At 44.1% G+C, this 72,089-nt stretch overlaps 2 protein-coding genes across 8 annotated transcripts; both read left to right on the forward strand.

Moving 5' to 3' along the window:
• The first annotated feature begins 2,180 nt into the window (after nt 1-2,180).
• On the forward strand, nt 2,181-24,027 carry LOC124041709 (dynamin-3-like). Of its 2 annotated transcripts, none has more exons than XM_046359607.1 (21): nt 2,181-2,481; nt 2,797-3,099; nt 5,220-5,293; nt 5,359-5,508; nt 5,670-5,873; nt 6,029-6,127; nt 6,454-6,614; nt 6,766-6,908; nt 7,013-7,148; nt 7,249-7,316; nt 7,746-7,884; nt 8,008-8,094; nt 8,511-8,581; nt 8,967-9,027; nt 12,568-12,681; nt 17,043-17,152; nt 17,408-17,522; nt 18,638-18,814; nt 19,082-19,308; nt 19,529-19,711; nt 22,233-24,027. In XM_046359607.1, the coding sequence occupies exons 2-21, from the start codon at nt 2,939-2,941 to the stop codon at nt 22,273-22,275; spliced, it is 2,523 nt and encodes an 840-aa protein (XP_046215563.1). In that variant the 5' UTR covers nt 2,181-2,481; nt 2,797-2,938; the 3' UTR covers nt 22,276-24,027. The 2 variants fall into 2 exon arrangements, with proteins under 2 accessions (XP_046215563.1, XP_046215560.1); XM_046359604.1 differs by having other exon boundaries at nt 2,182-2,481; nt 22,230-24,027.
• Nucleotides 24,028-28,173: 4,146 nt separating this feature from the next.
• Nucleotides 28,174-45,603, forward strand: LOC124041710 (SUN domain-containing ossification factor-like). Of its 6 annotated transcripts, none has more exons than XM_046359608.1 (23): nt 28,174-28,588; nt 28,775-28,869; nt 33,647-33,761; nt 33,909-34,079; nt 34,408-34,751; nt 35,062-35,203; nt 35,377-35,494; nt 35,576-35,700; nt 35,791-35,858; nt 36,102-36,209; nt 36,700-36,805; nt 37,374-37,394; nt 37,869-37,924; nt 40,230-40,324; nt 40,617-40,682; nt 40,878-41,022; nt 41,284-42,666; nt 42,850-42,937; nt 43,175-43,279; nt 43,537-43,697; nt 43,929-44,020; nt 44,210-44,265; nt 44,428-45,603. In XM_046359608.1, the coding sequence occupies exons 1-23, from the start codon at nt 28,556-28,558 to the stop codon at nt 44,863-44,865; spliced, it is 4,131 nt and encodes a 1,376-aa protein (XP_046215564.1). In that variant the 5' UTR covers nt 28,174-28,555; the 3' UTR covers nt 44,866-45,603. The 6 variants fall into 6 exon arrangements, with proteins under 6 accessions (XP_046215564.1, XP_046215567.1, XP_046215565.1 ...); XM_046359611.1 differs by having other exon boundaries at nt 34,429-34,751; XM_046359609.1 differs by having other exon boundaries at nt 28,174-28,579.
• Nucleotides 45,604-72,089: the final 26,486 nt, after the last annotated feature.

Here is a 72,089-nt window from a genome sequence, read left to right on the forward strand (position 1 = left end):
TAATGCTTTTCGACCTGTCCCCAAATTAATATAATTCATTTAGAGTTTGTTTTGATATTTCAACCAGCGTGTTGTGATCGCGTTTGGTGTGGGGGGACAAAATCAATTTGCGCACGATGGCGTTTGCGGACACACGCACACACTCGGTTGGGGTATGGTGTTAGCCTTGATGACAGCTTTGTACACTCTTGCCATTCTCTAAACCAGCTTCACCTGGAATGCTTTTCCAACCATCTTGAAGGAGTTCCCACACATGCTGAGCACTTGTTGGCTGCTTTTCCTTCACTCTGTGGTCCAACTCATCCATACCATCTCAATTGGGTTGAGGTCAGGTGATTATGGAGTCTAGGTCATCTGATGTAGCACTCCATCACACTCCTTCTTGGTCAAATAGCCCTTACACATTCTGGAGATGTGTTGGGTCATTGTCCTGTTAAAAAAAAAAGATTGTCCCACTAATCGCAAACCAGATGGGATGGCATATCGTTGCAGAATGCTGTGGTAGACATGCTGATTAAGTGTTTCTTGAATTCTAAATAAATCACTGACAGTGTCACCAGCAAAGCACCCCCACACGATCACACCTCCTCTTCCAGGCTTCCAGGTGGGAACCAATCCTCCATTCACCTACATCTCACAAAGACACAGCGGTTGGAACCAAAGATCTCAAATTTGGGCTCATCAGACCAAAGGAAAGATTTTCACTGGTCTAATGTCCATTGCTTGTGTTTCTTGGCCCAAACAAGTCTCTTCTTCGTATTGGTACTTCTTATTTAGTAGTGCTTTCTTTGCAGCAATTCGACCATGAAGGCCTGATTCACACAGTCTCCTCTGAACAGTTGATGTTGACATGTGTCTGTTACTTGAACTCTGTGATACATTTATTTGGGCTGTAATCTGATGTGAAGGTAACTCTAATGAATTTATCCTCTGCAGCAGAGGTAACTCTGGGTCTTCCTTTCCTGTGGCAGTCCTCATGAGAGCCAGTTTCATCATAGTTCTTGATGGGTTATTTTGACTGCACTTGAATAAACGTTCAAAGTTATTGAAATTTTCCACATTACCTGACCTTCATGTCTTAAATTAATGATGGACTGTCGTTTCTCTTTGTTTATTTGAGCTGTTCTTGCAATGATATGGACTTGGTCTTTTACAAATTTGGGCTATCTTGTGTATACCACCCATACCTTGTCACAACACAATTGATTGGCTCAAGTGCAATAAGAAGGAAAGAAATTCAAAAAAATGTACTTTTAACAAGGCACACCTGTTAATTGAAATGCATTCCAGGTAACTACCTTGACTGGTACTGTATATCTACATAGCTACCTCAATTACCTGGTACCCCTGCACATCAACTCGGTACTGGTCCTCCATGTATATAGCCATGTTATTTTTACTCATTGTTATTCATTATTCACTGTGTATTTATTTCTTGTGTTACTATTTATATATATTTTATCTTTAACTCTGCATTGTTGGAAAAGGATCCGTAAGTAAGCACTTCACTGTTAGTCTACACCTGTTGTTTACAAAGCATATGACAACTACAATTTGAAAGACAATTGGTAGGCCTAATGCCAAATCACATTTAGCAACAGATTCTAATGCTGATGTTTAATGAGCATGTCAAATGTAGGGTATAGCTATTGTTATAATGAATGGAAGAAAGAAAATGGCTTTTATCTAACACAGATGTTGGCCTGGTGAGGTTAAAATAGGCAGGCTGTGCCTTGTCCTCTCTGCATGACTTCCTTCTCCAGACATCCCTATGGCCGACAGTAGCCTAGCACTAGCCTACAAACTGACTGTGGTGACCACTATACTGGCCACCTGCTATGGAACAGAATACTTTGCCATCTAACAAAATACATTATCTATGCATACACGATAGAAGAGGCCGTGATGGAAAGGGGGGGGGGGCTGAGTTGAACATGAATGGCAGTGTCCTTCAGCCTCAAATATTCGAAATGTAATTTTTTGTCTCACTGCAGGGGATTGATGAAGTGCATCCAACCAATCATGCTCAGTGAGGTGATTCGCAGCGGTGAGTCACGACGGAAAAGCTGGCACGATGTAAACAGGGGGCGGGTTTGTTTTGTATAACCTGTGTGCGCTCTGCCTATAGGCCTACCGCGCCGCGTTTGTGTGCCGCGACCACAACTCCATTTCTGTCATTGGGCACCTCATTATGTCAATCTTATCACCAGGCGCGGCGAGCAACGCAATTATCGCGGTTGTGTAAAATAAATATGATTAATCCGTTATAGAGGCGAATTTGTGTTCGCTCGTAATAAGGCTTTGAAGTCCATCCGCGTATAACAACGCTACCAAAACATAATTATATACCACAGGATATTCAAATTAAACCGATGCTCAGTTACAGCAGGTGGCGTTGCTTGTAGGCTATAATTGCGTATGGATACGGATTTTGGATTGGATCTGCCTGTTCTTCAAATGCCAAGGAATCCTTGAGAAAGGGTAAATGACAAATGGTTATAGATAAAGAATAGAATGCTGTATTTATTGTAAACGTGTTGCCTGTAAGCAAAACACATCATGTTCGATGCAACGCGAATCATTTGGTGTGGGTAGGTCATTCCAAACCTATGGGATTAGACTGTCTACAATTCCATGCACGGTTTTATATTCTGTGCTTTGAGAGTAGGGTTTTATCAAGGACTTCATTACCCAAATGCCCTTGAAGAAAATGGTGTGTGTGCACGGTGTTGGTGGCGAGCAACTGCGCAATCCTACTCTGACTGCTCTCTTTCCCTCTCTCTCTCTCTCTCGCAGTCAGTCGAATCAACCCTTGCTTTGCTTGGGGCAATGTGCGTCTAGATGACAACTACTTCAACAAGCACGGTAGCACTGGACTAAAGATATAACCGCCCACTTCCTTCTCTCTCGGTTTGAGCCTCTCACGCCCGCTAGCACCATGGGTAACCGGGGAATGGAGGACTTGATCCCGTTGGTCAACAAGCTTCAGGACGCTTTCAGCGGCATCGGTCAGAGCTGCAATCTTGACCTGCCACAGATCGCGGTAGTCGGCGGACAGAGCGCTGGCAAGAGCTCCGTGTTGGAGAACTTCGTTGGCAGGTAAAGGAGCAGCATCCAAGCACAAATTCATCACTATATAGGGCAATAAATAATACTATCTCGTGTCAAGCATGGGGTCGGGGATGTCGTGTCAATCCCCGTCACGTTTCGTTTTTCGAAACGTCTGTGGCGTCCCGATCTTCTTTGAGGCAGGAGCTCGTCTCCATCTTATTTTTAACGCGCCGCATTACTATTTCAAAGCCGGCTTTATGAAAAAGGGAGCCGATACCCACTCGAGACTCCAGCCCAATCAGCCAGCCCCATTTAGCCTGTTTCAGTCCCTGAAATCTCAGCATTTGCTTTGAACCATTTGCTTAAACCCATTGAAATGTAAAATGTCCCCCAGTAAAATAGGTAAGGAAATGACTTGTAAAGGCCTGGATATATACATTAACACCAGGCAACACTCTTATTCCATTAATATGATCAAATCCGCTCTGCTGTCAATCACAAAGAGCTTCCATTAGATTTTCTGCGCTGTGTGATTAAGTGGCACATTATGGCAATGTGGTTGGTACATAAAACAGATCCCATTAGATGTGGACAGGAGAGTATGGGTTCATAACGATTGCATATACCTTCAAATATTTTACAGCCATGTGAATGGTGAAGACTGGCAATTGAGGTTAGGTATAGAAGGTTTCCTACTAATCTCCAGGGTCATATTAATCCGTGCACAATGTAGCAAAACAGTTTGCAATGGTAAGAAAAATGAGTTTCTTATTGAACAAGGTTCACAGTCCCCCTCTATTGCAGTCTGTTGTCTTCCGTTTTTGTGCCTAGAGAATATGACCCAGGTCTAGATCGAAGAAGTGCAGGGTTGTTGGCAGCAGCATCAGTCAAGGCCCAGCCAGCCACCCCTGAGACCTGGGATCCAGCTGAGTAATGGTCCTGCTGTCCAGGGTTGGCTCCTCCACCCACACTGCTTGCCGACTGGACAGCCGGTGTCTGACTCATATTTCCTGCTAGCTCATAGATAAGAGGTCTCAATGTCAATGTGTTCATTCACTTAGACAACTAGATGACAAGGACCTTAAACATGCATGTAGTCACACACACACACACTTTAAATACTTTATTTGAATCCACCAATCAAATGGACCAAAAAAAAGGATCCAAACAGTTCAAAGGTCACTGTATGCATGGCAGTCCAGGGTACAGGAAGCACCTCTTTCTCCAAACAGCTAGGCTGCCGAGGACAGCTGAAACAGAGCAGTACCTAGCCAGTTGCTTTGCCCTCATTTTTGTCAGGCCAGCAATCTGGAGGCCACACACTGCAAGCCTGTGTGCGTGACTGAGACTGCTGAATATCAGCGCCACCAGCTAGCACCTCCACCCGATGCTGCCCAAGGTCAACACACACACACACACACACACACACACACACACACACACACACACACACACACACACACACACACACACACACACACACACACACACACACACACACACACACACACACACACACACACACACACACACACACACACACACACACACACACACACACTTGCCAGGCCATCATTGTTAATAAGAGTTTGTTCTTAACTGACCTGCCTGGTAAAATAGACACACACATGCACTCTCTCGCCTGGTAGCAGACTGGTATGTACTAAAGTCATCGTTCATTAATGGAGTGCTCTGCTACTTGCCACTGTGCAGCTGTTCATGTTGACTTCTTGTACTTTAGGTCAGAATTGATGACTTTTTTTAGGACTATTTAATTTGATCAGCAGCATTAAGGGGATCGAGTTGTACTCTGGGCTCTGAGGGTAAACTGGACTAAATGTTGTAAGAGCCTGATGACATTTTCAGATCAACATTTTTTTTGCATTCCTAATATCTTCTGTTAGTAAGAAAGAGATTCCATTTGGTTGTGTGCTGTGATTTAATTCTACGTTGTGTGTGTTCAGTATGTGTGAGTCGTTGTACACTATAGCAGTCAGTGGCTGCTGTAGGCCTCAGACTCCTACAGTGTAACACCATCACTGTCACCGTCAACATAGTCTCACATAGCCAGACACCATCTTATTGTCTCATTCGCTCCTGGAAGGCAAGGTTAAATTCAACCCCACCTCCTCTCTGTGTATCTGTCCTGATTGGCTATCTGTCTGCAGGGACTTCCTGCCCCGAGGCTCTGGGATCGTCACCCGCAGGCCCCTTGTCCTGCAGCTTATCAGCGCCAATGCAGGTAACACACAAACACACACACCCGCACACACATTTGGAATCTAATCTTTGCCTTTTTCTTCACAGAATGGGCAGAGTTCTTGCACTGCAAAGGGAAGAAGTTCACAGATTTTGACGAGGTTCGCCAGGAGATTGAGGCAGAGACTGACCGCATTACCGGGGCCAATAAGGGCATCTCTCCTGTCCCCATCAACCTGCGCGTCTACTCCCCACATGGTAGACATGCACAACTCTTTAACTACTCTCTCTCATCTCTGTCCCTCTACCTCCTACACTGCTGAACAATTGTGTATTGTTCATTGTGGGCTGTTGTCCTCACCCTCCTGTGTGTTAGGTAATATTCACCATGACATGTGTCCTCTCTCCTCTGCCTGCAGTGCTGAACCTGACCCTGATCGACCTGCCAGGCATCACCAAGGTGCCGGTGGGGGACCAGCCAGTGGACATTGAGCAGCAGATCAGAGACATGATCATGCAGTTCATCTGCAGGGAGAGCTGTCTCATCCTGGCTGTCACCCCAGCCAACTCTGACCTGGCCAACTCCGACGCCCTCAAACTGGCCAAAGACGTCGACCCCCAGGGTAAGACGTTGATCATTATTGCTCTGTCATATGATGAGGTTACCGATCCAGGCGTTGATCTCGCAAGGTGTCTGCAATCAAGTCCGCCTGGAACGTAGCCTTTGTGTTGTGACTGGCCTGCCACTGCCTTTTGCCCCTTACCCTTTGACCTCCAGGCCAGCGGACCATAGGAGTGATCACCAAGCTGGACTTGATGGATGAGGGAACAGATGCCAGGGAGGTCCTGGAGAACAAGCTGCTACCCTTGAGGAGAGGTGGGACATCTGTCTATTACTCTCTTTCTACCAATATCTCTCTCTTTGTCTTTATCCATCTTTGTCTAACCAATCTACTTTCGTTATCTTTGGTACCAGCTTTTCTGTTCTATCCTCCGCGAGTACATTTTATTTTGGTTCCATCCCAGTCATGTTTTTTCCCTCATCCCTCCGACCATTTGTCTGTTTATATATTGGAGTGGTTTCACCCTGTCCATCTGTATGTGTTGCCAGGTTATATTGGAGTGGTTTCACCCTGTCCATCTGTATGTGTTGCCAGGTTATATTGGAGTGGTTTCACCCTGTCCATCTGTATGTGTTGCCAGGTTATATTGGAGTGGTGAACCGCAGTCAGAAGGACATTGATGGGAAGAAGGACATCAAGATGGCTATGGCTGCTGAGAGGAAGTTCTTCCTGACTCACCCGGCCTACAGACACATGGCCGAAAAGATGGGCACCCCGTGCCTGCAGAAAGTCCTCAACCAGGTAGGCTAACGGACTGACTGTAGACTGACCAGTTAACCTGTAGGAGAGACTCAGTTACTGTTATTACATCCTTGCTATGCGTCCCAAAGCCAGCATAATGGGCTTGGCTAGCAATGTTACATTTAGGGTACATTTTGTGTTGTTGCCATAGCAACTGACCAACCACATCCGTGACACGCTGCCAGCGTTCCGTAGCAAGCTGCAGACCCAGCTGCTGTCTCTGGACAAGGAGGCCGAGGAGTACCGAGGATACCGCCCTGATGACCCAGGACGGAAGACCAAGCAACTGCTGCAGTGAGTCCTTCAGAAAGAAATACGTTTCACAATCAGGGTTGGGGTCAATTTCTTCTCAATTCAGCAAATCAACTGAAATTGCCATTTTGATTTTGTGTGTGTAGGATGGTGCAGCAGTTCTCAGTGGACTTTGAGAAGCGTATCGAGGGCTCTGGGGACCAAGTGGATACTGTAGAGCTCTCTGGTGGAGCCAAGATCAACCGCATCTTCCACGAGCGATTCCCCTTCGAGCTGGTGAAGGTTAGCTAGTTGACTGATGCACGTCTTTTTTTCATTTTGGTGCTTGGCTAGAAAACACTCTCATTCTCAATCGCTCTCCCTTTCTCGCTCTCGCTGCCAGATGGAGTGTGATGACAAGGAGATGCGGCGGGAGATCAGCTACGCCATCAAGAACATCCACGGTATCAGGTGGGTGTTTTCCTGTTTACCTCTCTCCTACCACCTTCAACTATCCTCTTCTTCCTCCTACACATCTCCTTTCCTGACTGTTCTTTACTCCTCCCTCTCTCTTCCTCTCTCTTCTCTCTCCCTCTCTCTCCCTCTCTCTCTCTCTCTCTCTCTCCTACACATCTCCTTTCCTGACTGTTCTTTACTCCTCCCTCTCTCTCCCTCTCTCTCCCTCTCTCTCCCTCTCTCTCCCTCTCTCTCCCTCTCTCTCCCTCTCTCTCCCTCTCTCTCCCTCTCTCTCCCTCTCTCTCTCTCTCTCTCTCTCTCTCACTCTCTCACTCTCTCACTCTCTCACTCTCTCACTCTCTCACACTCTCACTCTCACTCTCACTCTCACTCTCACTCTCACACTCACTCTCACTCTCACTCTCTCTCTCACTCTCTCTGCAGGACTGGCCTGTTCACTCCAGACATGGCATTTGAGGCCATCGTGAAGAAGCAGATAGTGAAGATCAAGGAGCCGTGTATCAAGTGTGTGGACATGGTCATTCAGGAGCTGATCAACACCGTGCGCCAGTGTACCAACAAGGTAACCTTTTTAGTCAATCAATCCTCATTCTGGTATCCTTTTCAGAATTCAAAAACGTGGTGCGTTTTTAAATGATATTATTTCCTATGATGTGCCGTGATAGGATGCGATGTGTGTTTTCAGTTGGATTGCTTCCCCAGACTGCGTGAGGAAACCGAGAGAATTGTGACCTCACACATCCGAGACAGAGAGAGCAGGGCAAAGGACCAGGTAACAACCTACATATCTCACACGCACACACACACACATATACACACACACACACGTTCTTCTAAAATTAATTTCCATTCAAAATCCTATTTTTATCTAACCCTAAACATAACTCTTACCCTAATTATAACCCTAAATCTAACCCCTAAGCTTAAAATAGCCTTTGTCCTCATAGGGACATGGTAAATGTCCCTACGAGGAAGAATTTTCCTTGTTTTACTATCCTTGTGGGGACTTTTTGTGGATTTTAGGTCCCCCACAAGGATAGAAGAACCAACACCCCCCCCCAGACACACACAGCACAAATGCACACATAGTTATGTAAACAGTGGACTTATTGACCCAGGGGCTGGTAACTACACTGTAAATGAAGCTTCCATGTATTATTGACCAAATCTTTCTGTTTCCAATTGCAGGTGTTGCTGCTAATCGATGTCCAGCTCTCGTACATCAACACTAACCACGAGGACTTCATAGGCTTTGCTAAGTAAATGACTGACCAGGCCTGCCTTTATTGGCCTGCTAATGTTATTACAAAATGGAGATGGGGGGGGGGGGGCACAGAAACCCCACCTCTTTAAGGAATACCTAGGATAGGATAAGTAATCCCTCTCACCCCCCCCCTTTAAGATTTAGATGCACTATTGTAAAGTGACTGTTCCACTGGATGTCATAAGGTGAATGCACCAATTTGTAAGTCGCTCTGGATAAGAGCGTCTGCTAAATGACTTAAATGTAAAAAAAAATGTAGCATAGATGCTGAATACCTGCAGATAATACTGTACGGACATCTCCGTCCCTTGTCTGTTTCCCTCTGTGCTTACTTTCCTATTGCTGTCTGTTTCTGTCTCTCTGCTTCCTCTGCTCCGTAGTGCACAGCAGAGCAGCAAGCAGAGTAACAAGCAGAGCAGCGCTGCGAGCCAGGTCAGCCAGGTGAGACATAGAGGAGGATCTGAAATGCCACACACACACGCATGCACGCGCTCCAGAACAAGAGGCCAAGGGTCACCCACACTCCCAACAGTGGGCTGCAGGCCATATAGGAGGAGACGGGGCCATAGGGACAGCGACTCGCATGCTTCCTGGTTCCTTTGTGTCATTAGTTTTGCACACCGTTATGTATACTCCTGTACATTCTACGTACGTTATTGCCTTTGTTGTATTGCTTTTTAAAATTTTTACATTTCATGTTGATTTTGGGGGACCTTTTGATTGCCTTTGTCTTTTTCAGTTGGATGGTGACACTTTTTAATTATTATGTTGGGTGTGTGTGTGTGTGTGTGTGTGTGTGTGTGTACAAAACAAATGGATGTTTTTAAAGTTTTATTTACCTTTATCACTATGTTTAAACCCCTTCTATGTCATCAAGGTGCCCCCATGCATTTCATCCCAAACCCTTAGTGAGAGTCTGAGCAGCCTTGTTTTGGGCGTCTGGCCTGGTTGGTGAGTATCACGGGTTGGGGTTGGGCTTTGCCTGCTGTCTGTATTTACTCTACTGGCCACTGTGTGGCTCCCTCTTGTGGCCACCCTGAGTTTACTGTTTTTATAGGTTTTTCCACGTCTCAAGCCTTTACACTCCTGGGAATTGGCCTATATGGATAGGGATAAATCAAAATGATTCTTACAAAATACATTTGAAAAGCATGCGGATGAAAAGGAACAGTTTGGAGATTCTGGGGAAATTAGTTGAACAAAGTTGAGGGCACAACAGTTCAGAAGACTGATTCCAAACAATTACACTGATTTGTATGTGCATTTTACATTGACTGTACTTTTTGCCGCATTTGTTGATAACGAAACGTAAAAATACTCTGGATGAATTCAGTAACTGGATTGTTCCATTGCCAACATGACTCGCTAAGTTATAAAATCTGATATTACAGTGTTGGGCAATTGAAACAGATTGCAATTGTGGTATGCCTAGGAAGTCATGGGTGCTTTCAGGTTCGTGTTCCGTGGTGAATTTTTTATTTCTCCCCACAATAGACAGACATTCTGTTCCGAACAACCCAGGGCATGACGCCATGTCACGTTCTATCTGTACATCAGACCTAGTGGTCATAAATGTTGACACTGTGTATGACTTTGTTTTATGATATGAAAATGTGACGTGCACATTTGGACTCTCAGGTGTTTGGCTTGCTCGTACGGCGTCTCATCTTTCAAAAAACTCTGTCGTCTTCATTTACAGCATTTCCTCACTCAGACAACAGAGTTTGCAAATGTTGCCCAATTAGTAGGAGGGATGGGGGCAACTTCTTGTGGTGCTGGATATCAGAACGGATTTTGGTCAAACTCCATACAGCGCCGTGAGGCCTGAGCTTCACCGTCATGTTCAGCATGTTACTGTACACCCACTGCATTCCAATTTATGCGTTTGTCAGTGTACAAACCTGCCATTTTCAAACCGTATAGAGGTACGAGTGTAAAGGGCTACTTATAGTGGCATAGAAACAATCTCAGTTAAAGTTAAATAACCAGGGAACATTAGTTTGTTTTTATTCCAGAAAAGCTGTTGGGCAGAAACCAACAATGTCAAGTTACTTTAAAAAAAAAAAAAACCATAGTCAACATCAGTAAGTTGGATGTGTCCAAAATGTAACGGCGTTCGTCTGTTGAAGAGAGTCGGACCGAAATGCAGCGTGTAGGTTACTCATGACTTTAATGAAATAAATAACTGAATACTAAATACAAAACAACAAACGGAACGTGAAAACCTATCTGGTGACTACAACACAGAGACAGGAACAATCACCCACAAATTACAAAGTGAACTCGGGCTACCTAAATACGGTTCCCAATCCGAGACAACGAGAATCACCTGACTCCAATTGAGAACCGCCTCAGGCAGCCAAGCCTAATTAGACACCCCCCTAATTATACACAATCCCAATGCTAATAAAACCCCAATACGAACCCAACACATAAACCCATGTCACACCCTGGCCTGACCAAAATATATAACGAAAACACAAAACATATTGACCAAGGCGTGACACAAAACCCATACAGCGCTGAGCTTTGAGCTCTGGCATAATTTATAGCATGTTACCGTGTTCCAATTTATGTGCTTATCAATGCCCAAATCTGCCATTTTTCAACCCATGTACGGGTACAAGTGTGAAGTGCCAACTTGAACCCACTCAACTGCTATGGCTGTTAGTTAGCTACTTTACACGGGTTCTGGGTCAGTCAAATACATGTCGAATACTTTCAAATGCTCAGATCTGCATTGATTTAGTTTGCCTGCTATACAATGGGACCAGTAGAATAGTCCCAAAAGCATAAGCTCCAAGCTAAATGAAGCACCCCGTAGAAAGTATTTACCATGATGTATTTGAGCCCGGTGTGGTAGGTTCCATTCATGAGATTGTATCCCGACGTGGTGCCTTAGGTGTTTTAACGGCCCACTTCCTTCCTGTTTCAGGCCTCCTCTCCACCCGCCTCAGGCCTGATTGTAAGAGCAACCGTTTACGTTACGACACTCCCTCATCCCTTTGCCCACAGGGGGGTTACCTGTCAGTCAGCCTCCCACTATAAATGGTGTTGAAAAAAATCTTTGGACTGAACAAAAATAAGACTTTAGAAATGTGCTTTTTGGGTACCCCCCCCCCCCCCCCTTAGTTGTTCTAGGCCATCCGAGACACCTAACTCAATAATCACTCAATCCTTCGACTGCCACTGGCTTGTTGTGTGTGCTGGCTAGTTAACACACCTAACACACACACTGATGTACCTCTAATGCTATAGTGCTATAATGCTAATATTGTTTGTTTGGGGAATGTAATGAAGCACTAATAACACGATGGACACTTCTTAACGCTGTGACACAGACCTCTGTTTGTAACTTTCAACATAGTGCCTGGAGGCTATCACTGAACACAAATTATGGTTTGGTTTATTTGCAGGTTGATGTTTATTGTCATGAATCTTGCCCTGGAGGCAGAACTGAGCGATTTCCGCTAGTTTGGCCAGCTGGCTATATCGTACAAATTCATTAAAACAAATCTGTGCTTTTTCTTTAGGGTTAGGCATTTGAGTTAGCAGTGTGGTTAAGTTTAAAATCAGATTTGTGGCTGTGCCAGCTAGTTACCACTCTACAGAGCTGCATCCAGGGCAAGATTCATGACAGTAAATGCCAACCTGTGGTTTATTCACAAAGATACACGCTTTCAATATCAATTAATTTGGAGTTCTCACACGACACACTTTCTCATTGCATTTTATTATTCATACATCACTTTTGTGCACATCGGTTCGTGTACATGCAGTAGACTAGCTGGCCGGGTTTGACTGACTGATTGAAGTAGGATTAGGTACAGTAGATGATGCATCCTTGTGGACATGACAACTCTTCAGTACCTTTAAAAAAAAAAAAAACTCTTACTTCCCGGTAATTACACTACCCACCACAACTATGACCCCATCTTTCATCCCCTGACCTCTAACCTCTGCCCCCTGCTCTCTCTACAGGTAATCCGTAAGGGCTGGCTGACCATCAACAACATCAGCATAATTAAAGGTGGAGCTAAGGAATACTGGTTTGTCCTGACCGCTGAGAGTCTGTCCTGGTTCAAGGATGATGAGGTGAGTGCGTTAGTTGACCCTCTTCAGGGTGATGTAGTTTTGGCTAGACTTCAGGTGATGGTGGATTGGAACACCTATTCCCCTGATATACAGCCCTCCTTTCTGTTTAAAGCTTGGCAGAAGGGTGGGCAGGTCAACAAATGGTAAAATATACATATGCGCTTTGAATCTCTGGCCAATTCCCAAGTGATAAGTATTTTGTTCGTTATCTTTGTAGAGGACATAATATAAACCATACCTTCTGACTACCCACTAAATCACAACTCAACGGTGGTTCCACATTGGCTCTTCAGTGACGTTGCTCTTCCCCTTGCGATGCAGGGTGCTCGTTGATTGGCTGGATGTTGTCATTCATAGCTTGACGGGCTGATGTCTGTCTGCCTGTCTGTGCCTGCTGTACAGGTTCCAGGATGTTCTGCACAGCAAGTGTAGACAGGCAGACACACAGCAACTCCCGGAGTCCTGCCAATCCATGCACTGGTCAGCAGATGACATCACACGGGTAACAAGCAGAACACATGGTTTAAATCGTCTCTATATACAGTACGTGGTCGATACACAGCTAAATTCACTGGACAGAAATCGCTCTCTTTGTCTCGCTCTCTTTGTCTGTCTTTTTTTCGTTCCCCCCCCTTTTCTTTCTGTATCTCCACCTCTCCTCGCTGCGCTGGGAGTTAAGGCATTTGGTTTTCTTTTGCACAATTGGAACCATTCCAAAGAAAACCACTGCTCACATATACACACACACACACACACACACACACATGCGACTACACACATCGGCTTTACGACACCTCATTCGACGAGTAATAATTCAAAAACGGTAACTCGGATGTCTACGATCCATTCTCATGTCGCGTTGACTATTAAAGTAGTTGTTTTATGAATCTCTGACCTTTCAACCAGTGTTAGGGGTAATCTGTTACAAAAGTAACACGTTGTGTAATCGGATTACTTTCATGAGTAACGGCTGGGTAACGTTATTACAGTTACTTTGTCAAGACTTTCAGCATCATGTCTCCACCAGACGCGTGTCTCCATGATCCAATCCCGACTTGTTTCCTCGTTTTAGTTCTTGAGCGAGTGGAGGAACGTCGTTTTGGAGAAATGTCATAACAACTGCTGTCCATAGAAATGTAGAGTACGCACCTCTGATCTTTGCCATTGATCGCTTCTGTGATAGCAAAGCCCATAGTGGGCTTCCACATCTATTGGTAAATGTGCCCTCTACATCTCTATGGGTCCCTTTACGTGCGGTCTATAACCAGAACTGGCGGCTCGAGAGATTTTGAGGGAAAAGATAAGAAATCTGTGCAGATGTTTGGCTTACATTTTATATATGGCTAATGAAGCAGGACTTGTAGACTAGCACAGGAAAGCAGCGCCACAGATTAAAGGAGAAACTAGAGATAAACCTGAGTTAGTAAATAGCTATTTTTGGTAGTGCGCTCGCCATGCTCCCTCCCTCTGACAGTCAGTCAAAGGGGGAGATTTTTAGATTTCTTTCATGGAAGTACATGATAAAGTAATGCTTTACTTTCCACACAAAGTAATATTGTAAAGTAACACATTAGTTGTACATTAAATATTACAAAAGTAATCGCACCACTGCATTCAACCAAGCATTTTTCAACATTTCCTTGGGTGTCTTACTGTATATTTATTTATTCTCTCTCTCTCTCTCTGACCCCCTCCCCCCTTCTCTTTCTCGTTGCAGTTGGCAGTTTCTCTGAAACTGCACACATTCTTGGCAGGAAAATCACACATTTGTAATCCAAACATCAGCCTCCAATGTTTCAGGGAGAAATAACCTATTAAATGGCAGTATTCCTCACTCTCTGTTTCTGAACCCAATAGCCCTTCGTTATCCAAACCATCTATCACCAATACAATTCCACAGCCACCCTAATATTACAGTAATCGTGTACCCAAAACCATTACTAATCCTACAGTAGCATCCCTACCCAATCAAATATTATTCCCTATACAGTACACAACTCCCAATACAGTAATTTACTGTAAAACAACCTTACATACATAATAACCCTTATACATCCTTTTAACAGCATCATCCACTAGCCCCACTAAACTACCAAACCACTAGGCCTCTCTAGTTGGTTTATTATATCAGTGAAATAATATTTTTGCTGCTTATTCACACTGGACAGTATGAAGACCAGCTGCCACACAATAGTTTGAGCACAGAGTTAAATGATACTATTATCATATTCCATCTCTTGACTTTGACTGTATCTTTAGGCAACATTATTACAGTTACCTCCCAACCTAACGCCAATGAAATACTGGAAGGATGTGTTTTGCATTTGAAACAGGACTTGATGGATGGATTGACCACTTTGCATGACTGTTTGAGCCTATGGTCCTCCCTCTCCCCATCTACTGCATCAGAATCGGGGCTGGATTCTTTGTGTAAAGATCCAGGAGCCGACACACTTCTATTGCTGTTTAGACCGTACATTTAGTAAACCGACTGTTTCAAGGACATTAGAACACATTGGTCTGAGATCTGACTGACTTTTTAACTTTATATAGGTCTTTTTGTTTTTCTTCTTTCTTTGAAACCAATGATGTACATTTATTCCACAAAGGTAAAATAAGTCTTAAATGCAGTCAGAACATTCAAAAAGTACAAAATAGGAACCGATACCCGACACAGAGTAGAAGACAAAGCAAAGAGATGAGCAAACGACAGTGGAAGATGGTCGGTGGTGGAGTGTAGATGATCAAACCCACTATGAAACCTCCTTTTGAAAGCCAGTGTTTCCCCAAATGGAAGAGAAGTGCTTCCCTGCCCAGTCTAACCAATGTGCAGACTACTGTACACCAGTATGACAATGAACAGGTAGTCTGAACACTGGGAGGACGGAGCCGGACAGTCTGTCTTAGGCCCCAAAGACATTGACTCTCTGCCATTCCGTAGGCCGTAACGTTTGCTGATCTTTGTCTTCCTTCCTCCATTTTGGCATCAAGAAGTAGGGATCCCCCCCCCCCCCCCCCCTCAAACCCCAAAACTTTTCTTTTCACCCGTCTGTGTCGCCTCTTCTCCCCCTCTCTGTCGTTTGTCTGTTGTGTTTCTGCGTGTCGTTCCCGTCACTGTCCGTTTGGGTCATGCCGGCCTTGCAGAGTATCCAGGCTTGACGTGGCACATTCACTCAGACGACCGACCGGGACAGACTGGCTGAGCACTCAGGGAGGGGATATTGCAAAAAAAAGAGAGAGGGAAGGAAAAAGAGGGAGAGATGGAGGAAGAGGGAGGGACACGTGTGACCATATATGGGTTGGAGTGACCCCTTGGGGAATACAACCGAGAGAAGTCTGCAATGGTTCTTTTCTCGTTTCATACCTAGTGAGACCCTACAATCCTAGTGAGACCCTACCATTGCTCTGCAGGGGGTCACATATGGGCACCTCTGTTGAACCACTTTTTGGGAATCCTTCACTTTGTTTCTTCTTCAGGTCTCCCTCTCTTTCTTAACTCCGCTCTGAAAGTTCTTCCCTTGCACTCCGTCTCTCTGTGCTGTTAAGCAGTTCCAGATGTCGAGTCTTAACGCCAGGCTGTCATTTAATCTCTCGCTCTCTTTCTCCCTCACTCCCTGGAAAATCAGGCAGGAAGTGGGCCTCTGGAAAGTAGAAATATTGAAGAAATAAGAGGGGGAGGGATAATGGAGGGGGGAGAAATGAGATGGCGAGGTTTGATGGAGTGTGTGTGATGGAGAGTTTTACAGTGAATTTGACTCTCTATGAACTCTTTGTACTCACGATTAAAACCATGTCATGCTCAGTGTTATCCTGACCAGCAGACCTCTGCTTGATCCGACGTCCATGCATTCAAATGCACACCACAGTGCATTCCCGGAGTCCCCTGTGTTTCTCCACATCTGTATTTCTCCTCTTTATCGTAGCCAGAACGTTTCCTCCAGCCCCAGCTCTCCCTCCCTTTTCAAACGTACCGTGGAGAACGACCCACACACTAATGACTTCCACATGTCGTCTCCCCCTCCCTGCCCCGCTCTGCCTCCCACTCTCATTCTTCCTCCCACTCCACTCCATCTCCACCTCTGTGCTCCCCCACCCTCTCCCCTGTGCTCTCCCAACTTCACCTCCTTCTCCCTACTCATCTTTCCACATTCCCCTTCTCTCCCTTTCTCCCTGGATCATCGCCCGACTAAGCCAACCTGTTGATTTTAAAAATCAAGCTGAAAAATAAACATAATATGACACACAGAGATCAGATAGTAATCAGAAACGAAGTAAACATTTCCCTAACATGGTTCTTTGCAGTTGCTTGTTTATATTGTAAAAACCTGCTGATGGTACCTCCCTTTCTGTTTGTATCTCAGGAGAAGGAAAAGAAATACATGCTCCCTCTGGACAACTTGAAGGTGCGCGACGTGGAGAAAGGGTTCATGTCCAGCAAGCATGCCTTTGCCATCTTCAACACGGAACAAAGGTCGGGAAACCAGACAGACACATCTTAACATTACTTGTAATATTATGGCACCACTTCTACTTAAAATATTCCTACTTTAGTACCACTAGTTTTAATAATGACGATACATACTGTAGAAGGAGACAGAAACCAGATAGTCTGTTGGGCTCGTTTTCTTCCTTTTTATTTAAAGTGATGAGCCTGCCACGTGGCCCTAAAATGACCCGGAAGCGTATCGAACTTCCTCTTCCCCTCCCCTGTGTTGTGGTCTGACAGGAATGTGTACAAGGACAATCGTTTCCTGGAGCTGGCCTGTGACACTCAGGACGAGGTGGACAGTTGGAGGGCTTCTCTCTTGCGCGCTGGAGTCTACCCCGAAAGGTCTTCTAATGTGAGTGACCACTGCACTGCCCACCAGGGTTGGGGGTCAATTTCAGTTCAGGAAAGTAAACCGAAATGGCTGAATCGAAATGAAATTGACCCCCAACCCTGGTGCCCACCACTGTGACCACTTACCGTGGTGTCACTGCATATTAGCCACTGCAACTTATTGTCCACCTCATCTGCCCTGTTTCTCCTGTTCCCTATTACCCATGACTACCCTTCACTCCCTTCCAATGTTGCACTTCTGTTATGTCGTCCATCCTTTCACTTCCCAAGTGAGCCATCATATCACTTTATTTTCCCTTTCTCCATCCTCTCTTTCTCAGTGACGTTTGATGTCACTGTGAAGAGGGTGTGGCGGGCCACAATAGATGTAGGCGACACCTTGTTGATATGCTATTTGATATTTGTATTTATTTAAGGGTCCCCCATACTGTTCCCCATTAAAACAGTACATCATATAACGTTATTTCACCACTACATAATTACAATACAAAATGTACAACAAACTCTTCATAATACCACCGTACAACAACCATGCGTGTCTCTATAGTCTACGCTGTTCCATAAGGTGTATTTTTTTTAACCTGTTTTTTATATATATATATATATATCTGATTCTACTGCTTGCATCACTTATCTGATGTGGAATAGAGTTCCATGTAGTCATGGCTGTATGTAGTACTGTGCGCCTCCCATAGTCTGTTCTGGAGTTGAGGATTGTGAAGAGACCTTTGGTGACATGTCTTGTGGGATATGCATGGGTGTCCGAGCTGTGTGCTAGTAGTTTAAACAGACACCTCGGTGCATTCAGCTTGTCAACACTTCTTAGAAAAACAATGAGTGATGACGTCAATCTCTCTTCCACTTTGAACCACGAGAGACTGGCATGCATCTATGCTACTGTTATAGTGACTCATTTAAAAAAAGCCTTTCTTAAGGTTGTTGCTGATGATGTACAGAGCTTTGTGATTCCCATGTGTAATGAAAAGAGCTTTACAAATACAATTTTTTTTTTTTTTTCATTTGATGTGCACATGAGTTTTCTACATCTAAAGATTCAAGCCACAAGATCTGTGTCACTAAATACAGGTGTGTTAACTTAAAGCTCTCTTCCTCCAGGTGGAAAGTGAGGGAGGCGGCACATCGTCCTCGTCCCAGGACAACTTCTCCATGGACCCTCAGCTGGAGCGGAAAGTGGAAACCATCCGGAACCTGGTCGACTCCTACATGGCCATCGTCAACAAGTGCATCCGTGACCTCATGCCCAAGACCATCATGCACCTCATGATTAGTAATGTAAGGGACCTCTGCTCCACGCTGGCGGAATGGTATCGGGCATGGGTTCAAATAGTAGTTGGCGTTTTTTACGAATACTTTCAGCTTTCGCTTTGAGCCTGGCTGGTGTGCAACTTTTCACGTGATTCCATTGGTTCCGTTGTGCCAGGCAAGCTAACTCAAACAGGTTCCTGTATAACACTGTGTGACAACCATGGTAAAAAAAAGAGCTTTTATCAAATAATTTGAATGATTGATTGATCCATCAACACTCTCCCCCGCCACCAGGTGAAGGACTTCATCAACGCGGAGCTGCTGGCCCAGCTGTACTCGGCCGAGGACCAGGGTGCCCTGATGGATGAGTCCCAGGAGCAGGTCCAGAGGAGGGACGAGGTCCTCAGGACCCACCAGTCCCTGAAGGAGGCCCTGGCCATCATAGGAGACATCTCCACTACCACCATCTCCACCCCCATGCCCCCGCCCGTGAACGACTGGCGCGGTGGAGGCGGAAACAGGTAGGCATCCTGGTAGTCCATGGATAATGACTTCCCTAGATATCTAAGTGTAATGTAATGGAGTCAACTATTGGTCGACAGGTGAAGATGTTGGGTTGGCGAGCAGGAGAACCGTGTTTGAAGACTGTCATTTATTTTACTTGGAGACTGTTGCAGTCTTATCTGTGATGTCAAGAATATTTCATGCATGAAAGGGTACTGATGGCCCCCTCCCCCTCAGGTCTCCTCCAACCAGCCCCACTGGTTCCAGGAGGATGTCATCAGGCCAACGCCCTAGTCCCGGAGGAGGGCGAGGGGCTCCACACCCTCCGAACCGCCCAGGACCCCTGGGGCCCTTCAACAACAGTGCTGACAGCCCCCAGATCCCCAGCCGCCCCAACCGGGCCCCTCCCAACATCCCCAGGTGAGGCCAGGGTATCCTACTTTAGGCCTATATGCTCCTGTGTAGCTCAGTTGGTGTGAGCGTGCTAAGATCGTGGGTTCAATTCCCACAGGGATCACATACGAAAAATGTGTGTACTCACTAAGTTGGTTTGACCTTTTGATAAAAAGGTCTGAAATACACTGCTCAAAAAAATAAAGGGAACACTTAAACAAAACAATGGAACTCCAAGTCTTTCACAATTCTGTGAAATCAAACTGTCCACTTAGGAAGCAACACTGATTGACAATAAATTCCACATGCTGTTGTGCAAATGGCAGAGACAACAGGTGGAAATTATAGGCAATTAGCAAGACACCCCCAATAAAGGAGTGGTTCTGCAGGTGGTGACCACAGACCAGTTCCTATGCTTCCTGGCTGATGTTTTGGTCACTTTTGAATGCTGGCGGTGCTTTCACTCTAGTGGTAGCATGAGACTGAGTCTACAACCCACACAAGTGGCTCAGGTAGTGCAGCTCATCCAGGATGGCACATCATTGCTAGCTGTGGCAAGAAGGTTTGCTGTGTCTGTCAGCGTAGTGTCCAGAGCATGGAGGCGCTACATGGAGGAGGCCGTAGAAGGGCAACAACAGTCTGGCAGTCTGGAGACGCCGTGGAGAACATTCTGCTGCCTGCAACATCCTCCAGCATGACCGGTTTGACGGTGGGTCAGTCATGGTGTGGGGTGGCATTTCTTTGGGGGGCCGCACAGCCTTCCATGTGCTCGCCAGAGGTAGTCTGACTGCCATTAGGGACCGAGATGAGATCCTCAGACCCTTTGTGATACCATATGCTGGTGCGGTTGGCCCTGGGTTCCTCCTAATGCAAGACAATGCTAGACCTCATGTGGCTGGAGTGTGTCAGCAGTTCCTGCAAGAGGAAGGCATTGATGCTATGGACTGGCCCGCCTGTTCCCCAGACCTGAATCCAATTGAGCACATCTGGGACATCCATGTCTCGCTCCATCCACCAACGCCACGTTGCACCACAGACTGTGCAGGAGTTGGCGGATGCTTTAGTCCAGGTCTGGGAGGAGATCCCTCAGGAGACCATCCGCCACCTCATCATGAGCATGCACAGGCGTTGTAGGGAGGTCGTACAGGCACGTGGAGGCCACACACACTACTGAGCATCATTTTGACTTGTTTTAAGGACATTACATCAAAGTTGGATCAGCCTGTAGTGTGGTTTTCCACTTTAATTTTGAGTGAGACTCCAAATCCAGACCTCCATGGGTTGATTAAATTTGATTCCCATTGATAATTTTTGTGTGATTTTGTTGTCTGCACATTCAACTATGTAAAGAAAAAAGTATTTAATAAGAATATTTCATTCATTCAGATCTAGGATGTGTTATTTTAGTGTTCCCTTTATTTTTTTGAGCAGTGTATATGGACATGGAGACACTGAACAATTTGGTACCCATAACCAGGGGTAACCCTGAGTTTTTCCTGACCATATAGCTAACCTGACTCAGTTCCCAACATCATGTGTAGACGTTCCATTATCTTAAGCGGAATATTTGAAGGGTTATTAGTTAAAGTAAAACACACTCCAGTAAAATTAATCTTCCTTGTTAATGAAACAAGGAAGAGTCCACAAGCTCAAGTGTTTCTCTTCGTGCTGAGTGATTAACAAAAATGCTAAATTTTCCTGGTTATTAAAACAACGAATTGACCGACGTTAGTTAAATTACTTGAATTCCATTTTTTATTTATTTCATTTTATTTATGAGTTCAACCTGACGTTTCTCTAGAGAGAAATTAAGTCAACAACTATGTGGGACGCCGGGCTGATTTTGGAAGTTAGGCAAATATTCAACTTAGTTCAGCGCAGAAACGTGGTAATTAGTTACAATGACCCTAATCCATTGCACCTGTTCTTTCTGCATGAGAGAGGAATGACTCAACATAACGACGAGAGGGATAGAGACAGCTTGTGAGGTAGCTGTACCCGATAGTTTTAGTAGTTGGTAATAAGCAGCCTTGAAAGTATGCCTTATCTACATTGACGAACTAGTAAAATTATTTTGTCAGCCAGCTAGCTACTACTAGCCTTGCTAAATAGAATGACTCGTTCAATGGGGAGCACGGAGATAACGTTAGATGGTTGTCTGGTTGGCTGGCTGCTTCTGCCTGAGCAGAGATGAGATGATGACTTTAAGAAATGACAAATAAAATCCTAAAATAAAAAAACGGAAGTAATATTACACAACTGAATGTATTTTTAAAAATTAAAGTTAGAAGTAATGTTATTGCCTGTTTTTAACCCATCTTAAACTATCTGCTTCTCTTCCCTCACTCTTCCTCCCTCCTCACTCTTCCCTCTCTCCCTCTTCCCTCACTCTTCCTCCCTCCTCTCACTCTTCCTCCCTCTCACTCTTACCTCTCTCTCCCTCTTCCCTCACTCTTCCTCCCTCTCACTCTTCCCGCTCACTCGCTCTCCCTTTCTGTCATCCTTTGGCCTCTAAACACTACTGCCCTCCCTTCCTCTCCACCAGTAGGCGACCCCCTCCTTCTCCAACAAGAAATATCCCCCCATCATAAGCAAGGAGCTTGCGATCTCTAATGGGACTAGTGTTCATCTCCTATCTCATCCTCCAGTGCTCATCCTTCCCCTATCCTCCCCAACCCCCTCTATCTCTCTCTCCTTGGTCTTTACCCCCACCCCAGTGCAGACATTGAACCCTTTGCCCTCTGACCTCAGGCCAGGTGACGATCAATGTCCATGTATTTATGTACAGTATGGTGCTTGTCTTGTGGTGTGTGTATATATCTCTGTGCGCTTGTGCTCGCCTGTGGTCCAGGTTTTCTTAGCAGATTCAGTTCCGACTGGGTTCCAGACCCTAGAACTTCAATCTCCCTTACCTAGAACACAACCTGCATAGAACCCCTCCACCCCAGCTGCTGCTTCTCTACATATCTATGCTCAGCAGTGGCACTGCCCTACCAAATGCGGCATGGCACATAGGCTGCTTTTGCTGCACGTACTTGTGTGTATGTGGGAGGTGGAAAAATTGGCATATATATATATATATATATATATATATATATATATGCCAAGTTCGTTTTAGTATTATATATTACACATTGTACAACACCCCCTTTCTGTATGTTTTTGCCTAGGTGTTCTTCTCTTAGAGACGAAAGGGTGTGTGAGAGTGTAAGTGTGCCTGTGTCAACCCCGTGTGCATGTATTGGCTGTCTGCACGTTTGTTGCTGTTTGTTTTTTAAGTTTTTATTTGTTTTCATGGTCCAAGCTGTTAATAAATCAAGACCCTTGAGAGTAATTTGATGTTGGATCGCTGTGTGATTTTTGTTCCTGTGTTGTAGTAGCAGCCGCAGCAGCCGATACACATATAACAAGGCTGAGGACCAGTACCAACAGTGTATTGTTTCTCACACAACCGCCGCAATAAATGCACTTAACCCTGTCAATGGAGTCTGGTATGCCTCTATCTGCTGTATCGGTGGTCATCTTCCTCGCGCTTTTTATTTAATTTTTTTAAAGCTCAAACTCAGAGGCTGGCTGGAAAGATGGAGGGAGGCTATTCCCAACACAAAGACAGACAAAGTTCACCGATTTATTACTTCGCCTACCACAATTATGGGGATACACATATCCCTGTATGACTGAGAACGTGGTGACATGTTCCGTTTAGCTTTTTCCTCGGGTTGGGTTGAAGCCCTCCCATGTTCCTGACAGATCACAGGTCACTTCAGAACTCTCTCTCTGTGTAAAACCTTTTCTCCTCTCACTCACCCCCTCCTTCCCCAGTCCTGAGTCCAGTCAGTCGCTGTGCCAAAGCTTAAGGTGGATTTGTCTAAAGTGTTCTCTGTCAGTATGTTATTGTGTATGTGGGCCTGTCCTCTTTTGAAACTGTTTTCTGCTGTGTGTGTGTGTGTGTGTGTGTGTGTGTGTGTGTGTGTGTGTATACACATACAAACATAGGTGAATGGTTGACTATAATGACCTTGTTACAATCTAGCACTCTCCGTGTCTCTTGTAGCATCTCACTCTTCTTTATCTGGAAATTAGATCAGGAAATTAGACCACTTCAATGACATGATTTTACAAGTCTGTCTTGCTAATGGTAGAGGAAATAAAACAATATCAAGCAGAGGAAATAATACAATATCAAGCAGAACATCAATGAATGGTATGAAGATAGCTTGCCTGTAGGAGGGTATAGATGGACGTAAGGAGTAATTGGGGAATTGAGTTGCAACAACGGTGGTTATTTTATTTGTGTGTCTGTGTCTATCTCTCTAAAATAAACTCTCTCCCCTCTCACTTTCCATTTGTTCATAGTGTTTCTCTTCAAAATACATTTCTAACCCCTTGCATGCCAACCCCTTAGCCCCTCTATAACTATAAAGAGTAGCTGAACATACAAGTTGTTAAAATCTTTCAAAGGACCTTGACTGCACTGCACATCGTACTAAGACGGCGGGTTTGTTTGAATTGAATCAACGGATTTATATTGTGGTGTGGTTCTTGTATTAGGCGATCACCTTACCCATAATCCACGATGATACGCTCAGGAACAGTATACATATTCCTCCAGAGATGGCGATGGATAGCCATAACTAACTGCAGGCCTACAATTGAAGTTTAATTCCAGAAAGCTATACATCTATTTTCAGCAATGTTGGTAAATGACCTTTTTATTGTTTTAAAGAACTTCTATTGGTACGTTTTGTCACCATCTAATCATGGCACGAGGTGGTCAATGACATATGTATGAGAAATTATCACTTGATGGTTTTATTTCGGAGAGACGTTTTGTTGCAAAATGCTATACTGTTATATCTGCCTCAGTCCGAGTATACTAAGTTTTACAGTCAAATGTTATAACTACATTTTTTAAATAGTGTACAAATGATACATTTGTGACATCAATATAACAAATATAAAATAAAACGTTTTTAAATTAATCAATTCAGTAATATGAGATTTATGTAAAAATGTACATTTGATAGTTTAGTTATTGAAGAGATGCTCTTATCTAGAGCGACTTAGTTACTGTAAGTGTATTCATCTTAGGATAGCTAACAGTGAAATATACAGGATACAAACATTCCATTCCAGCTAAAGGATGAATATATAGTATTTAGCAACATAACCTGTTTTGAATACATATCGAAAATCTATTGATAAAAAATCTGAGAACCGTAATCTTTTAAACACACACATAAAGGTACCCATAAACAATTTCTGATGGAAAGGATTTTGGAGCGAAACTATTCAATTTATTATGAGGCCAATTAACACCTCACCAACAATGAGTTACATTCAAAGATTTATATATACACTAGATGACTCACAGGGGGCACTGTTTTGAAGCCTCTGCATCCATCTTGGCACAAAAATATATATTTTAGAAGCTATAAAAATGCATTTAATGTAAACATTTTTTTGCGCTTTATTCTATTACAGATACATTAATGTATACTTCTAAACTATACAGTATGTTAGCTAAATAAATAAAATATATATATAAGTTATACTGTTATTGTCCCCACTACAACAAAAATATTGAAATGCTGTGGAATTCCATTAATTCCTATGGAGGACTGCTCCTTCCGTGCATTGCCAATATGGCTGACCGCTGGCTTCAAAGCCTCAAACAGGCCAACACATAGCGTGAATACATAGCAATCCAGGGTTTATATACATCAGTGGTTGCATTGCATCACTTTTGCTTGTTTGCTTTCTTGAGTAATGCAGGTGTTTCAGCCTAGCTCGGTGCTTTCTGTGGTGGTGGGGCAGCCACCGGAAAATACGAAACGTAGGGTTTAATGTTCTCTAGTTGCGGCCTGATTAGCTCAGTGTTCTGTCACTCATGGGGACACTGTCACTGCAAAATTACGTCAAATCATGTTATATCTACCATAGCTTTGATTGGACTGATCATGTCAACGTCGTCATACTTTCAAAATATTAGCTAGCAAGCTAGACAAGGAGTCTTCATCATGCATCAAGTCGGCAATCTACTGGCAAATCCTTTGCAATCCTTGTCATATGAAGAGAAATTATAAATCAAACGTATCGGTGCTCATCGGCCATTGGACATAAACCATTACACAACAAGTTGGTAATCTCAAATTCAGCAATGAGTGCTAAGGCGCCACTGTAGCCCCAGGTTCGATCCCAGGCTGTCTCACAGCTGGCTGTGACCGGGAGACCCATGAGGTGGTGCACAATTGGCCCAAGGTCATCCAGGTTAGGGGAGGGTTTGGCTGGCCGGGATGTCCTTGTCTCATCGCACTCTAGCGTGTCTCCTTGTGGCGGGCCGGGCAATTGCAAGCTGACCTTGCGGCCGTCAGTTCGACAATGTTTCCTCCGACACACTGGTGCGGCTGGCTTCCGGGTTAAGCGAGCAGTGTGTCAAGAAGCAGTGTGGTTTGGCTCTCGACCTTCGCCAAGTCCGTAGGGGAGTTGCAGTGATGAGACATGACGCATCACGAAAATGGGGTTAACGCCATGGGCCAGAAAATATTGAATACATTGGCCATGCTGTCATCCAGCATGACTTCTGCCATATTCAAAACAACTGGAAACTCGGAACTGAGAAATCTCCTGCTTCATTGAGTTCAAGACAACTGGGAACTCCGATAAAACTAGCTCCAACTGGGAAAATAATTTTGAACGGTCATCCAACTCAGAATTCCAAGTCGCCACCTTCCTGTTCAAGTGAGCACAGCACAACAAGGTGAGTCCAAAAATGTCTTGTATAAATGATGGAAAATGCCAGGGAGATATGTAAACTGTAGCTAAGAAAGTAATACTAAGTGTATGTTGTGTAGTAATCTTTTAGTAGCCCATCTGCCTCACCCTAATAATTTGGTCAGTTCTCACTTCATAATTTAGACTACTGTTCTGACTTGGTGGTGCACATGTATCCTATAGCCTTTTTTTTAGAGCAATGTAATCATTGAATATTGTAAGAGCTTTCATTGTCTGCTTATATCCCCTTTTATTTATCCTATGGGTCTGACTTGGTGTGCAGGGAGAATACTGTAAGAACAGCCCATGTTCTGAATTATGTTGCTGTACATTTCAAAAGTGCTGAACAAATAGTTATATTGACTACGTCCGTCCTAGTTCGCTCATTAATGTCTTAATCCAAATGACGGATTGCCTCTTATGCGCTCGTCGTCCCCTTATGTCATAGTTTGTACATCTCAATTGTTAGTGGAAACCACATTTGTTAAAGCAAGTCAGCCATATCAGCTGTTTTTTATGGCAGTAAATTTGGCTGAATTAACTGTTCCGTTGCCAGATAAGGCTCTGCTGATAACCAGGTGTAGCAGGGGTAAGGATTCACTCCATGGTGCTGAAAAGAGAGCTCTGCTGTTGGGACAGCTTTATGTAGGCCCTAACAGGTTGTGGTCACAGTTTGTCACCGTTATAGTGCAACTAGTGTATTGTTTAGTATTGTGGCTTTGCTGGCATTCATTTAAGATTATATATTTTTTGTTATCCCCACCAAGATTTACATGCTAAAATCGCCACTGATCATGAAGTACAGTTCTACACAGAGTAGACTATGGTCTTACGTCATTGTAATTACATTATTATATTAATATGCACACAAGAATTGGGTTATTGCCTTAAGTGGGATATTTTCTAACAGACAATGAGAAGAGAGAAAAAAAGCAACTCAGACATTTTTGGAGGGTTCAGTTGAAAGCTCCAACTCATTTGTTTTTGAAAGCTCCAACTCATCAATGAGTCATTTGCCAATTTACTGTAAGTCCATTCACATATCCAGTAATCAACAACAAAATATTTTTATTGAATATTTTATACTTATTTGTGTGATAGTTGGGAATTTGAGAGCCAACTCACTTTTTGAAAACGTATAAACTTTACCACAGTTTCTAAACCCAGAAGCGCAACATCGCGAGACTTCCGGGAACGCTTTTGAAGCAGACCAGTCCGGGGTTTGGGGTTAGAGATGTCAATGAGAGAAGTGAAACATTAAAATCAAATTGTATTGGTCACACACATATTTCGCAGATGTTATTGCGGCTATAGTGAAATGCTTGTGTTCCTAGCGCCAACAGTACAGTAATATCTAACAAGTCACAACAATACACACAATCTAGAAGTAAAATAATGGAATTTAAGAAATATATAAATATTAGGACAAGCAATGTCGGAGTGGCATTGACTAAAATACAGTAGAATAGAATACTGCTTTACTCATTTCATATGTATATACTGTATGTAAATATTATTTAAGTGGCCAGTGATTCCCATGTCTGTGTATATAGGGCAGCAGCCTCTAAAAGATATCCTTGATTATCTTTTTGGCCTTCCTGTGTCATCGGGTGCTGTAGGTGTCCTGGAGTGCAGGCAGCGTGCCCCCGGTGATGCATTGGGCAGACTGCACCACCCTCTGGCGTGCCTTGCCGTTGCGGGCTAGATGAAGAGATGTCATGTCTGTCTGTGCCATCTTACTAAAATGTCTTAGTTGTTAATTTTCTCAATCTAAAGGCACGACCTGGATTCGAGCCAATATCTTAAGTAGTGGAACGTGTTATTATTACAACCTCGTGAAAGATACAAACTGACACGTTTTTCATCGTCAAAAACAACATATCGAAAGCTGCTTTTGAGGTGACGGCTTGCACATGCGCAGTTCGGCGCGAGATGACCGTTGGACGTGTCTGCTCATGAGTTTAGCTAGCCAACGTCGCCATGACATCGACTAAAAGCTATATCGGACATTTCTATTAGAGAAGCAGTTTCTGCTTATCTTCATACTGTACTGTCTTTGATTTGACTGCGTTTTCATTGGACAGAGCCGGGGACCGGATGACAGCTGGGGCAGGTTGGCGGGTGCGCAAGGTCTCCAGACAGTACACACCACCACTGGATTTGACAGCCAACACTACAGTACACTTTTAGGAAACTAGCTAGTTAGCAGTTTTAGATGTCGGATCAGTAGCTTGTCAATTCAGAAGTTAGATAACGTTACTACGTTGACTTGAAACATACAACTATTGAATAACGACAGTATTGATACGTTTGTAGGTAAACGGCGAGAATGTTGGTCCCTGCGGGATGATGATGAAAAAGAGACTGTGGCGAGTTGTGACAGTGTGCCTACTTGTGTTTTTACCGTGTTGGTAAGTTAAGTCTTACAGTACTTTCACACCAAGAAAGATGTTTTGCATCACTTAGTAACGTTATTCAAAAGTCGTTCGAGGAGATGCTAAAATAATGAACTACAAAATCATAACGTTAACTAGCTTGCTGCTAGCTAGTTTTTTTTAGTGGTAGCTAGCCACTCGCTGGTAAGTTAACGTAGCTCTATACTATACAGTAGCTAGCTACTGTAGCTAGTTTAGTCGACTCGTCTGAGATGTCAAATGCATTTAGCCAGTTACTATACCTAACTAGCTCAATTCAACGGTTCATTTTCCGTGTTATTGTTTAGTTTTTTCAGTGTCATTAGCTAGTTAGCTATCCAATTCAGGGTATGTCAACAATCTATCAAATGCCGCCCTCACCCTGCCTCACCATCCATCAACATGGCAACAAACATGGAACCATTAGTTAATGGTTAACAACACCCATATATGATACTGAATAGGACCGCTTTAAAAAAAATTAAAAAAATAGATCAAGTCAAAAAACTGGCACTGCATTGTATGCCATTGCTTTGCTGGGTTGTTGCACGGCCAGTATTGACCCTGAGGGCATGTGTTCTGTTCTGTGAAAGACAGGATTTGACTCTTCAGCTCTTGAGGGGATTACAGCCCACTTAACGTTAGTCAGTCAGCTAGCAGGCTCGCTGCGATTAGGTCTTGACCCCTTGCTGTGAATCCGTTGACACGGTCCATCCGGAGGTGCTTATGGAGAAGAACGCACCAAGTTTACTTTAACTACACATCTATGCTACATTCATACTTAGTCAGATATTTAAATAGCCTGAAGACCTTTCGAGGAAAGTTCAAAGAACCTAGCCTGGTCTCTCACACGAAATGCTGCTCTGTCGTTCGCTACGTACGTTACATGGTCAACAAGCCGGTTCCGACAGACATTTTGGCTTACAAATCAATTTGTGGAGAACATAGATTGAAATGGCTTGCATTGAGTGAGATACTCATGTGTCCGTGAGAATCAGGGCTGTCTCTTTTGCCTGTGTGAAGCAGGATGTGAAATGTGACACCACTTGAAGCTGATATGTCCCTCCTGCCATTTCATTCGGTCTTCTGACTGTCCAACTCCTGGCTTAACCTTACCTCACAGCCACTAACACCACATATGCCTGGAATTCTTACATTGTAGCTCAGCAGGGGAGAGTGGTTTCGCCTCTGTAGTACATTTAGACAGGGCTTGACATTAACGCTTGTCTGCTTGCCTGGGGCAAGTAAGAAATCATGCAAAAATCCCAATATGAAACCAGTTAGGCTACGCCGATCAGAATTGGATCAGTGTCCTCCCAATCTCTGCAGAGAGCGTCAGGGTATAATTATTGGAGGCCTGCATTGACAGGCACAAGCAGTCTTTCAATCATGCAGTTGCGAGATGCGTTTTTGAGATCAATGCATCATTTTTGGTCAGCAAGGAAAATAGCCTGCCAAACTACACTATCTTGCTAGTTATCTATTTAGCTTTTAGCTTGTATTAATGTCATTATTGTGTCCAATGTCCTAAAAAACTTCTACCGGCACTTGTGTATAACCACAGTTGATACGGGTGCACAGTTGATATGGGTGCACAGTCGATACCAATGCTGCATACTCTGGTTATAAAACCGTCTCTCAAGCGCTCAAAATTGGCTAGGATTCTCGACTATTCAATACTGGCCATGTAATTCTGACAAAGTAAAAAAAAAAAAAAGAATTATAATAAGTAACTCCTATGCTGTCAAGATCTCCTCTGAACACTGCATATTTTAACCTTACAAATAGATAAACATCTTAGTGAGCTACCTCTCCCACCGTTGCCATTTGATCCCTGGTTCACTGAATGAGGGAATTATTTTATAAAGACATAAGACATATTTGATTGTAATGTTGCAGGGTGACCAACTGTCCTCCAGGAGTTTCCAGGAGAGCTACTGGGTGTGCAGGCTTTTGCTCCATTCATGCTCGAACACACCACATTGTCAAATATCAGCGGCTCAACAGGACCTTGATACGCTGACTCTGGTGCATTTTGAGCAGGGTTGGATCAAAAGCCTGCCACACCCAGTTGCTCTCCAGCTGGAGGGTTGACGGGCCACGTGTTTTATACAGTGGCCTGTCAGTGTGGTATTTTACGTTATGGAGGGTTAAGTGCCTTTATCGAGGCCTCAACGGCAGGATATACTGTGTGATACATGGGATCAGAGACCAGCAGTCTTCCGTCGTCAATACCAGTGACGATAATGAATGTTGTTTTGTGAAGGGGGTTCCATGCATCATGCAATACACTTTTCAGTCACCTTTTTGGCCCGTGGTGGTAGACCTTTTTCTAGTTTTGGGATAAGTGACTTGAGCTCAGTCCTACTTGTCCAAAGGATGTGGCCACAAAATATCATTTCAAGCCCTGTTCAGAGTTCAATTTATAGCCAATGATCTAAAAATAATTATAATGAATTGATTTTAAACAACAACAACAAAAAGCACTTTCTGTTTGTCATAGACATGAAAGGCAAGTTCCTAACGAGTTCCGTTAGCCAAGCTAGAGCTGAGTGAGACGTTCACATTGATGGGCGCGGACGTTTTGATCAAGAGAGACCTGTAGAAAGTGTGCTCATTTTCTGTAACACTGAACATACAAATATGTAAATATTATAGTTATAGTCATAATTGGATTTATACTATATTTAGAACGCATAAGTCACTTCAAGCCTCATTCATACAGTTTTGTTGAATAAGAAATACAACATCTAAAATATTTCATATTTTTACCATATTTCTACTGTTTACTTGGCAGGAATCATGGCCCCAGTGATGTACTGGGCTGTACGCACTACCCTCTAGCGCCTTGCGGTCGCAGTCCGAGCAGTTGCCATACCAGGCGGTGACTCAACCAGTCAGGTTGCTCTCAATGGTGCAGGATTTTGAGGATCTGAGGACCCATGCCAAATCTTTTCATTCTCCTGAGGGGGAATGGGCATTGTCATGCCCTCTTCACGACTGTTTTGGTGTGTTTGGACCATGATAGTTTGTTGGTGATGTGGACACCAAGGAACTTGAAGCTCTCAACCTACTCCACTACAGCCCCTTCGATGAGAATGGGAGCGTGCTCGGCCCTCCTTTTTCCTGTAGTCCACGATCATCTCCTTTGTCTTGATCACGTCGAGGGAGAGGTTATTGTCATGGCACCACACTGCCAGGTCTCTGACCTCCTTATAGGCTGTCTCATCTTTGTCGGTGATCAGGCCTACCACCGTTGTGTGGTCGGCAAACTTAATGATGGTGTTGGAGTCGTGCTTGGCCACACAGTCATGGGTGAACAGGGAGTACAGGAGGGGACAAAGCATGCACCCCTTAGGGGCCCCTGTGTTTGAGGATCAGCGTGGCAGACGTGTTGTTTCCACCTGGGGGCGGCCCATCAGGAAGTCCAGGATCCAGTTGCAGCAGGAGGTGTTTATTCCCAGCTTAATTTAGTGATGAGCTTTGAGGGCATTATGGTGTTGAACGCTGAGCTGTAGTCAAGGAACAGCATTCTCACGTAGGCATTCCTTTTGTCCAGGTGGGAAATGGCAGTGTGGAGTGCAATAGAGATTGCGTCATCTGTTGATCTGTTTGGGTGGTATGCAAATTGGAGTGGGTCTAGGGTTTCTGGGATGATGGTGTTGATGTGAGCCATGACCAGCCTTTCAAAGCAGTTAATGATTACAGACATGAGTGCTATGGGTCGGTAGTTATTTAGGCAGGTTACCTTGGTGTTCTTGGGCACAGGGACTATGGTGGTCTGCTTGAAACATGTAGGTATTACAGACTCGGCCAGGGAGAGGTTGAAAATGTCAGTTAAGACACTTGCCAGTTGGTCAGCGGATGCTTGGATTTACATGTCCTTCCACTATCCATTCTGTTGTTAAAATGGTCACGCACTCTGATACGTTATTCATTGTCGAGTGCCTTAAAATCAGCATTGCTTCTCAGGGGTTATATTAAGACTGTTGGCTATGAATTAAAAGGTAAACAAACACTGTACAGCTTACAGTATTTGTGTCTTACCAGACTCCAGTGGCCAAGCAGAGGTTACCCTATTCACCTCACTACTAGACAATAGACTTGCTGTTGACAAGGCCAAGTTTGTGTTGAAGTATTTTGACACTGGAGCTTAAGACAATGACCTGTGTCCCCAGTAGAAATGTGACATTGTTGTTAGTGAAACTATTTAAAGCCTTGTTATGACTGACCGTTGATCTGTTGTCCCATGCCAGGATGAACAGGACAGCTGTGACATTGACTTGTCCATTTCCCTGTCACACCGTAAGACTGTCAACAGACGGCATGCAGTTGTCATTTTCTCTGTGCAGCCACATGGTTTTGACTTTGACCTCCAGCCTGGCCAGCCCCCCACAGTGATAAGATAAAATGTGTTTGTCTCGCAGTGTCAGCCACCTGGACGCTCCCAATATCACCTCTCTCAGCCCTGACTGCTGGGCAGCAGCCCCCTCTGATTGCCCATGACTCATTCATGGATTCTTTTGAAATAAAGTTGTTTTCCTTCTGATTAAGGCTTGTCCTTGTTGGTATAGTAAACATAGTGACTCTAGGTTACAGGATATTGCCACATCTTAACAGGATTCGGGGTCAATTTAATCTAAATGAAGCCGTTTTCGGGGAGTAAACTGAAATTCCAATTCCACTTTTCCCATTACTCTTGTCTCTCCTAACTCGAACTCAACTCCCCTTGCCCATAACAATAACACTGATGTCTTCTCCTGTGTTTCCCCAGGCACCCCACTAAGTATGTTGGCTGCACAGAGCAGCCCCCAGAGGCTCGGAGCATGCCTGCACCTGCTCAGGACAGCAGTGGAGAGGAAGACCAAGGCGACAAGTCCCATCACAGGGTACATAACCTGCCCCACCTGTTGGACCATGAGATGTTTTCATTCTCTTTCTACATACCTAATATAACCAACTTTCCTGTTGACACGGGTTTCTTTCAATGTTGGATAAAACAGCAACTAATGTTTCCTTCCTGTCCCATCTGTCAGGGTGTTGTTCAGGTAGAGGAGGGCTGGGGGTCCCAATATGTCCAGTACCCATCTGAAGAGGAGGCGCTGCCAGAGGGAGAGGAGGTGGATACACAGCAGCAGGGCCTAGAGGAGGAGGAGGAGGCGGCGGATACTCCAGGCACAGAGGTGGACGACAAGGAGCATGTCAAGGTATTTGTTTGGTTTATTTAGATCCCCCACATAGCTGTTACAACCCACTGCTACTGGGGTCCACAAGGTACTGCAATGATGAATCCTAACGACTAGGCCTGAAAAACTACTCCACCCTGGCTTGCTTACTAGATGTGAAAGCAGACGTTTCTCTCTCCCTCTCTTTAGTGTAAGTGCAGATTGAGACTTGGATGCTGTCCGTCAGACCTATTGATCAGACATTTTGATTGTTCCTGAAATCTTTTTAGCGTAAAAGGTTATACATCACGTACGGCTCAGGCAGGTGGGTGGTTGTCGTGGGCCATCAATACTAAGTTCGGTGTTTTAGTGCCGTGGTGATGTTTCCCAGACGTTGGACCTGGAGGATTCTGTAGCAGAGAAGGAGCAAGAGACAGCACGGCCAGAGGCCCGGCCAGAGGCTGAGCAGCCATCTCCAGAGGCTGTTGACACCCAAGAGCAGAAGCCAACCCCCGCCTCTGACCTTTCCCCTCCACCGTCTGCCCCTGCCCTCAACCCCATCCCCGAAGACCCCTCCAGCACCCCTAGCTCATCCTCTAGTGTACCAGAGGAAATTGTGTCTGATGTCCCTTTGTCAGAATCCAGCGACGTTGATCTGGCCATAGCCGACTGTGAAGCTGGAGAAACCAACCCCTTTGACGGCACCCTCACCAGGTCAGTGTAACGGAGGTGCTCCTGTGGTGAGTAGCCTTGTGAGTAGCCTTGTGAGTAGCCTTGTGAGTAGCCTTGTGAGTAGCCTTGTGAGTAGCCTTGTGAGTAGCCTTGTGAGTAGCCTTGTGAGTAGCCTTGTGAGTAGCCTTACCTGAGTAGCCTTGTGAGTAGCCTTGTGAGTAGCCTTACCTGAGGACTGAACCCAGGGAGCTAATGGCTAGGCTTAAATCAGCAGGTTAAGACGGTCAAGTGGTGCTCAGGTTCGTACCCATTTTTTGAATGTAGGCTCTCTTTCTATTGTCCCCCTATGTAGTCTTCCCGTTGTCCTGGAGAACACATCCAATGCCCTGGGAAAGGGCACCAAGACTGACATAGACCCCCCTCCGGCCCAGGCAGGTCAGGCCTTAGTGGGGCTAGCTCAGGGGGCCAACGCCTCCCACATGCTCAAAGAACAGGTAGAGAAACACCAACATTTGTTGCACGGCAATAACGATTTCTGATGCTGATAGTCCCAAAAGTAACAACCTCCAAGCTTAATAATCCCGACCTCAACGGAAAGTATTTGTGACACACAGACAGTATGTATTTGACCCAGCTCTGATGCTTGTCTGTTGACTGCTCTTCTTAGGGCTTGATCTCACACATCGCCACAGAGACAGTTCCCAGCGTGGCAACCAAGGACCCGGAGGACAACCCCACCTTTGACGAGTGGAAGAAGAAAATGATGGAGGTGGAGACAGAGAAGAGTAAGAGATGGTTTTCCTGGCCCGTCTCAGTCACTCAATCAATTACTGGTTTTGATTTAAAAGTCTTATCTCTCTTCATAGCTCAGGCCACTCATACCTCCACCAATGGCGGCTCCCACGCTGTAAAGAAGGTGCAAAAGAACTTCAACAACTATGCATCGGTGGAGTGTGGGGCAAAGATACTGGGTTCTAACCCAGAGGCGAAGGTATCTATTTCAAACTGTCACCCTCCAAACCTATCTAAAATAGAGATGTTTAGCTTTGCAGATTTTGATAGAAGGGTCTTTGTTTCTCAGAGCACTTCGGCCATATTAATGGAGAGCATGGATCATTACATGTTAAATCCCTGCAGCAACAAGATCTGGTGAGTGTGTGTCTAGATCCCTGTAAGAGTTCATGTGTTTCTGTCGCTCAAAAATGTCTTCTGTCCTTATCCTTATACTTCCTGTAAAACCTCCCTGTTGCTTTTCCCCTTTATAACCACAGGTAGAACAACATCCACTACTACTCCACTCACCACCTACTGTATCCTCATCCCTCAACATCTTCTTTCTTTCTCATTTTTTTCTCTTTTCTCTCTCCTTTTCTTTCTTTCTTTCTTCTTCAGGTTCATCATTGAGCTGTGTGATCCCATCCAGGTGAAGCAGTTGGACATCGCTAACTTTGAGCTCTTCTCTTCCACACCCAAAGACTTCCTGGTCTCCATCAGTGACAGGTTTGACCCGGGTCATGTTCATTAAAGCTGGTGTCCTTAAATTGGTGAAACTGCCACGTCCGTTTGAGATATTACAACTACAAAGAAGTTACTGCAAATAACGAACACTGTTTTTTACCCCCCCCGGACATCATTGCACGCGCGATAGAACAGCAGAATATGTTCCGCCATTATTTTTTTTCCCACGCTACCGGAGGCTCCTCTCCTCCGTTTCTCAGTTTCAACAACAAAACAATTACATTTTTATACCGTTTAGAAACTGAAACAAAAATAAGTGCTGGGTTTTTTCTCTCTCCAGATATTCTCTCCCTGTCAGTTTTCTTTTTTTTGGTGCCTAGTGAACACGACCTCAATGGGAATGTCTCGTTCTGATATCTTTTAATCTGTCATTTGATACTGAACATCATAAATGCTACACACAGAAACAGTCACTACTACTGCACTAAGGATAGATCAGTAGGTTGAATTATGTTGGATGATGTTCCGTCAGGTACCCAACCAACAAGTGGGTGAAGCGGGGAACTTTTCATGCTCGGGACGAGCGCACTGTTCAGAGTTTCCCTCTGGATGAGCATCTGTATACCAAATATGTCAAGGTGTGTATGGCGTCCTCGTGTTCCTTCTCTACTCCCACTCTACTCTTTCAGTTTTTTTGGTGGGAAAGAGGTACTCTGAATGGGACTTCTTATTTAAATTGAAAGAAAAGATCATCAATACTAGAGTATCCCCCACTTTACTCAAATCCTGCAGGCCTGTGTATGTATGCTGGTCCTCTCATTCTAGAGTAATAGTTTACAATTATACAACGGGTGGGTCTAATCCTGAATGCCGATTGGTTAAAACCGCATTCCAGCCCGGTGTCTATTCCACAAGTTACCACCGGCCAAATCTATGACGCTGAAATTCATTTTTAAACTTAATCTCCACTATAAAAAGCATCTAGAAATGATTTCACACTTCTTTTAGACTAACAGTTCATTTTCCACAGCGGAGATTTGTATAAACCTTGCTGTTTTTCTCATATTTAATCTGATGCTTCTGTACCTCTTCTCCGAGGACTGGAGCAGGAACCAGCATTCATACACTCGGTCCTGTTTTAAATGCATGTGTGCATGTTTCTTCTTGTAATTATTTGTTTCTCTTCTCTTGTTTCTCCTGCTTCAGATGTTCACCAAGTACATAAAGGTTAGCCCATTTCTCACTTAGAGGTGATCGGTCTGTGGAGGAGCATGTAGATAGTGGAGGGAATGGAAGGGCTTTGGTGTTAGTCACAATGCTAACAATAGGAGAAGCTTGCTAACAATAGGAGAAGCTTGCTAACTGATCAGCCCTAGCTTACTGCAGGCCAGGTAGCACAGAATCTATACAATCTGGACCAAGCCAATCAAAATATATTTGTAATTATTATCATTCATCTAGTCATGTCACTCATGAGAATTCCATATCATTTTTACTGTAGAGAAGCAAGGATGTTTGATCACAGCTTCAAAGTGTGAAAGCTTGTCATCTGTCACCCAGAAAAGCATCAACGTTAACAACTTACCTCTGGAATTTGACTATTTGTCCCACGATTTCAATGAGAATTTGACCACCGGCCAAATCCCACCATGCGCCGATGCCTGTTTCCTGGATATAAATGATGTCTTTGTTTCATCGCAGGTGGAGCTGGTCTCTCACCATGGATCTGAACACTTCTGCCCTCTCAGTCTCGTAAGGTAGGCAATGAATAGAAAACACTGAATTAATGGAACATTTTAAAAGGTACTTGGGACAATCACAGATAATATAGAAATAACATATAGCTAGCTGTAAAAAGCATAGATTTACTGAATCCACAGGTATTGTACAGTAATGTTTGCCAATGGATTACCATCAAGCTGAAGATGGTGTGTGTGTGTGTGGGGGGGGGGGGGGGGTGTTAAGTAATAGAGTAGGAGTGGTAAAAATGTGCCCCTAGTCGCCCCTCCTAAACCAGTTGGGGACTTTTGCATCTGGGACTGCTCGTCTAGTGCTGTTGAATTTAGCTCTCTCCAACACCATAGAAATAAGCTGCCTTTTGTCAGGGGCACTGGGGGGCAGCTCTGGCCGTCAGAGATTGCAGAACATTATCTCTTCAAAAAAGTACAGCCAACCAATCACCAACATAGTTTTTCTCCTATAGAGGCATGAATGGTTGTAAAAAATATATAAACTCAGCAAAAAAAGAAACGTCCCTATCTTTCAAAGATAATTCGTAAAAATCTGAATAACTTCACAGATCTTCATTGTAAAGGGTTTTAAACACTGTTTCTCATGCTTGTTCAATGAACCATAAACAATTAATGAACATGCACCTGCTTACAGACGGTAGGCAATTAAGGTCACAGTTATGAAAACTTAGGACACTAAAGAGGCCTTTCTACTGACTCTGAAAAACACCAAAAGAAAGATGCCCGGGGTCCCTGCTCATCTGTGTGAACGTGCCTTAAGTATGCTGCAAGGAGGCATGAGGACTGCAGATGTGGCCAATAAATTGCAATGTCCGTACTGTGAGATGCCTAAGACAGAGCTACAGGTAGACAGGACAGACAGCTGATTGTCCTTGCAGTAGCAGACCATGTGTAACAACACCTGCACAGGATCGGTATATCCGAACATCACACCTGCGGGACAGGTACAAGATGGCAACAACAACTGCCCGAGTTACACCAGGAACGCACAATCCCTCCATCAGTGCTCAGACTGTCTGCAATAGGCTGAGAGAGGCTGGACTGAGGGCTTGTAGGCCTGTTGTAAGGCAGGTCCTCACCAAACATCACTGACAACAATGTTGCCTATTGGCACAAACCCACCATTGCTGGACCAGTGGGGTCTGGCAAAAAGTGCTCTTCACTGACAAGTCGCGGTTTTGTCTCATCAGGGGTGATGGTTGGACTCACGTATATCGACAAAGGAATGAGCATTACACTGAGGCCTGTACTCTGGAGCGGGATCGATTTGGAGGTGGACATGACCCTCCAGCATAACAATGCCACCAGCCATACTGCTCGTTCTGTGCGTAATTTCCTGCAAGACCTGAAAACAAATGTCAGTGTTCTGCCATGGCCAGCGAAGGGCCCGGATCTCAATACCATTGAGCACGTCTGGGACCTGTTGGATCTGAGGGTGAGGGTTCCCCCCAGAAATGTTTGGGAACTTGTAGGTGCCTTGGTGGAAGAGTGGGGTAACATCTCACAGCAAGAACTGGTAAATCTGATGCAGTCCATGAGGAGGAGATGCACTACTTAATGCAGCTGGTGGCCACACCAGATACTGACTGTTACTTTTGATTTTGACCCTCCCTTTGTTCAGGGACACATTATTCAATTTCTGTTAGTCACATGTAGAACGTGTTTAGTTCATGTCTCAGTTGTTGAATCTTATGTTCATACAAACATTTACACACCTTATGTTTGCTGAAAATTAACACAGTTGGCAGTGCAAGGACATTTTATTTTTTTGCTGAGTTTAAATAAAACATTTTTTTTAAAGGAAAGTGGAAAATAATGTACCAAATCCAATCACTAGGGAGCATAGGGGTTCATTATTGTAAGGGACCAAAGACTCAACCATGCATACACCCTTGATAATGACTACATTTACATTTTTATTCAGAATGACTTACAGTTAGTGTATTCATCTTAAAGTAGCTAGGTGAGACAAGCACATATCACCGTCATAGTAAGTACTGTGGGTTTGTAGTATTTCCAAGTCCCAGTTGGATGGTAGATACCCTGCAAGACTGGAAAACCTTTTTGGTTTGAAACCTTTTCCTTTAGGATTCTTATAATAACCTTAACTATTATTCAACCTACTTGGTGTGTTATTACTGGGCTACTGGCGTCTCTCTGTCTTCCCTCTAGTGGCTCGTCGAGAGTATAACAGCTCTTCACCAATATGGCCACCAGTCAATGTAGGCCATTCTTTGGCAATCCTCAATCTCATTCAAAAACACAACTATGTGAGATGGCTTAAGAGTGGTTTCTCTCCGCTCTGTTGAAGGGTGTTTGGAACGAGTATGGTGGAGGAGTACGAGGAGATCGCTGACCCCCTGGACAGACCAGAAGACCAGGATGGCGACCAGGATGACCACCTCGGTGAGAGGAGAGCCTCTTCTACAGTAGCTTGAATACCTGTCAATCACAATCACTGTGACAGTGAATGCTAGATAAGATATGACACTGACCAATGGTCATTTATATGTTAGATGTACACAACAACAGTTTCACTTTCATGAGGAGAACCTGGTGTCATATAATGTGAACGTCTGAAGTCCCGAAGCGACTCTACTGCAGGTTTTATTCGTACATGTTACCGCTCACCTTTTGAAGTGTTTGGATGACTGATGTTGGTAAGTCTGGTGTTATAGCTCTGCTGTGTGACCCTCAGATTATCCCTCTGGATATGTCCCTGTAGAGGACGAGGCGTCTAATGACCTCATAGGATCAGCCAAGGGTGAGTTTACCGACACCGTACAGCCAGCTAAATATCCTGTTACACCAGTCACACAAATGTGGTATCAAACTGCACATCAATTTTGAAAGAATGTGATGTGTCATACTTGAGTTGCTCTCCTTTGGCGACGCCAATGTGGAGATGGATTCAGTGACTGGGATAAGTATTCACTAATGGGCTGTCCTCTTGTTCCAGATGTCATTCTGAACATGGTGAACAACATTAAAGTCAACGTGCTGGGAGGAGGACCAGGGGAAGGGAACTTCTCAGGCCAGGCAGTGAATATGACTGCCAGTGACTCTTCATCTGACCCCGACACCACCTCCGCCGTCAGCCCTGTGTAAGTACCAGCCAACCAATCACTTCTTCACCTAGTCTTTTACTTTATCTACATGTACAATTATCTCACACATCTTGTCATTTTAAAACTTTTTTATTTTTTAAGCAATGACATTTACCAGGATAAATTAGAGGCAACTCTGTCATTAGTAAGACTCCTTCGAGTCTTGCATCTTTCTGCCTAGCATGTACTGTGCTTGGATGTGCATGATAATGTTGTTTTGCCGCTGTAGTAGCTTATGTCCCAGTCTCTCTGTTCCAGGCTTGACATTGTAGGCGTTGAACAGTCTGAGGTACCAGAACACCCTGTCACTACCACAGAGGATCACACACCAGAGCCCCCTACTCCAGAACCCCCTGTCACAGAGGAACCCAAACTAAAGAATCTAACTGGGGAGGAGCCGGTTGTGACTCCTATAGAGGGGGAGGTCCAGTCCATAGTTACCATGCTGGAGAAGGAAGAGGAGGAGAAGGAAGTGGAAGGGAGGGACAGAGAGGTGCACCATTGCCCTTGCCTCCGACAGCAAGAAAGCCTTGACTACTGTGGCCTGTCTTCCTCCTATCCTTGCTCTTGCTCAGCCTCCTTCCAGGAGTACCTCCTCCACCAGTGTTCCGTTCAAAGGACCTGCACCAGCCAGGAGAGGGAGCCAGATGCACCCCCAGTCTCAGGAACCAGCATCGTCCCGTCACAGCATCTCACCATCTCCCCCACGGCCACTCAGACCCCACAGCAGCCCCACACTCTGGGGGAACAGCCTCAGGAGAGAGAAGCCAGCTCTGTCCTTGGGGAGAGGGCAGCAAGTCCCACTCAAGCCCTGCCACACCTTCCATGGGTTGAGACTGAGGCAGTGGGAGAGAGAGAGCCCAGCACTGAGCTGCCCCACCTGGAGCCCAGCCAGACCTCCACCCTGCCCAGGCCCAGTTCCACCGACATTGCCAGCTCTGCCACTAGGCCCACCCCTACCATGGAGCCTTCACACCAGGCCTCCTCGAAAGACCTGACCGGGCAGAAGCAGCCATCCACTTGGGCAGAGAAGAACCGGGAGGTGCAGCAGGAGGAGAACAGACTGCCTTTTCCCACTGTCACCACCACCACCTCCTCCAGCCCCTGTGGCCCACTAGAGCAGAGTTGGAGAGCCCCTGTAGAGAGGCCCTGTCCGGACGTCCAGCCTGCCAAACAAGACATCCCGGTCATCCACACCCCACATGTGGCCGATCCCCTCCCCACTGTCTCCACCCCCACAGAGCAGCAGCAGCCTCCCGCCCCCACAGCTGAACCAGAGAGTGCTGCTGGCAGTGGCAACACTACTCCTGGGGAGTCCCGCTCTGTCCCCGTCGTGGTTATGACAGAACCCCCCTCGCGTGGCCAGGCTGTCGCAACGGAAACCAAGGGGGAAGCAGAGCTTGTGGAGGACATCCTCTTCACCTCGTCGCCCAATGGCAACGGGCAGCAGCTGCTTCCCCCACCCTCCCCCTCGGACTTCTACGCAGAGCTCCACAAACCCACGGAACAGGCGAACGGGAACCCGATGCACGGCACCACCAGCCAGAAGGAGTCTGTGTTCATGAGGCTCAACAACCGCATCAAGGCCCTGGAGATGAACATGTCGCTGAGCGGACGCTACCTGGAGCAGCTCAGTCAGAGGTATGGGCCCTCTGAGGTTGATGGCTCGTACTAAGCATTGTGCATCATCCAGTCAGCCTTCGTTAAAATGTCCAATGTCAAACGCAGTGAAACGCTGTTGAAATGACCAGTGCTTTCAATTCCATTTGAACACAGTCAGTCCGTTGAAGGTTTAGATGGTGATGTTTTGTCATTGTATTGAAGGTACCGAAGGCAGATGGAAGAGATGCAGAGGGCTTTCAACAAAACCATCATCAAACTGCAGAACACATCCAGGATAGCAGAGGAGCAGGTGGGGAGTGGAGGGCCACCTTCAATGTGTTTGTATAGAGTGTTACATACTACGCAGCCCATCTTAAGATGGAATCTCGCACCGTTTTGGCCTTTTGAATAATGAGAATGTCGTGTGAAAGGCTCTGGTTGGATGTTAATCAATCAAAAATCAAGCTGTGATTGGCAATGTATGGGAATGTGGCTTGTGAGAGTGTTTGTGATTGGCCCAACTCATTAGTTTCCTGGATCCCTATAGGACCAGAGACAGACTGAGTCCATCCAGTCGTTGCAGGGCCAGCTGGAAGACATCACACAGCTGGTTCTCAACCTGTCTGTCGGAGTCAGTCAGCTGCAGAGCCAGGTAGATACTGCATACCTAACCTAGCCTATTAAATACAGCAGGGTTGGGGTCAATTTCAAGTCAGTCAATTTGGTAAGTAAACAAGTCCTATTCTTCATTGCTTTTGAACAAGGAAGTTTGGCCTCCTGAATTGACATGGAATGGATCCCTAACCTGGAACGCAGCAGTATTCAAATGAATTCTATATTTATTTAAAGTCTTTATCAACCCACACCACATGGCTGCACTGTGTTAGTTTTGCTCTGCCTATGTTGTAGGTGTCTGAAAGGCAGAGTTACCTCCTGCTGTGTCTGGTGTTGTGTTTGTTCCTGGGGTTGCTGCTGTGTGTCCAGCACAGTCGCATGTCTGCCATTGATCCTCCCTCCACAGACCCAGCGCCTCCTATACCCAAGAGCTACAGCTACTGCTGCCCAGAGAGGTATCTACACTAGGGGGGGGGGGGATGACACACACACACACCATTGTTTGTGCTTATGTACTGCTTACGGACGTGTTATGAAGTCCTAATAAAGGTACCCTTGAACTGGAGTTATCCCATCCAAGGGACACCACACATTCGCCCGCACAATATTGTTGAGACGCACATTGTGTCATCAGGATACTGTGTTAAGTCTTGTCCTAATCGAACTAACACATCTGTTCCTCTCAGGCGTTTCTGGGAATATGAAGACATGAGCTTGAAGAGAGGAATGTCATATCCTCTCCTGCACTCGGGCTCCTTCCAGGTACCCACCACTGAAGGCAAGTTTACCTATGACTATGTTGTGTGTAGTGTTCTACCTTGTGATTTCTTTGTTGCTGGTGAATATAAATATAGCTTGACTTTGTCATTTTATATTTATGATTGTTTTTGTTTTGCTGATTGATTAATATTGTTTCAACAGTAAAAAAAAAAAAGTAATTTACTTGGTTTCCTCCTTGTGCTTGCAGGTCCAGAGTCACCGCACACTGTTGAACCATTGAGTTTTCTACCAGCTAATAAAAAGGTATGGATGGAATAGTGCCCCTATCTCAAGGAACGTCTCTCTCTCATACTCTCAGAGTATAACTGTCTTATGAACATGATGTCTCATCGCCAACCTCGACAAGTCAAATCTCCGGCTCCTCAACCTTTCCACCCTCTGTCCCCAACCCTTCTCCCTCTGCAGAAGAAACGGTGTAAGATGAAGACCGTGGAAACCTTGAAATGCACTGCACTCTGCGCTCCTCTGCTTGCTCATGGAGCACCCGTATGTAACGGTGGCACCACAGACCCTACACCCCGCATGGGGCGTCTCAGCCATCACGCCTTCATGGACCCCCCTTCCGGGGGCAGTTCAGAGAGCTCCTCCCAGTCGGACGAGCCCTCCTTATGCGGCCTTGCCTCCACCTCCTGCACTCGCCTCTGTGACGGCCTGCCCCCGCCCAGGAGCAGGGCAGAGAAGCGGGCGTTCAAGCGGCATCGCTCCAAGCCTGGGTGCGTGGTGGTGGAGGATCTCCAGCAGGCCCCACAGAGAGATGCAACACCCATAACCCCCACCCTGCAGGACCTCATAGGGGGAAGGAAGGAGCTGTCTGCAGGGATGTTGGGAGTGACTGCGCTCTGAGGTCCTGTTGGACCTAGACTAAACTCTCCTCGTGTCTGCTCCTCCTGAAAACAGACTCTGGAACAGTCACCCCCTGAAAGGAGGGACGTTGTCATCCTTTTATACACAGGAAGCTTTAGGTCAGGAATAAGACAATCCCTATTCGTCTACCTCCCAACCAGTATGTTATGTTATGTTCTGTCCATGTTCTCTGTTGAACCTTTGTCAGGCTCTGATGTTTCTTTCTTGCTTTGACCAATGGAAAAAAAAATATATTTTCCATCTGTCCTTCAAAATGTTGTTTTTCGTTGTTGTAAATAATGTCAACCCTACAGCTGTGCCATGTAACAATCAAACCTGCAAATAATAGCCAATGTCAATGATGGGCTAAAGGAATATATATATATAGTTTTGAAGATGCTTTTACTGGGGAATGGCCGGTCTAGACACATCGTTCATAGAAACAGTAGTGTCTTCCTGTACTGTATCCAGATCGATTCTCATTCTCTGAAGTTGAAACCTTTTTATACAACTGTTATGCTTTTACCAGCCCAGCTGCCGCTTCTACAGTACACAGGGATGCAAGACCGCCTACACTGAACAAAAATGTCAACGCAGCATGCCACAAAGATTTCTGAGTTACAATTCATATAAGTAAATCAGTCAATTTAAATCAATTCATTAGGCTCTAATGGACTTCACATGACTGGGTATACAGATATGCATCTATTGGTCACAGATGTAGTACCAGACAAAAGTTTGGACACCTACCTTTTTCAAGGGTTTTTCTACATTTCTACTGTTTTCTACATTGTAGAATAATAGTGAAGACAAAACTATGAAATAACACATATGGAAGCATGTAGTAATCAAAATATATTTTATATTTGAGATTCTTCAAAATGGCCTTGATGACAGTTTTGCTCACTTGGCATTTTCTCAACCAGCTTCATGATGTAGTCACCTGGAATGCATTTCAATTAACAGGTGTGCTGTTCATTTGTTGAATTTCCTTTCCTTAATACGTTTGAGCCAATCAGTTGTGTTGTGACAAGGTAGGGGAGGTATACAGAAGATAGCCCTATTTGGTAAAAGACCAAGTCCATATTACAGCAGGAACAGCTCAAATAAGCAGAGAGACACAACAGTCCATTACTTTAAGACATGAAGGTCAGTCAATACGGAAAATGTAAAGAAAATGTCAAATGTGATTTATTTAGAATTCAAGGCACACTTATTAACCAGCATGGCTACCACAGCATTCTGCATTAATACGCCATCCTATCTGGTTTGCGCTTAGTGGGACTCATATGTTTTTTAACAGGACAATGACCCAAAACATACCTCCAGGCTGTGAAGGGCGATGGCGCGCTGCATCAGATGACCTGGTCTCCACAAGCACCCCGTTGAGATGGTTTGGGATGAGTTGAACCGCAGAATGAAGGAAAAGCAGCCAACGAGTGCTCAACATATGTGGGAACTTCTTCAAGACTGTTGGAAAAGCATTCCAGGTGACTACCTCATGAAGCTGGCTGAGAGAATGCCAAGACTGTGCAATGCTGTCATCAAGGCAAAGGGTGGCTACTTTGAAGAATCTGAAATATAAGAGATTTTGATTTGTTTAACACTTTTTTTGGTTACTACATGATTCCATGTGTTATTTCATAGTTTTGATGTCTTTACTATTATTCTAAAATGTAGAAAACAGTAAAATTATGAAAAACCCTTGAATGAGTAGGTGTGTCCAAACTTTTGACTGGTACTGTATATACAGTGCATTCTGAAAGTATTCAGACCCCTTGACTTTTTCAACATTTGTTTAGTTAAAGCCTAATTCTAAAATTGATTCAATTAATTAGTTCCTCATCAATCTACGCACAATACTCCATAATGACAAAGCAAAAACAGGTTTTCAGAAAATAGAAATACCTTATTTACATAAGTGTTCGGCCCCTTTGCTATGAGACTTGAAATTGAGCTCAGCTGCATCCTGTTTCCATTGATCATCCTTGAGATGTTTCAACAACTTGATTGGAGTCCACTTGTGGTATATTCAATTGTTTGAAAAGGCACACACCTGTTTATATAAGGTCCCACAGTTGACTGTGCATGTCAGAGAAAAAACCAAGCCATGAGGTCGATGGAATTGTCCGTAGAGCTCCGAGACAGGATTGTGTCGATGCACAGATCTGGGGAAGGGTACCAAAAACTGTCTGCCGCATTGAAGGTCCCCAAAAACACAGTGGCCTCCATCATTCTTAAATTACGTTTGGAACCACCGAGACTCGAGAGCTGGCTGCCCAACCAAGCTGAGCAATCGGGGGGAGAATGGCCTTGGTCAGGGAGGTAACTAAGAACCCAATGGTCACTTTGACAGATTTCCATAGTTCCTCTGTGGGGATGGGAGAACCATCCAGAAGGACAACCAGCACTCCACCAATCAGGCCTTATGGTAGAGTTGCCAGACGGAAGCCTCTCAGTAAAAGGCACATGACAGCCAGCTTGAAGTTTGCCAAAAGCCACCTAAAGGACTCTGACCATGAGAAACAAGATTCTCTGGTCTAATTAAACAAATATTTTACTCTTTGATCTGAATGCCAAGCGTCATGTCTGGAGGAAACCTGGCACCATCCCTACGGTGAAGCATGGTGGTAGCAGCATCGTGCTGTGGGGATGTTATTCAGCGGCAGGGACTGGGAGACTTGTCAGCATAGAGGGAATGATGAAGGGAGCAAGGTACAGAGAGATCCTTGATGGAAACCTGCTCCAGAGCGCTCAGGACCTCAGATGGGGGTGAAGGTTCACCTTCCAACAGGACAATGACCCTAAGCACACAGCCAAGACAATGCAGGAGTCTCTGAATGTCCTCTCTGAATGTCCTCCCCCAATACAGGTGTGCCAAGCATCATACCCAAGAAGACTGAAGGCTGTAATCGCTGCCAAAGGTGCTTCAACAAAGTGCTAGAGTAAACTGTCTGAATACTTATGTAATTTTTTTTTTTTGTGCACACAAAATAACCTTTTTTTGCTTTGTCTTTATGGGGTATTGTGTATAGATTGAGGGATTTAAAAACAAATGTAACAAAATGGGGAGTCTGAAGGGGCCTGAATCTGTTTGTTGAGAACGCTCTAATGCAATTACTATTTTACATTCTGATTCCTTCTTTTAATTGGGATTTATTCAACCTGTATGCAAATGCAGTTGCATTGTTTTTACGCCATTCCATAGAATCCTGGGGTCATCGACTACACTTCTATTGATTATCATTAATTATTTTAGTTTAATTTCAAATTTATTCCAGAATGTATTTATTTTTTTCGTGGCTCTTTTTAGGGGAATCTGAAATGTGCAGTTGGCAGTAGTAAGCGTGGTGATCAGATGAGCTCATATGTTTCTATTTTCTTAATTATAGAAGATACAGGTGGCAGGGTAGCCAAGTGGTTATAGCGTTGGACTAGTAACTGGAAGGTTGCAAGTTCAAACCCCCGAGCTGACAAGGTATGAATCTGTCGTTCTGCCCCTGAACAGGCAGTTAACCCACTGTTCCCAGGCCGTCATTGAAAATAAGAATTTGTTCTTAACTCACTTGCCTGGTTAAATAAAGGTAAAATAAATGAAAAGATAATATAAATTACATTCTCGAAAGAATGTTTTATGCCTATTTGAGTAGAAAGTGTACTCTTGCTTTTGGAGTATGTCTTCACCAGGCATCAATGAGGTTGTAATCAGACATGTTGGAGAGCCTTTGGTTGCGTGCGGATTGTAGGTTGTCTTATTAGATGCGTCCTGCATGTCCGAAATGGTTTTCATGTCCGTCCCAACAACCAGTTAGAATCCAGTTAATTCTAAAAATATGCTGTTCAGTGACTAAAAAAAACATAGGATCATATGTATTTGGATCATACATATGAATAAAGGCAATTTTATTTCCATTATGGCTACAGTTAAGGAAAGTGATTCTGCCTTTCTTTTATTCGCTTTTACCCAAGATGGTGATTGAGTTTGTCATCATGATTACACTTTTTAGTTTTTTGTTTGGGGCTGATGAAAAAAAACAGCCAGTTTGTACAAATGGTTCTCTATTCTATGTGCGTCTTTTTGTAGCAGGTGTGTTTCTTGGAGCATTGCTGTGTCAATATGGTTTAATGCTAGGATATCAAAATTGCTGGAATGTTTGATAGGACAATTTAGTCCTTTCAAATTCCAAGAGAGAATAGCGTGGCTGTTGTTTTTCAAAAAGGAATGTTACGTTATATAATTGTTATCTTTAGTGTTGATAAGCCCATGGATTTGTAACAAAAAGCAAGGACCCACACGGAATCTCATCCATGGGTTGTTTCCCACCCAGAAAGCCTTGCCTTTTATTTATTTAATCATTTTTAGAAAATGGCTGTAAAGTAACAACATTTGGAAAAAGTCAAGACTTTAGGTCTTAACTATTTTATTATACGATAGTTAACTTTTCTTATTTTAATACAGAATTGCTCTGTTTGCTGTCATGATAATGACAAAATAATGAAGTTCTATTTAGATTTTTTTTTTCTTGAATATTCATAAAAACTCTTATCTTCAAGCTCTGCTGATATAGTCCCCAATCGGTATTAGAAGGAATAGGAAAACAAGTTGTGGTTACCCCATTGAAAAAGTTTTCGCTGTGACACAAACACAATTTTCCTGTTGTCTCCTTGTTTTAGTCAATTACAAAACTACATTTAATTAAGAAAAGTACAACTGTAAAGATTACGTTTCAACATTGCCTGCTCCGTTCTCACTACTTTAAAAAACGTAATATTGTAAGGCTTCCCTTATTCCCCTTTTCATGACGGTGCTAGCAGCCAGGTGAGTGGGTGCTAACTAGCTACCGACCAGAACATTACACTAGGCAAGACCAATAACACAAACAAATTGACTATACTAAACAAGTTAAATATCTTACCAGTGATCATGTTTTCCACACACACAGCTACGTGTAGCCTACTTGGACACCGGGTCCCCACATTTCCCAATCTCCCACGCCAAATAGCCTGAAGCCACAGGGCTCTTCAGAAGGCTCTATTTCCCTACGTGGGAGCATTGTGATCCATAGGTCTGTATTTACATGTACATTGAACAAAGCAGCTATACGGTGTGTTTTGTTGTATCTGTATAACAAACAAAAAAATCAACTATGGGGGTGACTGGGAAAAAATGTTTGTTTTCCCCAATTTGTGGTTGAGGGAAATTCCTTATCGCCTTGGACTATGGGAATTCCAATACTAGAATGGACATGAACCTTCTTATGATGGGATAAAAGGTCAGTCATTTTGGTCAGGGAGTTGTCAATCATGGTTTGCCACTTCTGTGATCAAATATTGTGTAAAACAATGAATTTGAATGATTAATCTGCACTGTATGTTTGTTAGCTAGCTTACCAGCCAGTTTCAGAGGAATGATTCCATACATTTTTCTAATTAACTGCCAATATGCCAACATTCCATTCAAACAATGCAGTCAATCCACTGGCTGAAATCAGTTGATGATAGGACCGAGACAAGTTGTAAAAGCAACAAGAACTGATATTGTATCATACAATAGCACTCACAGCTTACCAAGAAAACACATATTTATGGTAATTTATGGTCTGTTTACATATATTGTAAAGGCTATTTTAGCATCCAAACCTCAAGATGTCTATTACAAGATCACCTTCACTCGTTCTTAACGTAGCTTCTAATAAGAATGTGTTTAAGAGACATGCTTCTCTGTCATATAGAGAAGAGTCCGTACGTCTGCCACAGTCAGAATGTTGCTCCCTCCTAAACATGTCCCAGTATTAATCAAATATATTTATAAAGCCCTTTTTTACATCCTCCAAGCCAAGGCTACTTACTTACTTGACTTTTTACATCAGCAGTTATCAAAGACGCAGATACAGGCAGGTGCCATCCAACCCAAACCTGCAAACCATCATCATCATCATCATCATTCAGTGCTGGATAATGGAGATGGCATTTGGGCCCAGCAGAGGGCACTGTAGCCTTGGATTCAATTTGAGGTGACTGGCTGTAGTATACAGATCTAGGATCTTAATTTGAGACAGTTTTCTACCGCATGAAAATAATCCTGCAGGAACAGGAAATGTGAATTATTACGTGGATTATGATTCATTTCAATTTTGAAACATTTTCCGGAAGGGAGTATCGAGTCTGAAATGTTTTGCATTGCAGGAAAGTTATCCTGCAACGGGGTGATCAAATTATGATCCTACATCTGTGCCTCCATTTATGTGGGAATTGAACCCCAGTAATCTAGTTGTGTGACATCTACCCTCTTACAAATCACTTGTTGGGGCTGCCATTCATTGATTGTCAGTTCCCTTATCATGTATGTATGATCACAATGCGTCTGAAATACGTTTCCATGATGCTCAAAAGGCTCACCAGACCCATTTTGTGTATAGCCTACTGTACCTGTAGTGAAAAATAATGGGGGGAGAAACCCTGCTCTATTGTCATTGTAGGTTATAGCTTTTGATGTGCAGCCTTGACCAACATGGATTTATTACATACAGCTGCTGCTGCTGTTTTTATGTGAAAAACTGGATTAATCCCCCCCCCCCCCTGTTCTCTTTCTCTCTGTGGACAGGCCCAGCGAGAGTTGTGGTTGATGTCAGAAATTAGGTTAAAACCTCTTTATTCCTCTGACCCTTTCACAGATAAGCGTCTCTGATGGTCTTTTTCCCCCTTCACTCTGTTCTGTGGTGCACAGAATTCCGAGGTTTCTCTCTCTCTCTCTCTCTCTCTCTCTCTCATCCCGAGGATTATCTGTAAAATGCACAGCCGTAAGGCTTACAATCCTCTTTACTTTGGGGCTCTGTTTTCATCTGAGGTCCTCCACTGGCTACTATCAGTATTTGATAACATTTTTCTTGAATAACTTCCCCTCATGAAAACCTTACTGTGGCTAGTTGTCTGTTATGACTGAGAGTGTTTTCTAGTATTGACAGCAGGGGAGGGCTGCCTTCAACATCATTCTCCCAACACTTGTAATCATTCTCGTCTTGACAGCGTTCTTAGATTTTTTTGTGTCAGTGTGGGAGGATGAGGATGTGAGTGTGTGTTGGCTGCTGTTGGGGTTTTCAAATACCAATGTCAGGTCTCATTAGTTGAGAATGCTGATCCATCCTTTAAAGGAGGTTAATTGCTCATCTCAAGCCTAGAGGTGCTAACCCTCTCTCCATCTCAGTCTCTCTCCTCCTCCCTATTTGTCCCATCCCACTCTCCATCTCTTTTCCTATCACTCTCTTTCCCTCCCTTTCTCCATCTCTCTCCGCCCCCTCTCTTTTCCTTTCTCCTTATCTTTCCGTCTGTCTCGCTTTCCATCTCTTGCTCTCCATTTCTCCATCTCTCCCCCTCCTCTTACTACCTCTTTCCTTCCTCTCCCACCCTCTCCATCTCTCTCTAACCCACCTCTCTCTCTTCCTCCCTTTCTCCCCCTCTCCATTCTCCCATCCCCCCCTTCCCCCCTCCTTCTCTCTGGGTCCGGGAGTATATGAGATCATCTGTGAGTGCAGAAAATAGAGAAGAGAATCCCCCTCAGTGAGGCCTCCTGTGAATGGAGGAGGAGAATCCTCTGAGTGTTGGGCTTTCTTTGATTTGTGAGGGATATTCTTTGATGTTACGCGGATACCCTTTGAGACCACTGAATAAAATGAGGATTTGCAATTTATGTTCCAGATGCCCCCCCAACCGTATTTTCGTTATTAATACGTTTATTTTTTGCCCCCTCCAATTTTAGAATTCACTGCACATTTGATGTGGTTCTGCAGTAAGAAAAAGCATCACAATAAACTGTCGTAGTGCGATTTATACCTCAGTTATATCTTCCTCATGCCTCAGCAGCAATAGCCTTCCGGTGGAGGGTGTTTAGTGGTCCGCTTAGCCACAGACTGATAAGACGTTGGCAGCCACTTGAAATCAATTGAGCCATGCCTTTACCCCTCCTTATAAGTCCCCAGTGATGCATCCCCAGCCACAGCCCAGCCCCGTTCCAGCCCCATTAATGTATGATTAGGCCAGGCGTGTAGAATGGACCAGCCATTGAAATAGCAGAGGCTGACATGTCACATTTGATAAGACCTGGAGATCTGGTATATATTTGAACAACTGCCTTCTCTTCTCCAGGGAGCGCCTCTGCTCAATGTTTCATGGGTTTATTTTCATTCCGTGGTCCTTCTGTCGCCTGAGATTTGCCGCTCTCTCTGACAGAGCAGGCAGGAAGTGTGTGTTTGTGTGATCGTGGCTCGTTGAGGTGTGATGGTGTACACTCACACACATGTACACACACATACTGTATGCACACACACTCACATCATTTCAACATACAATATTGACGTAGACAATATGGACTCCCACTACATACACACACCCCATGCAAGGTGGAATTGTTGCCCATGTGCACTGGGCACACATGGTTGAGACATGTTGACGAATCCCAGCACACACACTCCAGCCTGCGGCATGAAGTCATCCTAAGCACACATGGACACACACTTCCTTAGAGGCGTTTCACATTTAGCCGGCTGATAGCTGAGTCATATCCGTGTTCCTAGATGACATTGTGACTGATGACCAGTGATAACCGATGATCAACGAGCCCTCCGACAAAAACCAGGTTACTACCTGAGCTGGCCAATAAGAACTCGTCTTTTCGCGTTTCGTATGCAAGACGTTAGGCTACGGTGTGCCCTACTGAACGCAATCCTGATGTTTATCCACAATGAACTGAGACTGAACACGCGTGTAAAGAAATCAGTTATTTTACAGTGCCTTAACAAATGTGTTGCTACAGAGACCTGTACAAGGCGTAGTGTAAGAGTGACACTGTCTGCACCGCCCTCTATCTAGTGAGAAAGTTGCCCCCTTATTCTGTTTGTCACTATGGTTACCACCCCTGGGTACCTTCAGAAGAAGATGTGATGATGATGGTGGGGTGGTTTGCCCTAGGGCCCCTCTCCTCTGTGGGTGTGTGTGTGCGTATGTCAGCCCCAGAACCCTCATCACGCTTTCCCTGACCTCTGTCACCTACCCCGGGGACTCGCCAGCCAGCCAGGTGAGAAAAGCACGCAACTGGAATAAAAAGGACTAAGGTCTATTTGTGTCCGTGTGTACGGTCCCTGGAGCAAGGTTGTGTGGTTATAATGAATTTTCAACAAAGACCCTTCACACCGATGAGCAGATCTGTCTGTATATTTTAGAAGCAGCACTGCAGCAGTGTCCTGTTGGGTTGTTGATCAATGCCCTGACAGGACTGAGAATTCAGGGGAGACATCAGGTGTGCACTTGAGATTGTCATGCTTTCTGAGACTGGACTGTGTCTATGGACTCCTATGGGGACACCTGGATGCTATATGACAAGGTTATTAATGACACACCAAATTGAAGGACACATTCCTAGGTTGTCTTCATCGCTCGTCTTGACGCCCAGAGAAGTGTTCAATAGCTCGGTAGCCGCATGAATATGATACGGAAGATGGTATCTGCTTCTGCGACTGCAATAAAGACAACCGGGAACACGACGAAAGACGCAAAGACTTCAAAGAGCGCAGCTTTTCCCTGTAGCTCTTCAATGTCTCTGCCATTGACCTCCTGCTGCTCTTTATAGTCTCCTCTCAACCGTGAAACACAACAACAATTTATTTACGGGAATGAATCGGCACACGCTCCATTAGCGAACTCTGACGGAGAGCGAGCATCACGTTCAGGAGCGTGCAACTTGGGAGTCTAAAAATACCTTCATTGATATGTAACTGGAGTGAATCAAAGAGTACTCGCATGTCCCAGTGAGCTTCTCATCCTTTTCTAATTAAGGTTTCCTCCTTTTTTGGTGCATGGAGGTTTTAAAGGTAGGTACTTTCTCCTCCTCCTCCACATGTCTGAGACGGTTGTTGTCTCACTCAGGCCCTCTGCTCATGCATAGTGACAAGGAATAAAAAAAAGATTCCCCCCCTTGGGGCCTTCTGGATAATTGTTGTTACTTTGCCCAGGGGCTGGGAGGATCTGGAGGATGGACAGTGATGGGGCGTCCAGGGGCTGGGGGGATCTGGAGGATGGACAGTGATGGGGCGTCCAGGGGCTGGGAGGATCTGGAGGATGGACAGTGATTGGGTGTCCAGGGGCTGGGGGATCTGGAGGATGGACAGTGATGGGGCGTCCAGGGGCTGGGGGATCTGGAGGATGGACAGTGATGGGGCATCCAGGGGCTGGGGGGATCTGGAGGATGGACAGTGATGGGGCGTCCAGGGGCTAGGGGGGATCTGGAGGATGGACAGTGATGGGGCGTCCAGGGGCTGGGAGGATCTGGAGGATGGACAGTGATGGGGCGTCCAGGGGCTGGGAGGATCTGGAGGATGGACAGTGATGGGGCGTCCAGGGGCTGGGGGGATCTGGAGGATGGACAGTGATGGGGCGTCCAGGGGCTGGGGGGGGTCCGGAGGATTTAAAGTTGGGGGACGTCCAGGGGGTGGGGATTCTGGAGGATGGACAGTGATGGGGGTTCGTGTTTTTCGTTTCACAGAGGCCACCATAAGTGTTTTCAAACATAGTTTCTTACTATGGGAAATGTGGCGTTTGAACACTTGCAGAATAGTGTGAGGTTCTCTACAGATATGTGTATTTCTTTTGCAAGCTATGTATATCCTTGCATCTTTTTCCCCTTGTATTGATTTAACCTTTTATTTATTCAGGTTGGTCAATTAAGAACATACAGTATTCTCAATTTTCTACCTTTAGAACCTCGTAAGACAAAGATGGCCAAAATAGCCAGAACAAAGCACTAACCTTTGTACCCGTTCACAGCATTCTGCCACACATCGGGTAATAAAAAGAGACATCTGTTCGACGCTCTCTAGGTGTGTTAACGTGACGGTACACTCGAATGGGCTTTTGAGAAGTTTCTAGGACTAGACAATCTGGTACAAGCAGACACTCTTGTTTCACCCTCGACCCTGCCCCCACTCAGAGCTTGTACAGTAAAGCAAGCCAAATGAGGGACATGATACAAATGCCGACAATAACCTTCTTCTGCATCAAGCTCGTGTAATATATTATGAATGGTTGCCAATGTAAGCTCAGACAGACAGTAGCCCAGAGAGCGCCGTCGGCAAATCACATCAAAGTTCCTCTATTCTACACATAGCCACACCTGGTTTCAAATACTATTCAAAATCATTTCTCTGTGGTTGACTGCGCTTGCCTGGCTTAATGTACCAATAGAGCAGTCCCAAAACGGCTAGCTCCACCCATATGGCACGCCAGGCAGGCTAGAGAAACACTCAAAGTATATTAGAACCAGGGACGGACTTAGTTATTTGGAGACCCCTGTCTGAGGCCTGTCTGTGGGTTTTATAGTAAAAATGTGCCATAAATACAACCAATCATGACGTTTTCATCAGATTGTCAAACAAATCACTTCAAAAAGTAGGCTACTTCTCTGCATGTTCATCCAAAATTATTCCAGCAAGCATCCAAACAGTGCAATGTGCACCAGCCAACTGTCCTTCAATTCGCAAGTGGCTGAAACGATCTCACCAGAGAAAGCATCAGAGCGAGCGAAACAGCAACCCTCTGTCTTACTATATGTAGCCCAAGTATCTGATTCTGTCTGGCCCAAAACTTGTACGACATGCCATTCTCTTTTCTCAGACAAATCAAAAAATGTAATCAAATTGTATTTGTCACATACACATGGTTAGCAGATGTTAATGCGAGTGTAGCAAAATGCTTGTGCTTCTAGTTCCGACAATGCAGTGATAACCAACGAGTAATCCAACCTAACAATTTCACAACAGCTACCTTATACACACAAGTGTAAAGGGATGAAGAATATGTACATAAAGATATATGAATGAGTGATGGTACAGAACGGCATAGACAAGATGCAGTAGATGGTATTGAGTACAGTATATACATATGAGATGTGGATGTGGAAAGCCTACATCGGAGGATGCGGACGATTGAGACACAGCCCATGCACAATAGAGATAACATATCTCTAGTTTAAACAGACAGATTTTGATGGAGATTTCTTTATTGATTTTTATATATATATGTTTCAATATATATATTTTTATGCCCAGCTCATGAGGCCCCTTGATGAGGTATGGCCTGAGGCCATTGCCTCTTCTGCCTAATGGTAAGCCTGCCAGTGATTAGAACCCAGGTCTGCATGAATCCACCACACGCTACGAGGCCAATCGTTGGGTTTTCTTTTCTGACTGACATCCTCCACATGAGCAGTAATTCGTCCAGAGCTGCGCTTCCTCGTTCGTGTACACTTGAGAGCCCTGACATCAATTAAGCCGTTCAACTTTCAATTCCAGGGGTAGTTTAGCCATTCTGCTCCCAGATTAGTAGTTCAGTGTGTTTTTGTGTTAGTTCACTGGGTTGAAATACATTTCTCCACTAATTTAGTAATTGCTTGTGAAAGCGCTTTTTATCTGTGTTTTGGATGAGCCTGTGTAGCAGCATCAGACAGTCACTACTATATACTCCAGGCACGATAGATTTCTAGGTGTTTTATCATTTTTTACTCTGCTGCAGCACACGGCTTTTGACATTTCTGGCACCGACAGTTGTCCTCACATGCAGGCTGCTCCACACATGGCCAAACAAAATATACTGAACAAAAGGCTTTCACTTGTTTTCATTTTTTTTGTTATTGCCGAGCCATTAGTGCTTTTTGAGGTTGGTTCGGTTTCGGTTGGACTATTAAAAGATAATCACGGTTTGAAACGTTAAATGCACTATGCCTTATGTGGATTGAATGCTGTAACAACACTTTTAAATATAAAATAATATCAGTTATTAACCATAATGTGTTCACTTTACTTTACTTTAATCAAATATTAGTTGTTGTGTATATTACATTTGTTCTATTTGATGACTTTATTATTTCATTCCAAGTCCTCATCTCCATGGCCAGGTCGCAATTGTAAATGAGAACTTGTTCTGAACTTGCCTACCTGGTTAAATAAAGGTGAAATAGAGGTGCTGCCTATGCTGTCTGACAAAATCACTATTTTAATAGTTCTTCAAAGTAAATAAGGCATACTTTTATGACTGCTGAATATCAACTATCAATCACTTAGATCATGACATACCTCACGAAGCAACTGTTCTGCTCTCTATACCTCTCGATCAAGCATTCTATCTTTCTCACTCACTTTGTGTCTTCCCCACACTAAACTAACGTAGCAGGCATAAAAGAAACACAGACAGACCAGTAGGCGCACAATAGATTATGGTCATTGTAGTTAATTACCACGTTTTCCACACTAAACTAGGTAGAATATTGGCCTGTTGGAAACTACAACTGCCTACTACATCACACAGTTCGGGCTTAATCGGGTTTATCTCTAGAGAACTGTGCAATATGCAGTATTGAGCTCACTGAGAAAAAAAAGTAGAACATAGAATTCAAATTGTTGAACTGACTTCTGTCAATTAATTGCTTTTTATTTTTTTAAACAAGAAAAACATACATTTCGGTTAATCACTCATTATTTTTTTTCATACTAAATCAAGACCCTGTAAAATATGTCCAACACAGAGGGTGTCTACAACCTATAAAACTGTGGCCTACGCCGAGCGTGTCTACGACCTGTAAAACTGTGGCCTACGCCGAGGGTGTCTACGATCTGTAAAACTGTGGCCTACGCCGAGGGTGTCTACGACCTGTAAAACTGTGGCCTACGCCGAGGGTGTCTACGACCTGTAAAACTGTGGCCTACGCCGAGGGTGTCTACGACCTGTAAAACTGTGGTGGCCTGTAAAACTGTGGCCTACGCCGAGGGTGTCTACGACCTGTAAAACTGTGGCCTACGCCGAGGGTGTCTACGACCTGTAAAACTGTGGCCTACGCCGAGGGTGTCTACGACCTGTAAAACTGTGGCCTACGCCGAGGGTGTCTACGACCTGTAAAACTGTGGCCTACGCCGAGGGTGTCTACGACCTGTAAAACTGTGGGCCTACGACCTGTAAAACTGTGGCCTACGCCGAGGGTGTCTACGACCTGTAAAACTGTGGCCTACGCCGAGGGTGTCTACGACCTGTAAAACTGTGGCCTACGCTGAGGGTGTCTACGACCTGTAACACTGTGGCCTACGCCGAGGGTGTCTACGACCTGTAAAACTGTGGCCTGCCTACGCCGAGGGTGTCTACGACCTGTAAAACTGTGGCCTACGCCGAGGATGTCTACGACCTGTAAAACTGTGGCCTGCCTACGCCGAGGGTGTCTACGACCTGTAAAACTGTGGCCTACGCCGAGGATGTCTACGACCTGTAAAACTGTGGCCTACACCAGAGAGCATACGGTACATGGTGTGACACACAATCTAAAATTACTAGATTTGCAAATGATTTTAACCACATTTGAGATTTATTGAAAGACTGCTCTTCATCTGAGCTGCATTATATCCCATATCCTATACATATGTAGGATCTTACTTGATCACACGTTTTTTTTGTTAATGAGAATTTTCCTGCAGACCAGGAAATGCAAACAGGTAATGTATTCTAGGTTTTAAAAAGCTTCTAAAGTTTGTCATTTCCATTTTAAATGTCAGATGTGATTTGCCCTAATGAAAAGTGTATCAACCCCTACAAAAAATGTCCATGAATCATAATCCATATAATAATTCCTGTTGCCGCAGGATTACTTTCGTGCTGTAGCAAACTGGCTCAAATTAAGATCCTACATCTGTAACTGTGGATGAGTGTTATGCTAAAGCTTCTGGCTGCTCTCTCCATTAGAGTTAAGCTGCTTCTACTAGTCTGATATATAGGAGCTACTCTTCTCTACCAGCGCTATAAGTGTGCGTGCGCCTGTGTGCGTGTGTAGCTGGCTAGTGCTTATTGCAGTGGGTGGCGTCTGCTGCGGAAGGGGAGGGGTGATGTTTACAGTATGGGCATTACAAGGAAGTGGGCATGATGTGATGGTATGAGGACGTAGCATGGTGATGAGTGACTCTCTGTCCCATAATCCCCCCCCCCATCTCTCACTCTCTCTATGTCTGGAGGCTGGAGGAGAGTGACTCAGTGTGTCTCTATCCTGTGGCCTTCCCTAATCTTCCACTCTCCCGTCCCTTGCTCAGACAGAGGCCCCTAAACCCCCTATGTGTATGGGTGTGACAGACTGCCTCGGAAATGCTGTCTGGCATGGGACGACTGGACACCGTCCCCTGGATAGACGTGACCGCCGTAGCCTGGTTCACAGGGTCCGCTTCTCGCAGGCTCAGACCGTCAACATGGTGTTATGACACTGTCACTGGCTGATGTTACACTCGTTTGTCAGTTGGTTGTAATGTGTCACATTTATTGTGCTGGCGTGGGACCGCTGGATGCGGTATCCTCACCGTGCCCTTTTCTAACGCCCTCTGCCTCAGCGCGACAGGACAGCAGTCTACTGGCTTACAAACAACATCCTCTCACTCATCCGCTTGTTGTTCTACGGTAACATTTCTACTTCTCTTCCTCCGGCTGTCTGTCTCCGTTATCTCCAGAGGGTCTCCGTAATCGTCTGGAGTCCTGCGGTTGATTATCCTCCTCCTGCTGTGGTGTATCACTGCTCCTCGGTGGGCATCTTGCCAAGTCAAGGTGGCATTTCTGCAACATGACACCAGGTGTTGTTTCTGTTTATGCAGAGGAGTTGTGCTTCCTGTGCTGTTCCATCCCTAGACAGCAACACACACTAGTTAATCCCGTCGGGGTCTATTGTAGAGCTGGAATAAAGACACGCGTTTTGGAAGGGAGTTATTTCTCTAAGGGCAGGGCAGGCTGATGTGTTCATTGTGCGCTTACAAAGAGATTGAGCCCCGAGAGCTGGAGCACGTACATACAGACACACACATACATACACACACTCACACAAAGCTAATGTAAGCTAATCACACCCTGCTATAAAGCAGTCCAAATATACACTACCAATTTACTTCCAAATGACTTCCTTTACCACTGACTCTCTTTCTTTGACAGGTTTTTATTGCAGATTATGTGGTCCTCTTTGGTCGTTTTAAGTTGGGGAAGCACTTCTTTGCCGTATACAAGAGTTTTTCCCATTTAGCGTAAGAACATCATTGCTTGCGGTTAGTCAGCTACTTAGAGTTCACGCCAGGCTAAATGGGAGAACTCTCTCATCAGAAGAAAGAAGGATGTCAAGAATGCCTCCTAGATTTGCCGGTCTTTTCTCATAAGGGTCCGTGTGTTGGTTAAGAAGGGAGTTAGCGCGACAGTAGCAGGCAGTTAATTAGCTGGGCTGGGTGGAAGTGGGTGGTTGGAGGGTTCATGTTCAGTGGTGGTTTACTGAGGCACCACCGACCGTTTGTGTGCATGCCTGGCCTGTCTGGCATCTTGTCTGTATCTCTAACCCTACTTGACTGGACGTGGTGGAGGAGGCCACAACACTAGCTGATATAATGAATAGCCTTACCCAAGGGGAACAATTAGATGTGTCTGATCTGATGGGGGGGGGGGCATTTTGCTCCAGCGAGAGACAGTTCTGCCATGCTTAACACACAGGCCTCGGAGTTAGGCAAGGCGCCCAGAGAGAGGTAGCTTCGGACACGAGCCGCATGTCTCTCGTAACGCTTCTGTTCTATGTCAAATTCTCTTCTAGTTCTACGCTACGCCATTAAAAGGAGCGTGGACCTGGGGTCTTAGGGTTTGGGAATTGCTGTCTGAACCGCTTTTCTGTGAGAATCACCACGGTTGTTATACCCATTGCTCTTCACTACAACGAACTGGAAGATTGCCTCAAGGAGTTGGAGCGAATCAAATACCGTGCGGAGCAGTGGAGAGCCACAGTCTTTGTTCTGGGCCGGGAGACCCCAGACGTTTCCAATCAAAAGAGAATATTGAATATAAAGGATTGAAAAATGTGTCTCGTGTCTCTCCCTCAAGCAAAATGATTGAAACGCTCTTTGATATGGAACACCAAATACAGGACTCTCTCCCCATGCCCTCTTTTTTTATTATTATTATTATTTACATATGGGTGACTTAGACTTTGCCCAGGGGCCTAGGGCCCTAATTACTGTACTCTACTTTAGACTCCACATACAGTTCATGAGAAGCCCCTTTCTTTCTTCTTGTCATTTACATAACGTACACTCCACTGTAACAAGAAAGGGTGCCACAGCAGCTATGTCGAACCGGAGAGGGTTCAAGGGCTCGCTTCATGTACGGCGCTCAAAAAAGATTCTAGCTGTTCATGCTGTATGTCCTCCTATACAAAAGAGATGTGCAGCGCTGTGGCTCCTGTTCTTCAGCCTATATTATTGTCCGTGGCGGGGTTGCTGTTATCATTGTTCATCGGGTAGTAATGATAGCAGCGGTAGTGGCGATTTTGATAATACTCTTACACCTTCAGATAGACAATAGACATTTTTGGGGTTTCTAGGTTTCTGCAGGGCGAGAAGGACAACTGTGTTTTCTGTTATCACTAGTGGTAGTAGTGATAGTACTGATAATGCAGTATACGGTATGGTCCTTCATATACCACAAATCATAACTAGACTGTTGGAGCTCTCTGCAGGAGGCAGATGAGGTGAACAGTTTAACAGATATGAGTGTTAAAATAGGGTGGGGGGGGGGGTGATCTTAGTTTTGGCCCAGAAGCTAAATCGGACAGTTGACGTTGTGACACCTGAGTTACTGTTGGGGGTAGAGAGCATATGGCAGGTTGGGAATATGGCATGCAAACTGAGTCTGTAATTAGTCCAATGGTCCAAATGAGGTTATTGCAGTGAAGGGGGGAAAAGGAGGCGTGTGCGCGTCGATTAGGAGGGGTGTGCGCAAAATAATTCTGCATTGCTTCATTATGTAAGCAAATCCATAGGCTGCAGCTAGTGTGACAAGCCCTACAGCTCCCTGCTCTCCTCTCCTCCAATCCTGTCTGCGTGTGCCCTAAACAGATGCTAATCAACGATTGTTCTCCCCTGAAGTTCCCCGGCTAATTGTTTCTCTGGAGAACCCGACCTTGCATCTTGTCTCTACTGTGGCAAATGGCCATAAGAATGCACTAATGTGTTACTGTTGTGTTGGTGCACTTTCAGTGAAGCACCAAGAGAGAGGACAATGCACTGGAGTAGTAACACATTTTAGTTGTGGTTTCAGTTCGCCTGTGCCACTATGTATGTCAGAGCGGCTACATCATGCTCTCACAAACATGACATGACACCTATCAAGACTGCGCGATGACTGGGCAAATGTTCTGTTTCTCTCTCTCTTTCTGTTTATCGCGGTACTCTCTGTTGCCCTGTGTTCCTTTCATGTCGACCATGTAATAATAAAGTTAGAGGGGGCAGGCCTGCTGTTTCCAGGAGGAGCTTGTCCGGGCGGAAACAGAGGAGGAGAGAGACAAATAGGAGGAGAGAGACAAAGAGGGGAAAAGAGGCAAGAGACAGACGGAGGGGAATCGAGACAGACCGAGGGCAAAAAAGGAGGGAAGAGAGACAAAGGGGAAAAGAGGAGAGAAGAGAGAGGGGGAAAGAGGAGGCAAGAGACAGAGAGGGGAAAAGAGGAGGAAAATAGACATGGCGCAAAAGAGGAAAGAAATTACGAGTGAGAGAGGAAAAGCGATGTCACACACACAGCCTAGCCAGCCCAGCGAGATTAATGTGGTTTGGCTAAATCTACCCTTTAGCCACTTATTATTATTCACAAACTCTCAAATCCTCCTCCATCGCTGCATCCTCCAAACTGAACCCTGTGAATAAAGTATGTAGGTTTCAGGAAATAAGGCACTTTCAGTTTAAATTGAACAAGAAGCAAAAATCTAGAGGTACTGTACATGCATGCTAAAACTTCTACTTCTCACTTTGAATTAGAAGTAGCTTTTTTTTGGTGTGTTTTGGATATGTTTAGCCTGGAATCCAAAGGGAATAATATCCCTATTCACCTTGGATTCCAGGCTGTGATTTGAGGGCAAATCACTGAAAACCCATTAACCATTTGAGTGGCTAAGGACAGACCAACACCCATCCAAACCAAGATCATCAACTGCTCTTGCTCCTCCACTTGTCTCTTATCTATTGTCTTAGTTCTCACTGCCCAACCCACCCGATTGGCTAGCTGCATACTGTATAGCACGTGTGCAATTAACGGTGACCAGATGGTCCAAGTTCACATTCAATCAATGGCTGTGATGAAGTGATGGGAAGGGAAGCCCAGTTCTCCCCCAGGAGTCTGACTACAGCATGGCATCAGCATGGCAGCGTGGTCACTGATCCGTGGCCACATCCAACATGTTTGATCAAGTGACTCTGTGGAGGAGGGAATGTATTAACTTTGAAATTGGAATGCATGTTGGAGAGTATAATTATCGTATAGTACCGACAATGTTTTGTGTAAGACAGGTGCCCACGTCATCAGGAAAGAAATCAATCTAATTCTCATACATAATTGATGACAATATGTGTCTGTTAATGTAGATGGTGAAGCAGTTTGTATATTTGTAGTGGTGGTGGTGCATCGAGGCAAAAATAAATAATAGAGGTGCCTTCAGAAAGTATTCACACCCCTCCCCTTGACTTTTATGTGTTACAACCTGAATTTAACTGTTGCCAGAGAGGAAGGAAATCGCTCAGGGGATTTCACCATGAGGCCAATGGTGACTTTAAAAAAGTTAGAGTGGCTGTGATCATAAACATTGTAGTTACTCCACAATAGTAACCTAAATGACAGAGAGAAAAGAAGGAAGCCTGTACATAATACAAATATGACAAAACATGCATCCTGTTTCTAATGAGGCACTGAAGTAAAACTGCAAAAAATGTGGCAAAGAAATTAACTTTATCTCCTGAATACAACAAGTTATGTTTGGGGCAAATCCAACACAACACATCACTGAGTACCACTCTTCATATTTTCAAACATGGTGGTGGCTGCATCATGTTATGGGTATGCTTGTCGTCGGCAGGATTTGGGGAGGTTTGTTTTAGTACTAAAATAAACAGATTAGAGCTAAGCACAGGCAAAATCCTAAAGGAAAACCTGATTCAGTCTGCTTTCCACCAGACACTGGGAGACAAATTCAGCATTCAGCCAGACAATAATCTAAACAACAAGGCCAAATATACATTGGAGTTGCTTACCAAGATGATATTGAATGTTCCTGAGTGGCCAGGTTACAGTTTTGATTTAAATTGACAAGACTTGAAAATGGCTTTCTAGCAATGATCAACAACTTGAGCTTGAAGAATTTTTAAAAGAATAATGTGCAAATATTGTACAATCCAGGTGTTCAAAACTCTTAGAGACTTACCCAGAACGACTCACAGCTGTTGCTGCCAAAGGTGATTTGAACATGTGTGAATACTTATTTTTAAAAAAAAAAACATTTCAACAACAACATTGACTTTGTCATTATGGGGTATTATGTGTAGATGTTGTAAAAAATAAATAATATTTAATCTATTTTAAATTCATACTGTAACACAATAAAATGTGGAATAAGTCAAGTGGTATGAATACTTTCTGAAGACACTGTGGGCTTATTCCGGAGTAGCTAGCCGAGGATGACGAAATGTATGAAGGTGGTTAATCGTGTGATTTTAAAAATAAAAAAAACCTTGCCTGAGACCCAAAAACCTACGCTTTAGCTCTAAGGTCTAACAGTCAGGAGATTTGTGTTCAAAGCGAGTAGGTCATAGAAAACATGTGGCTTTCAACCTAATACAAATTGTTACTAACCTCCTCCTCACACACGCTGCTTCAGCCCTCCTGCCATGATTTGAGTTGAAGGTTGTTAGGAAATGACTAAAGGAATGACCTTGCTCCGAGTGGAAAAGAGAAATCTAATTAGACATTTCCGAGCTTGAGTCAGACGCAACCAGTTACGTAACCCAGCAAAAAGCTTGCTGAATGTGAATCCAGGCAAGAAGAACTGTGGACGCTCTGGACGCTCTCTCCGTCTGGCTTTCTTGCTGTGACTCTTTCTCTCTCTCCCGGATTCGCTCTCTCTCTTAGTCCTGTTGTTTTCCCAACACACACACACACACACACACACACACACACACACACACACACACACACACACACACACACACACACACACACACACACACACACACACACACACACACACACACACACACACACACACACACACACACACACACACACACACACACACACACACACACACACACACACACACACACACAAGGTTCCATGGTTTCTTGAGATGTGTATAGGCCTGTGTGCGTGCGTGTTCAGAAATGTTTGTGACTAGGAAACGGTTCACACTTTAAGAAACCCTCATTTGTAAGTGAAAACTTTCTCAAACACTTGTCAGGATTATTGATTATTAAAAGTGTCCTTTTGTGGACTAGACTATCGACTTCTAAGGACACAGTGTGGAAGGTTATTTCTAAGGCAAGGCCATTTCTCTATAGACAATTTTTTGTTTGGATTATTTTTGGATTATTGCTTATTTGGGGATTTTGGGAGTAAACTAGCTAACAAACCCAGGTTGACTGTGGGAAATTCCACGGAAACAGCATGTTTTGACTCTGATTGTTTCACTTTAAAATGTATGCCAAACAAAAACCATTGATTTCAAAGTTGAACAAGCCATTACAACTCTATACACAAGGACTACTTTGAACACTTTACACAAACAATTCCACAAAAACACATTTACTGGAAGAACTGACAAACTTTGGTGAAATAATTACGGTAAAATCTCAGTTTTTTTTATGCGACCACGCTTTCACAAAACTCTGTTAAATATCTGCTCCGAATTAAGATTCAAAGATGTCTACAGTAACAGTGGGGTGTCAGCTATGACATGACACCTTGAGTTTAAAACTCAATATTTTCGTTATTGAACTAAAATAGGTGAAGTGGATTTACATCCGGTAATGGCATTGTGGTAACGGAATTAGGTCATGGGTCATAGAAATGCGTAATTATGGATATTCATATGATTATTTTCATGGTGATGTATCCTGAATATGTACACAAAGGTATAAATATGCAATATCCTTCTTTTGCAAATTTGGGTATTATTCCATACACTGGCTATTATTATAATGAGCTCCGCCCCCAAACAAGACCACTGTTGGTTGAGCCAGACCAAATTTGAAAGAATCATAGACGTCTATGTTCCACAAGTTTGGACATCACAGTACAGTACAGCACAGCAAAGTAGAGTACAGTACAGTACTGTACTGTACAGTAAAGTAGATATGTTCAGTACAGTACATTATACTGTACTCTAGTGTACTGTACTGAACTCTACAACTTTACTGCACTGTGCTGTCCAAACATGTGAAACAGATTACTTTGATTGGATCAGATTTGGTCCGGCCAGCTGCTTTTCAACATCCATGGATGTCTGGTGTTGGTTGGGAGGCTATTCACCTGAGTAGCCTCGTTTGACTGCCAAAAATAAAAGTAAACCATTGAGTGTTCAGCGAAATAACAACACAATTGTCAAATACAGGTAGCCTAGTCAAATAATTAACATCCAATCACATTAACTGTGATTGATCTAGCCAAACGTAGCTGATGCTCATTCCACTAGCTTGAAAATTGAAAAATGGTTTTAAAAAAGTAAGCAGGGACACATACCAGCTCTACTGGTAGTACTGCTACTACCAGCAGTACTACACCTTCACCTGTTGATGAAACAAGTTGTTCTGCTTCCACGAGCACATCCAATGCTAGCATCAGTAATTCTACATTTGTTGTTAGCCCAGATAGCATGGACACTGACAGTTGTGAATCTGATGCAGCCGAAGAGCTACTGCCCCCTTACCAGGGAAAGCACCGAACAACTGACAGGGATGTTGGATCATAGAAGAGGTTCAAATATGATGAGAACTACATTGATTTGGGATTATCTTATAGTGAGAGTAGTGCCTTTCCTCAGCCACAGTGTGTTATAAGTGCAAAATATCTATCTCACAACTCAATGAAACCTTTACTCTTGCGCAGACATTTAGATACAAAAAATGCCAATTTGAAAAATAAGCCACAGGAGTTTTTTGAGCGAGAATTAAGACAACTTCTGATTAGTAAGACATGTATAAAAGCAACAGATACCATTAATAAGAAGGGGCTAGAAGCGTCTTATATGGTTAGCTACCTAGTGGCTAGGACAGGCAAGCCCCATACTATTGTGGAGGACTTAATTCTTCCTGCTGCCGTAGATATGGCTGGGACAATGCTGGGGGGAAAGGCCAAAAAGACTTCATCAAACAACACTGTTTCACGACGCATCAGTGACATGGCAGGAGATGTTTTGAAACAATTACTGCTTTACATTACTGGATGAGTCAACAGAGGTGGCGGGCCTGGCACAGCTCCAGGTATATGTCTGTTACATTTATGGGGGGTCAATTAAGGAAGACGTCCTCTTCTGCAAACCACTTGAAACCAGGACAACAGGAGAGGATATTTTTTAAGTCCTGGACAGCTTTGTGACATCAAATGGACTTTGGTGGTCAAGATGTGTTGGAATCTGTACTGATGGCGCAAAAGCCATGACAGGGAGACATATTGGAGTGGTAACGTGCATACAAGCAGTTGCTCCCGACACCACTTGGGTACACTGCAGCATCCACCGAGAGGCTCTTGCTGCCAAGGGAATGCCTACCAGATTGAAAGATGTTTTGGACACTATGTGAAAATGGTTGACTTTGTTAAAGCAAGACCCCTGAACTCTCGTGTATTTTCTGCACTACGCAATGACATGGCCAGCGACCATGTAACGCTTGTGTAACATACAGAATTGCGCTGATTATCAAGGGGCAAAGTATTGATACATTTTTTTAAATTGAGAGCTAAACTTAAAGTTTTCTTTGCTGACCATAATTTTCACTTGTCTGACCGCTTGCATGATGACGAGTTTCTCACATGACTGGCCTATCTGGGTGATGTTTTTTCTCGCCTAAATGATCTGAATCTAGGATTACAGGGCATCCTTTCAAGCACACCCTTCTCATTAACCTGTGGTGAGTTTTTCACAATTTTTGATGAACAAATAAGGTTTTGTATGTAAGATGGTTATATAAAGAGCAAAATTATTGATTATTATATTATTATTTGTGCACTGGTCCTATAAGAGCTCTTTGTCACTTCCCTTTGAGCCTCATTCTTGTGTTTAATAGATGTATCGTGTAGTGTGTGTGTGGCAGGCTTACAATGATGGCAAAAAAACAACATTTGAGAGTGCGCTGACCCTGGTGCTAGAGGGGGTACGCAGCTGGAGGTTGAATGTTTGAAGCGGTACGGGACTATAAAAAGTTTGGGAACCACTGCTAGAGCACACAAAAAACTATACATACCTCGGCCTAAACATCCGCGCCACAGGTAACTTCCACAAAGCTGTGAACGATCTGAGAGACAAGGCAAGAAAGGTTTTTCTATGCCCTCAGAAGGAACATAAAATTCAACATACCAATTAGGATCTGGCTAAAATACTTTAATCAGTTATAGAACCCATTGCCATGTACGGTTGTGAGATCAGGGGTTCGCTCACCAACCAAGAATTCAGAAAAATGGGACAAACACCAAATTGAGACTCTGTATGCAGAATTCTGCAAAAAAATATTCTCAGTGTACAGCGTAAAACACTGAATAATGCATGCAGAACAGAATTAGGCCTATACCCGCTAATTTTAAAAATCCATAAAAGAGACATTCAATTCTACAACCACCTAAAAGGAAGCAATTCCCAAACCTTCCATAAGAAAAGCCATCACCTACATATAAATACATCTGGACAAGAGCCCCCTAAGCAAGCTGGTCCTGGGGCTCTGTTCACAAACACAAACAGACCCCACAGAGCCCCAGGACAGCAACACAATTAGACCCAACCAAATCATGAGAAAACAAACATAGAATTACTTGACACAAAGAATTTACCAAAAAACAGAGCAAACTATAATGTTAATTGGCCCTAAACAGAGAGTATAAAGTGGTTGAATACTTGACCACTGTGACTAACCCAAAATGAAGGACATCTTTGACTATGTACAGACTCAGTGAGCATAGCCTTGCTATTGAGAAAGGCCGCCAAAGGCAGACCTGGCTCTCAAGAGAAGACAGGCTATGTGCACACTGCCCACAAAATGAGGTGGAAACTGAGCTGCACTTCCTAACCTCCTGCCCATTGTATGACCATATTAGAGACACATATTTCCCTCAGATTACATAGACCCACAAAGAATTTGAAAACAAATCCAATTTTGAATAACTCCCATGTCTATTGGGGGAAATACCACAGTGTGCCATTACAGCAGTAAGATTTGTGACCTGCTGCCACAAGAAAAAGGCAACCAGTGAAGAACCATACACCATTGTAAACAACACCTATATTTGTTTTTTAATTTTCCCTTTAACTACTTGCACATCATTACAACACTGTATATATACATAACATGACATTTTAAATGTCTTTATTCTTTTGGAACTTTTGTAAGTGTATTGTTTACTGTTCATTTTTTGTCGTTTATTTCACTTGCTTTGCCAATGTGAATATACGTTTCCCATGCAAATAAAGCCCTTAAATTGGAGAGAGAGCATGCAAATAAAGCCCTTAAATTGGAGAGAGAGCATGCAAATAAAGCCCTTAAATTGGAGAGAGAGCATGCAAATAAAGCCCTTAAATTGGAGAGAGAGCATGCAAATAAAGCCCTTAAATTGGAGAGAGAGCATGCAAATAAAGCCCTTAAATTGGAGAGAGAGCATGCCAATAAAGCCCTTAAATAAAGCCCAATAAAGCCCTTAAATTGAGAGAGAGCATGCCAATAAAGCCCTTAAATTGGAGAGAGAGCATGCCAATAAAGCCCTTAAATTAATGCCAATAAAGGAGAGAGAGCATGCCAATAAAGCCCTTAAATTGGAGAGAGAGCATGCCAATAAAGCCCTTAAATTGGAGAGAGAGCATGCCAATAAAGCCCTTAAATTGGAGAGAGAGCATGCCAATAAAGCCCTTAAATTGGAGAGAGCATGCAAATAAAGCCCTTAAATTGGATAAAGCCCTTAAATTGGAGAGAGAGCATGCCAATAAAGCCCTTAAATTGAGAGAGAGCATGCCAATAAAGCCCTTAAATTGGAGAGAGAGCATGCCAATAAAGCCCTTAAATTGGAGAGAGAGCATGCCAATAAAGCCCTTAAATTGGAGAGAGAGCATGCCAATAAAGCCCTTAAATTGGAGAGAGAGCATGCCAATAAAGCCCTTAAATTGGAGAGAGAGCATGCCAATAAAGCCCTTAAATTGGAGAGAGAGCATGCAAATAAAGCCCTTAAATTAGAGAGAGAGAGAGAGAGAGAGAGGTTGTCCATTCTGTTTTCACAGTTTTGCTTTCACCACCAGATGACAGAAAGAGAAAAAAATGACTTATGAGCTCAACATAACTGCTTCCCAGTGGAAGGGAGGACAGTAGCAGGTGACCCAACTCTGGTTAATGATTACTATGGTTTCTCATTGTAGCCAATTCAATCGATTTGATAACAGAATTACACGTTTGAATCACTTAATTTACATTTACATTTACATTTAAGTCATTTAGCAGACGCTCTTATCCAGAGCGACTTACAAATTGGTGCATTCACCTTATGACATCCAAAATAACTCATAAACAAACGTTATATTAGTTAAAACACTAAAACTAATTGGTAGGTCTACCATTACTTATTCCTTCTGTGAACTTTCATTATCCTCCCTGATGAGGGTGAGAAATTAGAAAATACCGTAAAAATACACTACCGTTCAAAAGTTTGGGGTCACTTAGGAATTTCCTTGTTTTTGAAAGAAAAGCCAATGTTTTGTCCATTAAAATAACATCACATTGATCAGAAATACAGTGTAGACATTGTTAATGTTGTAAATTAATATTGCAGCTGGAAACGGATGATTTTTTAATGGAATATCTACATAGGTGTACAGAGGTCCATTATCAGCAACTATCACTCCTGTGTTCCAATGGCATGTTGTGTTAGCTAATCCAAGTTTATCATTTTAAAAGGCTAAATGATCATTAGAAAACACTTTTGCAATTGTGTTAGCACAGCTGATGTGCTGTTAAAGAAGCAATAAAACTGGCCTTCTTTAGACTAGTTGAGTATCTGGAGCATCAGTATTTGTGGGTTCAATTACAAGCTCAAAATGGCCAGAAACAAAGAACTTTCTTCTGAAACTCGTCAGTCTATTCTTGTTCTGAGAATTGAAGGCTATTCCATGTGAGAAATTGCCAAAA

This window comes from Oncorhynchus gorbuscha, linkage group LG08 (assembly GCF_021184085.1).
Source record: "Oncorhynchus gorbuscha isolate QuinsamMale2020 ecotype Even-year linkage group LG08, OgorEven_v1.0, whole genome shotgun sequence".
Taxonomy (NCBI): Eukaryota; Metazoa; Chordata; class Actinopteri; order Salmoniformes; family Salmonidae; genus Oncorhynchus; species Oncorhynchus gorbuscha.

Excerpts from the sequence above, each read along its gene's own strand:
- LOC124041709 (XM_046359604.1), top strand. The coding sequence starts at position 2,939 with ATGGGTAACCGGGGAATGGAGGACTTGATCCCGTTGGTCAACAAGCTT. Across the intron at positions 8,095-8,510 it reads AGAGCAGGGCAAAGGACCAG|GTGTTGCTGCTAATCGATGT; the intron begins GTAACAACCTAC and ends TTCCAATTGCAG. Across the intron at positions 19,309-19,528 it reads CGCGGTGGAGGCGGAAACAG|GTCTCCTCCAACCAGCCCCA; the intron begins GTAGGCATCCTG and ends CCTCCCCCTCAG.
- LOC124041710 (XM_046359608.1), top strand. The coding sequence starts at position 28,556 with ATGACAGCTGGGGCAGGTTGGCGGGTGCGCAAG. Across the intron at positions 28,870-33,646 it reads CTTGTGTTTTTACCGTGTTG|GCACCCCACTAAGTATGTTG; the intron begins GTAAGTTAAGTC and ends GTGTTTCCCCAG. Across the intron at positions 44,021-44,209 it reads CCAGGTACCCACCACTGAAG|GTCCAGAGTCACCGCACACT; the intron begins GCAAGTTTACCT and ends TTGTGCTTGCAG.